This window comes from Pristiophorus japonicus, chromosome 9 (assembly GCF_044704955.1).
Source record: "Pristiophorus japonicus isolate sPriJap1 chromosome 9, sPriJap1.hap1, whole genome shotgun sequence".
NCBI lineage: Eukaryota > Metazoa > Chordata > Chondrichthyes > Pristiophoridae > Pristiophorus > Pristiophorus japonicus.
In genome coordinates this window covers 129,320,713-129,392,801 of record NC_091985.1, presented here as the reverse complement: position 1 = coordinate 129,392,801, position 72,089 = coordinate 129,320,713, and the positions used below count along the sequence as shown (strand labels likewise).

Below are 72,089 nucleotides of genomic sequence, written 5' to 3'. Positions count from 1 at the left end.
GATGTGAAGGCCTTAGCGAAGGTGCAGAAAAGGTTTACGAGAATGATTCCAGGAATGTTGATAGACTGGAGAAGCTGAGATTGTTCCCTTAAATGTTGACTCCTTACACACTACTATGAATTCACACGAGGCACATTCTGCAGACAAGGTCACTCTGTGACCCTAACCTTTATTCACAGGACCCAGAAGTGATGACCCTGCGTGGGACCTCCCTTTTTATATACCTGGATGACCAGGTGAGGAGTGTCTCCCACAAGTTCACCCCCTGTGGTCAAGGTGTGCATTTCTTAGGTGTATGCAGTGTTGTTACATGAAGATTACAGTTACATGAAGGTTACAAACATGACATCACCTCCCCTCCAACATCTTATGGGGTCAAAGATTGAGTCTTTCGGGTGGTCGACACTCTCTCGTGGAGTGCCGCAGTTGGGGCTCTGGTTGTTGAGCCTTGGCATGCGTCTCTGTCACCTGTGGTGATTCCGGCTCGTCCGGGCTGGCCGCAGGGACTGTGCATGCTGCTGAAAGTTCTTGTTGCTCGTTCACTGGCGGTGGTGTGGGCAGCCTCGGGTTCCCCAGTGTCCATGCTGAACCTTTTTTTTACTTGGTCCAGATGCTTGCGGCATATCTGTCCATTGTTAAGTCTGACCACTATGACCCTGTTCCCCTCTTTGCCAATTACAGTACCCTCAAGCCACTTGGGGTCCAAAGCATGATTAAGTACAAATACAGGGTCATCGATTTCTGTACATCTCCCCTTTGAGTTACAGTCATGGCACTCATTTTGGGACTGGCGCTTGCCCTCAACAAAGGATGAATGAGGGACCGCCGAGTTTTAAGTATACATTTCATGAGTAGTTCCGCGGGCGGGACTCCCGTGAGCGAATGCGGTCAGGACCTATAGGCCAGCAGGAGGCACGATAGGCGGCTTTGAAGGGAGGGTCCTTGAATCTGGAGCATGCCTTGTTTTATGATTTGGACCGCACGTTCCGCCTGGCCATTGGAAGCCGGCTTGAACGGTGCTGTCCTGACATGTTTGATGCCATTACCCGACATGAACTCCCGGAATTCATAGCTAGTGAAGCACGGGCCGTTGTCGCTAGCCAGGATGTCCGGCAAGCCGTGGGTCGCAAAGATCGCACGCAGACTCTCCACAGTGGTCGATGCCGTGCACGAATTCAATATGATGCACTCGATCCATTTCGAGTACACAGCACCAACAATGAGGAACATTTTTCCCATGAACGGGCCCGCGTAGTCTACGTGACCATGGCTTGGTGGGCCAGGGCCACGGGCTGAGCGAGGCCTCCCTGGGGGCATTGCCCAGCTGGGCACACGTCATGCACCTGCGAACACAGTGTTCTAGGTCTGAGTCAATTCCCGGCCACCATACATGTGACCGGGCAATGGCCTTCGCTAGCACAATGCCTGGGTACTCGCTGTGGAGTTCCCTGATGAATGCTTCCCTTCCCTTCTGGGGCATGACTACCCGGCTGCCCCATAGTAGGCAGTCAGCTTGGATGGAGAGCTCATCTATCCGTCCATGAAAAGGTCTGAACTCCTCAGGCATGCTCCTTGTGCGGGCGCCCAATCCCCAGTCAGGACACATTTCTGAATCAAGGATAGGAGGGGATCTCTGTTGGTCCAGATTTTGATCTGGCGGGCTGTGATTTTCGGAGCCTGGCCGGCGCCTTATGGTGTAATCATACGCAGCCAGCGTGAGAGCCCATCGCTGTATGCAATTTGACGCATTGGCATTGACAGCTTTGCTGTCTGACAACAGGGATGTTAACGGCTTGTGGTCCGTTTCTAACTCGAACCTTCTGCCAAAAAGGTACTGGTGCATCTTTTCCACCCCGTAGACTCATACGAGTGCTTCCTTTTCAACCATCCCATATCCCCTTTCTACTTGGGAGAGTGACCTGGAGGCATAAGCCACAGGTTGGAGTTGGCCTTCATCATTACTCTGCTGCAACACGCACCCAACCCCATAGGATGATGCATCACATGTCAAAACCAATTTCTTACAGGGGTTGTACAGGATCAACAGCTTATTAGAACAAAGCAGGTTCCGCGCCCGATTGAAAGCCCGTTCCTGACAGTCCCCCCAAAACCAATCGCAACCCTTATGCAGGAGCACGTGTAGCGGCTCCAACAATGTGTTTAAGTTCGGCAGAAAGTTCCTGAAATAGTTCAAGAGTCCCAGAAATGAACGCAACTCCAATGTGTTGCCGGGCCTGGGCGCACGACGAATCGCCTCTGTTTTGGATTCGGTAGGCCGAATCCTGTCTGCGGTAACACTCCCGCCCAGAAGCTCAACCTCTGGGGCCAAAAACACACACAGACTTCTTTAGTCGCAGGACTACCCGGTCCAGACGACGTAGCACCTCCTCCAGGTTGTGGAGGTGTTCCTCGGTGTCTTGCCCTGTGATAAGGATGTCATCTTGGAATACGATTGTTCCAGGGATGGATTTGAGCAGGCTTTCCATGTTCCTTTGAAAGATAGCGGCTGCTGAACGAATGCCAAACGGACACGTGTTGTTGACCAACAGCCCCTTGTGCGTGGTGATGGTGGTCCTGACCGAGCCATCCATTTTTAGGACAGGGACGATGGGGCTTGCCCAGTCGCTGAATTCAACGGGTGAAATTATGCCCTCTCTTAGCAACCTGTCCAACTCTCTCTCAATTTTCTCCCGCATCACATACGGCACAGCTCTGGCTTTGTGGTGCACTGGTGTGGCGTCCGGGGTGATGCGTATCACTACTTTGGTACCTTTGAAAGTCCCGACACCAGGTTGAAATAGTGACTCAAACTTTTGTAGGACCTGTGAGCATGAACTTCGCTCGACAGATGAAATGGCGTGCACATCCCCCCCCATTTCCAGTTAATCTCGGCTAGCCAGCTCCTACCCAAAAGCGCGGGACCATTTCCTGGGACAATCCAGAGTGGCAGCCGGTTCTTTGATCCATTATTTGTGACCACCAATATTGCACTGCCTAGCACTGGGATGATCTCTTTGGTGTATGTCCGTAATTGCGTGTCAATGCGTTCTAGTTTGGGTCTGCTAGCTCTGATTGGCCATAGTTTCTCGAATTGTTGGACACTCATAAGTGACTGGCTGGCCCCTGTGTCCAGTTCCATGTGTACCGGGATGCCGTTTAATAGTACTTTCATCATCATAGGTGGCGTTTTTGTATATGAGCTGTGGATGTTTGCCACCTGAACTCGCTGAACTTCAGTGTCCATTGCTGTATCCCAAGCATAAACCTGCCTTGCAGACCCCTCTTGTGGTTCATCTGCCTCGTTAATTAGCCTCGCTGCGGGCTTCCTGCACATTCTGGCTAAATGTCCACTGAAGTTACAATTTCTACAGATGAAGGCACCCTCGGTTTATCGTCTCATCTGAAAAATGGCACCTCTGACAGTGCGGCACTCCCTCAGTACTGCACTGGAGTGTCAGCCTGGATTTTTGTGCTCAAGTCTCTAGAGTGGGACTTGAACCCACAACCTTCTGACTCAGGCGAGAATGTTACCAACTGGTAGCACCAACACACATTGTTAGCATTGTAAATTATTTATTGTCCACAATCAGAGACAACCATAAGATAGCTAGTTATATATACTGGAAATACAAAGCAGTTTCCATACCATCTGACAATTTTTCATCAGAACTGATAAAGCAACACAAAGATGTTGTCCCATTTTCCTTGGCAGGAAAACAGCTGTGAAATTCCTAGGAGTTAGCAGCTCAAAAACAATGTGGGCAGAGGAAGAATTTGAGGCATGGCTCAGTAATGCCGATGCCAGGTCTCCGCTCCTTGTTTTGCAGAGGAGAGGGTGGGTGGGGGGGGGGTGGGTGCGTTCAGAATACAGCTAGATGTGCGGCAGATGCCTTTCGTGTCCACCTCCTTCCATGCAGATATCACAGAAAGAGGCAAGGACTGGCCGAACGGGAGCATCTACCAGGGAGCCCCCTCCTTCGTCCCAATGCAATGTTCACATGGAGCAAGTGAAGAGCATGCCAGGACTTGATTCTGACACAAGTGGGGCATGGTCCTCGTTTTTTTTTTTGTTAAAAGGCTAGTTTCTCCATGGCAATTAGTTGCCCCGCTAAGCCAAATGCCACAGTTGCGTTGAAAGTGGTACAGGTGCCTGGCCAGAATATGCCCAAGACCCTGATCGTTGGATTTCAGACAGGGATGAGTGGAAATTCTGCTCTTTCTTTCCTCCCACCACCCCACCCTCCCCACCCTCCTCCCAATTCATCCCTAGGAGGCAGTCTCAGAGTCTAGGCTTGGTTTTCAACTTGAAACGTCAACCTTTCTTTGTCTTTACGGATCCTGAAGGACGTTGCGTATGTCCAGCATTTTCGGGTTTTATTTCAGCCTTTCCGTATTCACGGATGTTTTTGTCTCTACCTAAGAGACAGATGTCTCACAATTTGAACCTAGTGATTGGAGGGAGCATGGAGAGAAATTTATCGATTGAGAGCTCTTTTTTTTTAGATATTCCTATTCTGTGTCGATGGTCACCTATCAGTGCTTTGCAAGAGCAGGAACTGCACCAAGGATGTTTTAGTCCAAGCTTAAAGTGTGTAATGTTCATCTATAACATGTGGACCTCCTACACTCTTGCTTCCAGTGAGTTAAAGGATATGGTACAAGTTTGTGCAAGGTGGCAGGAAAAGTTGATAACGCTGTTTAAAAAAAGCATATGGGATCCTTAACTTTTATAAGCAGAGGCGTACAAAAGCAGGGAAGTTATTCTAAACCTTTTATAAATTACTGGTTAAGCCCCAGCTGGAGTATTGTGTCCAATTCTGGGCACCACACTTTAGGAAGGATGTCCAGGCCTTGGAAAGGGTGCAGAGGAGATTTATTAGAATTCCTTTAACTTCAGTTATGTGGAGAAACTGGGGTTGTTCTCCATTAGTGCAACGAAGGTTAAGGAGACATTTAATAGAATGTGTTCAAAATCATGAAAGGTTTTAATAACTTAAAAAAAGTGAAATTGTTTCCAGCGGTAGAAGGGTTAGTAACCAGAGGACACAGATTTAAGGTCATTGGCAAAAGAACCTGAGGTGAGATGAGGAGAATTTTTTTAATGCAGTGAATTGTTATGATATGGAATACAGTGCCTGAAAGAGTTGTGGAAGCAGATTCAATAATAATTTTCAAAGGGGAATTGGATAAGTGCTTGATGGGGAACATTTGCAGGGCTTTGGCGAAAGGGCAGAAAAATAGGACTAATTGGATAGCTCTTTCAACCAGCCGGCACAGTCACGATGGACCGAATGGCTGCCTTCTGTGCTGTATCATTCTATGATGCTATGATATGGTGAGAATTAGCGAAGTAAATAGTCAAAATGATTTTTGGATTGGCTCAGTGTGACATTTTTTGTGCTATATGTGTCGATGCAACTCATGCTTTCTCCAGCACAATTCCTTGTTTGAAAGGCTTGATGTCGTTTTCTAGAAGCAGACTGTTACCTCCTTTGAACATTAACCTGTGCTTTTATTCTCTGGTACACTAAACTAGTGTAGTCCAGGTCCAACAATCAACACCAAATTATGCTCAATTGTTTACTGAAGAACATTTAAGATACTCTCTCTGTTTTTTGTCAGATGTGAAGACAAAATAGTTACACAGTAAAACAACATTAGACTGGCTAAGTCACTTTGTCCAGATTTATTTACAAATAAAGTGATGCATAGAAACAAACACGTTGGCAAGATACTGTACAGCACAATCAGATATATGATTTTTATAAGACAAAGGAGCTCACCAGCTCCTTCTGGGAAACTCTTGGAAAGATACATACACCCTCCGTAAACTTGAGTTCATTCAAAGCTCTATTGCCCATATCCTAACCACCAACTCTCACTCGCCCATCACTAAATACTAAGTTGCTACTTAAAATCTACCTCTTTGACCAAATTGCTGGTCACCTATCCTAATATTTCTTTTTTATGTAGCTCAGTGTCAAATTTTATTTGATTACACTCCTGTGCAGTGCCTTGGGACGTTTTACTACGTTAAAATTGGTTGTAATTTACCAAAATTCCCTGAATTCTGGTGAGGTCCCAGCAAATTGGAAAACTGCAAATGTAACGCCCCTATTTAAAAAAAGGAGGCAGACAAAAAGCGGGAAACTATCGACCAGTTAACCTAACATCTGTGGTTGGGAAAATGTTGGAGTCCATTATTAAAGAAGCAGTAGCAGGACATTTGGAAAAACATAATTCAGTCAGGCAGAGTCAGCATGGATTTATGAAAGGGAAGTCATGTTTGACAAATTTGCTGGAATTCTTTGAGGATGTGACGAACAGGGTGGATAAAGGCGAACCAGTGGATGTAGTGTATTTGGATTTCCAAAAGGCATTTGACAAGGTGCCACATAAAAGGTTACTGCACAAGATAAAAGTTCACGGGGTTGGGGATAATATATTAGCATGGATGGAGGATTGGCTAACTAACAGAAAACAGAGAGTCGGAATAAATGGTTCATTCTCTGGTTGGCAACCCGTAACTAGTGGGGTGCCGCAGGGATCAGTGCTGGGACCCCAACTATTTACAATCTATATTAACGACTTGGAAGAAGGGACTGAGTGTAATGTAGCTAAGTTTGCTGATAATACAAAGATGGGAGGAAAAGCAATGTGTGAGGAGGACACAAAAAAATCTGCAAAAGGACATAGACAGGCTAAGTGAGTGGGCAAAAAATTGGCAGTGGAGTATAATGTTGGAAAGTGTGAGGTCATGCACTTTGGCAGAAAAAAATGAAAGAGCAAGTTATTATTTAAATGGAGAAAGATTGCAAAGTGCTGCAGTACAGCGGGACCTGGGGGTACTTGTGCATGAAACACAAAAGGATAGTATGCTGGTACAGCTAGTGATCAGGAAGGCCAATGGAATCTTGGCCTTTATTGCAAAGGGGATGGAGTATAAAAGCAGAGAAGTCTTGCTACAGTTATACAGGGTATTGGTGAGGCCACATCTGGAATACTGCGTACAGTTTTGGTTTCCATATTTACGAAAGGAAATACTTGCTTTGGAGGCAGTTCAGAGAAGGTTCACGAGGTTGGTTCCAGAGATGAGGGGGTTGACCTCTGAGGAAAGATTGAGTAGTTTGGGCCTCTACTCATTGGAATTTAGAAGATTGAGAGGTGATCTTATCGAAACGTATAAGATTATGAAGGAGCTTGACAAGGTGGATGCAGAGAGAATGTCTCCACTGATGGGGGAGACTAGAACTAGAGGGCATAATCTTAGAATAAGGGGACGACCATTTAAAACTGAGATGAGGAGAAATTTATTTTCTCAGAGAATTGTAAATCTGTGGAATTCACTGCCTCAAAGAGCTGTGGAAGCTGGGACATTGAATAAACTTAAGACAGAGATGGACAGTTTCTTAACCGACAAGGGATTATGGGGAGCGGGCAGGGAAGTGGACTCGAGTCCATGATCGGATCAGCCAAGATAGTATTAAATGGCGGAGCAGGCTCGAGGGGCTGTATGGCCTACTCCTGCTCCTATTTCTTATGTTCTTAAAGGTGCTATATAAATGCAAGTTGCTCTTGTGGTTCTAGACTAGTAACCCAGCGGTTCAATTTAAATTTCACCATGGCAACTTCAATAAATCTGGTAATTTGTGGGCTGGCATTTGAACAAATGGTCATGAAAAGCTCTAGTTGGATTATTGTAAAATCCCAACTAGTTCAGCTATGTCCTTTTAGTGCAATGACCCTGCCAACACTAACCTAGTCTAGCCTAAAAGTGACACTAGTCCCAACAATGTGGTTGACTATGTGCTCCCGAAGTGGCCTAACAAGTCACTCAAGAACAACAACAGTAATTTGCATTTATATCGCGTGCTTAACCTAGTGAAATGTCCCAAAGCGCTTTACAGGAGCGTTATCAAACAAAATTTGACACTGAACCATGTAAGGAGATATTAGGGCATATAAGGTAGGTTTTAAAGAGCGTCTTAAAGGAGGAAAGTGTGAGAGAGACAGAGAGGTTCAGGGATGGAATTTCAGAGTTTAGAGCCTTGGCATTTGTAGGCATGGCCGCCAATGGTGGAGCAATTAAAATTGGGAATGCACAAGAGGCCAGAGACAGAGGATCACACAGATGTCGAAGTGTTGTCGGGCTGGAGGAGGTTATAGAGGTAGGGAAGGGGTGAGGCCACGGAAGGTTTTGAAAACCAGGATAAGAATTTTAAAATTGAGGCATTGCCGGACCAGGAGCCAATGTAGGTCAGCGAGCACAGGGGTGATGGGTGAACAGGACTTGGTGCGACTTAGGATATGGGCAGCCATGTTTTGGATGAGCTCAAGGGTATGGAGGGTGGAAGATGGGAGGCCGGCAAGGAGTGCGTTTGCACAATCAAAATTAAATACCACCACCATCACCATTTCTGGGCAACTAGCGATGGGTAATAAATGTGAAGTTACCACATTCTGAGAACAAATTAAAAAAAAAATCTGAGGTACTAAAATTGGCCTCACAGACTAGAGAGGCGAAATATCAGTCAGGGCGGGTCCTTTGGCTATCCAGTTACTTCCTCTGAAAAGTTGATGTTGGCAGAGGACAGGGTCGAACTTGGATGCCAAGTCCCCAGTCATCCCATTATAGTCTACCAATCTTCTCTGTCTAAGCCTGTTTATGAAGAATGGCCATTTGGGTAGGTGTTGGAGTGCAGCGAATGCACCTGGAACTGTAACTCAGCACTTTCGGAGGAGGGGAGGAACAATTGGTTGGGGAGGGGAGTGGGGGGAGAAACCTAAAAGGCGTGTACTCCAGGGTAGTTAAAACCATGACAAAGATTCTCTCCCTGTAATGACCCTTGTTGTCTAGTTGAGGTTTGTAAAGTAGTCTCAATTCTTGAAACTGCCAGAAGCCACCTGTACCACAAAAGTCACCATAACCTCGAACAAGAACACTTCAAGTTACAGCTGACCTATTTCATGTAATGCAGACCTTCCCCAGCTTGGCTGATGGCTGCACAGATTTTGTATTGTTAATACAAAATACGTAAAGTTCTTCTGATGAATTGATTGTGTGAACTTTTTATGAACAGATTCCAAACCTGGAAAAGTGTTTTTTCCCGGACGCTTTACGGGGCCCCTTTAAGGTGGGTGGAAATGTGCTTTCCTGCTATTTTAGGGACTTCCTGTTTTTAGTTCAGTTGCAAGTAAGCATCATGCAGTAACCCGTGTGGGAGACAAAGGATCAACAGCCAGTTGGCAAGTACAGTATTCATGCTGTAATCAGTGCTGTCATACTCCAATCTTTTGTTGGCCAAATGTTGGGAATACAATGTAGTTTACTGTTGTTGGGTTTAATTTTAAATACAGGCCTGAATTACAAGCTACAGAGCAGTTCAGGTCTGTGAAACAAACTAAAGATCCTGGTGGTGCACGGTTTGCTGCCATCTTGCTGTTGGTAACTTTGAGACCTATTGATTTGAGGGGTGGGAGAGCGAGAGGGTATGATACTTTGAGTTAGTATTATGAATTGTATCTAATTGTGGTTTTAAGGCATTTTCCTGTGGCACTGGAGTTGCATGTACCACTAGAAATTAGAATGGGAATTTGCTGATAGCACTCCATTATTTAAGATGAGTGGGAGAGAGAAACTCTGGGAACTTACAGGCTGGTCACTTTCATCATCATAGGCGGTCCCTCAGTCACTAATAGGGATCGAGTGACTGAGCACTTGAACAAATATGAGCTGATCAGAGAGAGCCAACATGTCACGGGTACATTGTGTCCACTGATATAGTCCAATTTTTTGAGAAGGTCACAAATATAATTAGAAGGGAGTAACTGTGGATGTTATCTATTTGTAGCAACCAAGTTATACATAGTTATTTTTAATTCCTTATTTGGGAATATGTATATAAATTTCTCTCTACAGACTGTCTTTTGTTCTAGTATTAGATAGACTAGAATCTGCATTCAAATAAAGTGCCAGGGAGAACTGCCCTGTTCTTTTTTCGAAATAGTGCCATGGGATCTTTATAGGGTCATCTTGGGGGGGGGGGGGGCCTTGTCTCATTCAAAAGACACTCCCTCAGTACTGCACTGGAATGTTGTGTATGAATTAACTGTTAGACTGAGTACTGTTTAACTACAAGAGGTATGAGCTTTATTAAGGCCTAAAGTAACTAATATACAAAATGGCTGGCCTTTTGTACTTGGGCTGCACACACGTGCGTGCAGCCCAATGGCCTCCAACAGTGACGCCATCTAGTGGCTAGTGATCCCAAAGGTGGATCTCAGCTGATACATGACCAGTATCAGCTGAGATTTTTGTGCTCAACTCCTAGCATCAACAACTTAAAGCAATTTGGTTAGATTGTACCAACATTTTAGAAAGTGACTTTCTCTTCTCAAACAGTGGAATTTTGAGTGAACATGGTACAAAATCTACATTATGCAAGACTAAATTAGCAAAATAATTTAAAAATGCCAAGCGCAGCACTAACACAAGATGGAAGTGTAATAATAAGATGCAGCTACTAAAGAGAGAACACCTCTGTGAAGTGCTGTTTTTGAAAATTGATCGCTTTTACAAACCTGGGTTTTCTTGCAACATTTTTGACTACTTTGTTCCACATTGCACTCTTCCCCCTTTCTTGATTTTGTGCAGAAGTACCTGTGATTTGCCATCGCGACGTGTTGACAGTAATAAATAGCCCCATGTCATTATAGCATGAGTTGGCTCCAAATCCAAGGTCCCTCTAAACTGCCCCAACGCTGTGGCTCCGATATCTGCAAGGAAGGTATGGGGTAGCGCGGGGAAAATCCGGCAAGATTGGTACCAGCCTCTACATCTCCAGTCTTAACAGCAGGGCCTCATCTAGGCTGACGTTCCAGTGCAGTACTGAGGGAGTGCTGCACTGTCGGAGGTGCCGCCATTTGGATGAGACGTTAAAACCGAGGCCCGCCTGCCGCCCGGCAACTGACCAAGTTGACGGCCTAGGCCAGTGAGTGGGAGGAAACGCTAACGGCAGGAGGCTGCAGTCGGGGACCCTTGGGGACGGTCCCCGGCGCTGGGAAAGGAGCATCAGCGATCAGGAGCGCGGGGGAGGCCTATAGCATCCTTGAGGGGCCTGGGGTGGGGGAGGAGCACTGCTCCTCCTGGCCCACAAGGTGTACTGGAACAGCCATTTACCTCATAGATTCAGCAGCTCCTGCCTTGGATCTGCTGTCCAGAATCCCACAGCTCGGCCCTCCCCCCTCACTCTGAAGTTTAAGTCATAGCACCGATGATGTCATCAGGCTGTGATTTTAGTAAATTAATAGGCCCCTGCCGGCCTTTTGCAAGAGCCTTGTTCGTGGCCTGATTTCCTACGCTTTAAAGTTTAAAGAGGTGGGAATAGGGTTATGTTGTCCGATTTCTGATATTTTAACTTCCCCAGCCCGTCCGGGGTGAGGGGCTTAAAATAGGGGCCTGTAGCTTTAGCACAGATTTCTAAAGAGTACCCCATGTTATAAGTGTGACCAGATGATTGAGTTTTGCCAATTAGTTGCAAATTGAGCGTAATTCAATTCTTGTGTACTTTTGAGAATTACACTGAAATTGCCCAAACTATTTTTTTCCTCGGATTTTTCGAGCTTTTGGAGAAGAATTTATTGTGGGTACCTGAAGTGAAGAAATAATGTAAGCACTGTGCTATTAGTCAGGAAACACTTCTACACACCGAGGTTGGTTGAAGTTTGGAATTCTCTTCTGCAAACAGCAATTGATGCTAAACCAATTGTTAATTTTAAATTGGAGATTGATAGATTTTTGTTACCCAAAGATATTGAGGGATATGGGGCAAAGGCGGATCTATGGAGTTAGGTCGTGGATCAGCCATGAACTCATTGAATGGCAGAACAGGCTCAAGAGGCTGAATGGCCTACTCCTTGTTCCTATGCCCCTATCCAATGGGAAATTTCTAACGAACAAGCTTATAATTACTACTATTACTAGGCAGTCCCTCGTAACGAGGATGATGCTCTTCATACCAAAAAAAGAGATGGGCTCACAGGTGTTACAATGAGTTACATCTTAAAAGGTGGAAGATGCCTGTGTGTGGATTTTTTTTCAACGTGTGGTGACCGTTCCACACCAGCCACCACGCGGGCTTGACAGAGCTAGGTCTTGGTCCAGTGGCCAGGATTAACCAAGATGACTGGAGACCAAGCTCTGTCGCGCTTGCCCTGGGCCCCGACCCCGCTGTTGTTAAATGACCCCCCCCGCCGTTGGGCTCCGACGCCGCTCCAATGGGCTGCCTGGGCTCCAGTGACCTCAGTCCAGTCGCCCTTCTAGGTCGCACTCCTGGGTCAGCTCGTGCCGCTCGCTGCAGTGGCTAGCTCTGATACTTATATCCCCGCCTGCCGATGCTGTTCTCTCGCAGGTCGGAGCGGTGGGGGGGCGCACTGGATCCTGGGGCTGCTCTCTTACTTAGACTCCGCCTGCCGATGCTGTTCTCTCGCAGGTCGGGGCGGTGGGGGGGGCGCACTGGATCCTGGGGCTGCTCTCTTACTTAGACCCTGCCTGTCAATGCTGTTTTCTCGCAGGTATAATTACGAGAGCACAGCAGAGCATCAAAGAGTGCTTTTGCACTTATAGAATGAATAAACGAAATAATGCTGTGTAAACCTATTGTCTGATGCATTCTGTAGGTGATAATCAATACCCGAGTGAGTTTTCAGGTAATCCATTCACAGGGTTTTGATGATTAGTCTATTGCATTCCTCCTGTTTATGATGTGATCCTGAGCCTTTGATTGCAATACTGCCTTATAATTAATTCTCTTGCAGGTTTTCATTATTTTATTTAGAGGGCAAAAATATCGGGGTCCACACACAATGCTGCTAAAAGTACGTACGGCAGCCATGTAATTATGTATGCAGGACATTGAATTTCCCTGTAATTAGCTGGAGATTATTTCTTGCCAAACTTGTAACCTTGGCAAGATGTCCTACTTCAGTCGCATTGGTACATAACGGATCCCTTTTCACACAATGTGTACAGGCATTCTTTTTAACAACACTAACAACTAAGGACATGAGTTTCATGAATGCAATCCCATCTATAAGGTTAGACGACCTTAAAATTCCCCAACCTTTTTAGATGGTGACTGCAGTTCATTGAGAGCAGATGGGGAGTTGAATGAAATAGTGTACGGTGATGTCAGGTTACCTGTATATATTCGTTGGGGGGTATATATTTTCACAGGAGCAAAGCAGTAATGTGGTTATTTTGATGTATAATTATGTCCCATGACTATGGGGTAGAAATTCAACGCCGCCCGAAACAGGTCGCACCTCCAGCTTCTGATGTGTTTTCACTGCCGCTGTGGATGAGGTGGCCTCCTGTGCGAAATTCAGCTGTTTGGCATTTTTTTGGGTGGCGGATCAGAAATCAGTCATAATGGGGGCAGAAGTGCGGCGGTGAGCACAGTAGAGGGGCGGAAGTGGAGGCGGGACGGAGTCGCCGCCACTGTCGGTCATCAGCGTAGCGTTGATGAAGTCATGACGACGTTTGTGCGTCACCACGTCTCTCCCCTTCACTGAAAGGGGAGAGCCACTGCGACCTCTGTGATTATTATAGTTCGGTCCACTGGGCCACCAGGGAGGGTTTCGGCCGGGCCAGCGGTCTGGCACCCAAGAGGGTTTGCTAGGCTGCCTGTTGGCTGCCCGTCCAAACCCGGGGGCATAATTGTCGGGCCGACCTGGCAGTCGGCCGACACAAAAAATAAAATGGCGGCCGCGGCAGTGCGCCCTCCCCTTGAATGGCTGCCGCACAGCCATGTCGCGCACACTGCAAACACAGTGCACCGACAGAAAAAGCTGTAGGGGGCACCGCTCGGTGGCCTGAAGATTTTTGTCACTGAATTTCGATGGAGGTGCGGGAGATCGGTGGTGCGCGCTTTGATGATGCAATTAGGGGTTGGTTGCAGCGGGGCAGAAGTGGGGACCATCGGAAAAATCAACTAGGTGAATTTAGCTGGCGGCGGCCATTCGACCACAAATTGGCGGCCACTGGACTCTGTCACTTGGCCGCTGCTTTCCGGCGGTAAGAGGCTTTTTCATGAGGCTGAATTTCGACCCCTAGGTCTTTTACAGTCATGTATTTAACCATCTTGCAATGACATAGTTATGTAACTGTAACTCATGTACACTGTACCTTTACCCTAGAAATGCACACCCTGACCACAGGGGGTGAACTTGCGGGAGACACTCCTCACCTGGGTTTCCAGGTATAAAAGGGGAGGTCCCACCCAGGGTCCACACTCCTTGGTCCTGGCAATAAAGGTGAAAGTCACAGAGTGACTGTGTCTGATATATCCATGCCTCGTGAGAGTTTGTAGTAAAGTGCAGGGACACTACATTTGGCGACGAGAAACGGGAATCACCGAACCACGAGGATGACCACCGGTGGCACAGAGGAACGTTACTGTGTGGGTGAGGACTGGGACGACTTCGTGGAGAGACTCCAGCAGAGCTTTGTCACGAAGGACTGGCTGGAAGAGACAGCAGCTGACAGACGGAGGGTGCATCTACTGACCAGCTGCGGACCACAGACGTATGCGCTGATGAAAGACCTGCTCGCACCCCAAAAGCCAGCGGACAAGTCTTTTGAAGAGCTCAGCCAGCTGACCAGTGAGCATCTCAAGCCGGCGAGTAGCATACACATGGCCCGGCACCGGTTCTACTCTCACCGGCGTCGGGAGGAACAAAATGTCTCGGACTTCATGGCAGAACTGCGGCGCTTGGCCAGTCTCTGTAAGTTCTCCGATGCCTGCAGGGGGGAGATGTTCAGGGACTTTTTCATCGAGGGCATTAATTATGCCGGCATTTTCAGAAAGCTCATAAAGACTAAGGACTTGACTTTAGAAGGGACGGCGTTGATAGCTCAGACCTTTATGGCAGGGGAAGAGGAGACCAAGCTAATTTACGCACGCAGCCCTGGTCCAAATGTGGCGATGGACCAGGGAGTTAACATGGTGAACGCAGCTCGGGACCCCGCAGGCAGGCAAGGGCATTTCGAAACCGGCCAGGTAGCAACAGGCTCTAGGGTGGGCCCGCAACAAGGACAATGGAAAGGGGATCGGCAATTCACGCCATGTCGAGGAACAATGCGTCCCGCGATGGGACTATTAACACCCACCATCAGAGTGCCTAGAAACAGCCAAATGGGCAATCAGAGAGGAATGCCTGGTAATAGTCCTTTTGTTAACAGCAATCTCAATCTCAGCTCATGCTGGAGGTGCGGGGGTAGACACACTGCAAGAAGCTGCAGGTTCCGGCAATATTGCTGTAGGATTTGTAATGTCAGTGGACACTTGGCCAGGATGTGCAAAAAGGCAGTAGCGAGGCTAATCTGCGAGACACAGGAACCAGACGAGGGGTCTGCAATGCAGGATGAGGCCTTTGGTAAAGCCATAGATGCTGAAGTTCAGCGGGTTCATGTGGCTGACGTCCACAGCTCATACACTAAAACGCCACCCATGATGATGAAAGTCTTACTGAATGGCGTCCTGGTTCACATGGAGCTGGATACGGGAACTAGCCAGTCACTCATGAGCGCCCAACAATTTGAGAGACTATGGCCACACAGAGCTAGCAGGCCCAAACTGGAACGCATTGAGACACAGCTACGGACGTATACCAAAGCGATCATCCCAGTGCTGGGCAGTGCAAACTTGGTGGTAACACATAATGCATTACAGAACCGGCTGCCACTCTGGATCGTTCCGGGAAATGGTCCCGTGCTTTTTGGGAGGAGTTGGCTAGCTGAGATGAATTGGAAATGGGGGGATGTGCACGCCATTTCATCCGTGGAGCGAAGTTCATGCTCACAGGTCCTGCAAAAATTCAGGTCATTGTTTAAACCTGGTGTCGGAACGTTCAAGGGCACTAAAGTAGTGATATGCATCACTCCGGACGCCAGACCAGTGCACCACAAAGCCAGAGCGGTGCCGAATGTGATGCGTGAAAAAATTGAATGTGAACTGGACAGGCTGCTCAGAGAGGGCATAATTTCGGCCGTTAAATTCAGCGACTGAGCAAGTCCCATCATTCCCGTCCTCAAAGCAGATGGCTCGGTTAGGATTTGTGGCGACTACAAAGCCACCATCAACCAAGTATCACTGCAAGACCAATACCCGCTTCCGAGAGCGGAAGACCTTTTTGCCACACTGGCAGGTGGCAAGCTGTTCACGAAGTTGGACCTCACTTCGGCCTACATGACTCAGGAACTGGCTGAAGAATCCAAGCTTCTGATCACCATCACGACACACAAGGGATTATTTGTCTACAACAGGTGTCCGTTCGGCATTCGTTCGGCAGCAGCCACCTTTCAGAGAAACATGGAAAGCTTGCTCAAATCCATTCCTGGAACAATCGTATTCCAAGACGACATTCTCATAGCGGGTCGAGACACTGAAGAACACCTCCACAACCTGGAGGAGGTGCTACGCCGATTGGATCGGGTAGGCTTACGGCTGAAAAAGGCCAAGTGTGTGTTTTTGGCCCCAGAGGTCGAGTTTTTGGGCAGGAGGGTTGCCGCAGACGGGATCCGGCCCACTGAATCAAAAACGGAGGCGATCTGCCGGGCACCCAAGCCCGGCAACACGTCGGAGTTGCGATCATTCCTGGGACTTTTGAACTATTTTGGAACTTTCTGCCGAACTTAAGCACATTGTTGGAACTGTTACACGTGCTCCTGCGTAAAGGTTGTGAATGGTTTTGGGGGGACTGTCAAGAACGGGCTTTCAATGAGGCGAGGAACCTGCTGTGTTCCAACAAACTGTTGACTTTGTATGATCCCTGTTTTTAAAAAAAAAAAATGGTTTTAACATGCGATGCGTCATCCTACGGGGTTGGGTGTGTGTTGCAGCAGGGTAACGATGACGGCCAACTCCAACCAGTGGCTTACGCCTCCATGTCGCTCTCCCAGGCAGAGCGTGGATACGGCATGTGTTTACGAGAAGGAAGCACTCGCGTGTGTTTACGGTGTGAAAAAGATGCACCAGTACCTTTTTGGTAGACAGTTCGAGCTAGAGACTGACCACAAGCCGTTAACATCCTTGTTGTTCGACAGCAAGGCTGTCAACGCCAATGCGTCAGCTCGCATACAGCGCTGGGCCCTCACGCTGGCTGCGTATGAGTACACCACATGGCACCGACCAGGCACCGAAAATTGCGCTGACGCGCTCAGCAGGCTCCCACTGGCCACCACCGAGGGGGCGTCGGAGCAGAGCGCCGAGATGGTCATGGCCGTTGAGGCTTTTGACACTGTGGGCTCTCCCATCACAGCCCGCCAGATCAAACTCTGGACCAACAGCAACCCCCTCCTATCTATGATAAAGAAATGTGTCCTGACTGGGGATTGGGCGCCCGCACACAGTTTGTGCCCCGAGGAAGTCCGACCGTTTCAGAGACGGATGGATGAGCTCTCCATCCAAGCCGACTGCCTGCTATGGGGCAGCCGGGTAGTCATGCCTCAGAAAGGAAGGGAAGCGTTCATCAGGGAACACCACAGCGAGCACCCTGGCATCATGTTAATGAAGGCCATTGCCCGGTCACATGTATGGTGGCCGGGAATTGACTCAGACCTGGAACACTGGTTCGCAGGTGCACGACGTGTGCCCAGCTGGGCAATGCCCCCAGGGAGGCCCCGCTCAGCCCGTGGCCCTGGCCCACCAAGCCATGGTCACGTATTCACGTAGACTACACTGGCCCATTCATGGGGAAAATAGTTCCTCATTGTTGGTGATGTGTACTCGAAATGGATCGAGTGCATCATATTGAACTCGTGCACGACATCCATCACCGTGGAGAGTCTGCGACCCATGTCTTGCCGGACATCCTGGTCAGCGACAATGGCCCGTGTTTCACCAGCCATGAATTCCAGGAGTTTATGTCGGGCAATGGTATCAAGCACATCCGGACAGCGGCGTTCAAGCCGGCTTCCAATGGCCAGACGGAGTGGGCGGTCCAAGTCATATAACAGGACCCTCCCTTCAGTACCGCCTATTGCAAATTGGAGATGACTGCTGATTTCTCCTCTTAAACTCCACCGAGGTGGGGTTTCAAGTTTTAAGAAAGTGTGCACTCTAAATGTAATGCTGAAAGACTGCACATGTGGATTGGGTTACTGAATTACTGCCTTACTCTGTTAAAATGGCTAACTTTGTCCTCTACTTATCGACGTACAAGATAACGTGTGATGGGAGGGCAGGGGATGTTTCCCATCTTTATGCACCCAGTGCCTATTGTTGGTTAAATACAGATGGAGTTAGATCCAGGATAAAATTTACTCTGTTCCAACATGCCGCCAATGGTCGGGGATGCTCAAGAGGCCAGAATTGGATGAGTGCAGCTATCTCAGAGGGTCGTTGGGCTGGAGGAGGTTGCAGAGGTAGAGAGGGGCAAGGCCATCGAGGAATTTGAAAACAAAGATGGGAATTTTAAAATTGAGGCACTTGCAGCAGTGTGGTCTCCAGGTGTGATTGAGTAATTCCCCCCATCAATCATCTCCATTCTGGCCAGGAATAGTGATGTCATTATATGCAGCCTGAGCAGTGCATTACTGGTTTGTCGTTGCCTGAGACGAGGTCAGGATTCCTTCAGGAAGTATTCAGTTTGACTCCTAAAACCCGCACCAACATTTCGCGAAACAACTTGTTTGTCTTTCAATGATCTATGTTTCCATACCACTGTTTTAGTTCAGTTTCTACAATTTACTCCTTCTCAGTGAATCTATACCAAAAGCACCCATATTTTTTCCTTATTCTGTGATTTACCCCAGCAATAGAGACAAACGGGATATATTTTGTAAAATTTCCACATTCAAAATGGTTATTTTTATGTTGATCACATGGGTAGAGGGTAGTTGCTGGAAATGGGCTTTAACTCCTGAATCAGCCCTAACCCCTCTTGTAAAACAACCTTTACCTTTTAACACACTCACTTTTGTACACCAGTATATTTTATAAAGTGCATTGTGCATAAAATATCTCATAAAATGTGAAAAGTCAGTTTGACATTTTGGAGAATTGGACTCCATTTTATATGCAAGAAAGCTTGTACTAATTACAAAGCCATCTACTCTCTGTGATGTGACAGCAGTACTCTTTGAGGAGATTGTTTTTCTGCAGGCTTTCTATAATATGTGAAATAACAGATGGCCGAGGGCAAAATACTGAGGTGCAAACATGTCCTGTTGGGTTTGTGCTTTTTCATGCATCTGTGCATCAAGCACATACAGCCCCAGCTCACAAGGGGCTATATACAGTTCTGCAATGTGCCAGTGAAATTTATTATTATTTTAATGTTTAGGAAAATGGATATACCTATTTTGAAAAGCTGTGTAGAGCACTTATGAATGCAAAGGATTAAAATAACAATTGTATATCGTTACTGAATTCGATAGACAGCCATTTCTAAACAACCTTTTTCCCTCCCAAATTAGACAGACCAAAACAAATTGTAGGTTTACTGATGTTTCATATTTAAGATTGTTTACAAATCAAAAGCACCAGGCGTTCTTCTCTTGGCTAATTTTAACAGAACAGTAGATACAAATGGTGCAGTATTCGTAGATGCGCTAAAGGACTATTAGTTTGTGCTATAATAACACTACCTACCTGTTATAACTTCAGGACTACTGTCCATGTTCTGTTTCATTTTTGGGGTGCATGGCCCCTTTAAGGGGCTGCGTGGTCCATTCAGCTTACCACGCGTGCACGGTTTTTCCAGTTTAAAAGCCGGTGAGCCGCCTGCACAGAAGCTCCAGAGCGCTGCGCGGCCGTGCAGCTTAAAGGGAACGTTGCTATCAATACATTTTTGCGAGTACAGGAATGTCAGTTGCTCTCTTAAGCAGTATGGGATTCTACTTTTTATGGAAGTTGACTCTGCCCTATATCTTCAGTGCTGTAGAACTGCGGTATAACTATGAAACCCACCTGAGTGCTGGACCAGATCTCCACGTCTTACACACATGTTCTCCTTTTAAGAGCAGGCTAAGTTAAAACGAGGTGAGGCAACATGTTGGTTCAAATCATAAGCTGCTTTATTCCAATATAGACAATGCAGGCACAACACTGAGTATGACCAGAGACACTTGGTACTACAACAACAATTTGCATTTGTGTAGCGCTTTTCTCATAGTAAAATGTTCTAAGGCCCTTCACAGGAACGTTATCAAGCAAAATTTGACACCGAGCCACATAAGGAGCTATTGAGACCGGTGACCAAAAGCTTGTTCAAAGAGCTAGATTTCATAGAATATCTTAAAGAAGGAGAGGGAGAGGTTAGGGAGGGAATTCTAGAGCATAAGGCCTAGGGAGCTGAAGGCAAGGCCGCCAGTGGTGGAGTGATTTAAAATCGGGAACACACAAGTGGCTAGAATTGGGGAGCGCAGAGATCTTTGAAGGGTTGTGGGACTGGAGGAGGTGGGGAGGGGCGAGGCCATGGAGGTATTTGAAAACAGGGATTAGAGTCCTTCAGTTATATTCCATTACAAGCATAAATAAAGAACACTCATCTACTAACCAACTTCGGCGGGTCCTTTGCTTCACAAAGACACAAACTGATCAGAGCAAAAGTTGTCTCCTTCCCATCTGCTACGGCCCACCTTTCTGGATCGATGAAGGAACGGCAATATATCTCCAAGTCTCACACCATCCTGACGGAGATATATTGCCGTTCCTTCATCGTCGCTAGATCATGGTTGTAGCACGGCAGACTTGTGCCTGTATTTTGTCTCCTGCACGAACTGTTGTGTGTAACCTTGCTTACCCAAGAATAGTGACTGAGAGTATAGCAACATTTCTCTAGCTTGCTGTTTCTGCACAGGGAGCATCAGAGCTGCTGGAATAATTTCACCCACTGCCGAACTCCGTTTTCCCCACCAGCCAAGCAGTCCATAATACCGCCCTCCTCCAGGGTGTATAGTAATGTACAGTGCCACCCACTCTCATGGATGAAGCAAGGTTTCAGCATGATCGCAAGGTAGAGCCAGTATTTACATGGTTGATTAGGTGTTCTGCCAATATAATTCCCTTCATTTCATCTTCCCACATTATAACCGTGACTACACTTCAAAAAGTACTTCCTTGGTTGTAAAGTGCTGTGGAAGCATCTTGAGATCGTGAAAGCTGCTATAGGAATGCAAGTTCTTTCTATCTTTCTGCTCTGCACCACTGTACTCCTCCCTTTGAGCCTGTTAATTTGTTTCACTTCACTTAAAATATAATCTGGCCTACCTGATGCCTGGTATTGGAATCATACCAGTTTTTATGGCACTTGTGTGCATGCTTGAGATTCTCCTGTACGTGCTCGACTAAGCAAATAATCCGTCAATTTAGCACTTGCTCCACTACATTTCTGTCCTTGTTAGGTGTCATCTCATTTTGATTGGCATGAATGGACTGTAGAGTTATCATCTATTATTCAAAATTCAACAAGCTTGATTCGTAAGACGCCTCTCTATAAGCAACTAATTGGCAGGGCAACATTTTATCCCAGTCCTTGCTACTCTGTTCAGGAGATAAGCACAGCCTACATGTCAATGAGCAATTAATCCTCTCTACCAGCCGTTCATCTGAGGATAGTAATGAATGGATCAAAAGCTTTTTCTCTGGAACTGTTGCCTAACTATCTGAAACTTCAGAATTGAAAAGCAGGGAAGTTAGACTAAACTTGTTTGGAATCTTGGTTAGACCACACTTCTAAAAAGGATTGGCAAAGGTGCAAAAAATGATTCACAAGGATGATACCAAAACTGAGAGGTTATAACTGAGAGGTCAGAAAAGATTGAACAGGCTGGGGCTCTTTTCTCCAGCAAAGAGAAGGCTGAGGGCTGACCTGATTGAGGTCTTTAAGATAACAAAAGGGTTTGATGGGGTGGATGTAGAGAAAATGATTCCACTTGTGGGGGAGACCAGAACTAAGGGCCATAAACATAAGATAGTCACTAATAAATCTAATGGGGAATTCAAGAAAAACTTCTTTACTCAGAGAGTGGTGAAAATGTGGAACCCGCTACCACGGAAGAGGTGAGGTGACTGGCATAGATGCATTCAAGGGGAAGCTAGATAAGCACACGAGGGAGGAAAGGAATAGAAGAATATGTTGCTGGAATTAGATGAAGGGGTGAGAGGAGGCTCGTGTGGAGCATAAATGCCAGCATGAATAGTTGGGCCGAATGGCCTGTTTTTGTGCTGTAGACTCCATGTAACTCGCTGTAACGGAAAGCCAGGCCCGGATCTGAACCTGAGTGAATATCTCAGATAGTGTGTCAGCCACGGTGTCTGCGGCCATCGATATCATGGGGTCAGTCCGCTGAACCAGAGCTAGCGCAGTCCCACCTGGCCAGGCTTCCCTTCTCCTGGTCACTTTGTATTCTAGGAGGAATCACGTGGGTTAGCCCCTGCTCCCTTGAATGATTCCCTATGATTCAGCATCACAACAGCAGCAGGAATCCCTTCACTATGCAACCTTGCCCCCCCACCTATTGGCTTAGGTGGTTAAATGGTGAACTGCACACAAACCCCAGCTCTGATGCTGGTGTTGGGACTTCCATGGTCAGTCTGTGCCTGACTCCAACTAACTTCCCAAGCTGTGTCTTCCTCGTACTTCAATTCCTTCCCAACTAATACATCCTGGTTAGTGCTTTCTTGGCACATGGCCTTTAGTTTAAGCCCTTCTCACTGGTGCACATGTTCTTTATCCTTTATCCTCTGCTGACATTTTAGGATGATGATCCAAGTGACCTGAGTAATATCACACTTTTTTAAACTGCTGTTTGCCTTTTGCTTAATTTATTTTCAGCCCATGTTTGGTCTGAGGAATTTTAATCCAGTTTGGCTGTCACCAATTGTTTGGATTCGGGCTTGCTCCCAATGATTTTATTCTTGAATTCCCTCCATAAACCTTCCGGTCTCTCTCTCCTTTTTTTAAGACGCTCCTTAAACTTACCTTTTTGACCAAGCTTTTGGTCACCTGTCTTAATATCTCCTTATGCAGCCTGATCTTGAATTTTATTTGATAACGCTCCTGTGAAGTGCCTTGAGAAGTTTTACTACGTTAAAGGGGCTACATAAATGCAAGTTGTTGTTTACTCATTCTCACCATAAAGGCAACTTCTATAGGCAAGCCCACATTACTTACAATCTGAAACTAAACCTTGTGCATTTAGTGGGCCTGAAATTCGGGTCGGAGGCTTCCTTCGGACGAATGCCTCCGACCCGAGAATTTTTTACGAAAGTACCTGGTGGTCCCAGAGGTGCCTGCGAGTGCGGTGGGGGGCCTTCTCTTCCTGCGTTTCGGAGCACACCCCCCATCCTCGAGGTTCACACGAAGGTGAAGTCACGTGTGATTGGACAACCAATCACGGTGTAGTATTCTCATTGATAGCAATGAGAACTCTATAACTTTGAGTTCTTATTGCTATCAATGAGAAAAAAAAACACATTAAACACAACATAAAAAATAAAAAGCACCTCACATAATTAAAATTTATTGAAATTAAATTTAATTAAATATTTTAGAAAAAAAAATGTTGGATTTTTAAAAAAGTATTTTAATAGAGTTTAAAATAAACTTACCTTTAGTGGACAGGGTTTTTAAACATAAAAATGTGTATTTAAATTTTATTTTTATATGTTTTAAAACTCTTACGCTGGTAAAAGTAAACTATGCGCCTGCTTTTACCAGGCGCAAGAGTTTGAAGGACATTCGCTGGGCAAGAGATGGGCAAATAGCCCAATCTCACCCGTGCAGATGTCCTTCCTGCGGGGATGCATTTGATCTGTCAAGCCAAAACTTGACAGATCGGAAAAGCTGTTTTTTGGCGCATGCGCATTGCACGCCAAACCCTGGCTTTCGTGAGGCCTCACTAGGTCTGTACGTATTCCATAAGGACCCGGTGAGGCCGGAATTTTAGGCCCAGTGTGTAGGAGGTTGCACACCACAGCAAGCAATCCTCCCTTTTATTGTAAACCTGCTACTGATTTCATCCTCGCCTTACATTCTGTCACTGGCAGCAGAGCCTTGCACCATCTTGTCCCACTGTTCTCTCTGAGCTCCTGCACCTTGTTGCATCTCTCCCTATCTTCCAAAACCTCTGAGACTGCACTTCCAGTCTCATTCCCTTACCTGACACCAGCTCCTGCTCGAGTATGACACCCAACTGTGAAATGTTAAAGGTGCTAAAGAAATGCTGCTTGTTGTAATCATTACGACAGCACAATCCTTTCACACCCGAATCAAAGCACTTTTAACATACGATAGGATACGGGCAGCAGAGTTTTGGATGAGCTGAAATTTACGGAGGGTGGAAGATGGGAGGCAGGTCAGGAGAGCATTGGAATAGTCGAGTTTGTAGGTGACAAAGGCATGGATGAGGGTTTCAGCGGTGTATGAGATGAGGCAGGGGCAGAGACTGGCGATGTTATGGAGATGGAAGTGGACAGTTTTGGTGATGGAGAGGATATGGGATTCAGCTCAGGGTTAAATAGGACGGCAAGGTTACGACCAATGACCAGCAATAAATCACAGAGAGTAGGCCATTCTGTCCCTCGAGCCTGTTACATAGGACTACATGGAGGACATTCAGCCCATCAAGCCTACATAGGAACACGTGGAAGCTGTTCTGCCCCTCGAGCCTACGTAAGAACATGTGGAGGCCATTCAGCCCATCGAGCCTGCTCCGCCATTCAGTGAGATCATGGATGATCTGTCCCTCAACTCCATTTATCCGCCTTCGCTACATAACCCTTGATGCTCTTGCATGACCAAAATAAAATGACCACTACACTACCCTGGGGCTCCGATGAGCAGTATAGTGAAACGCAGAAAGGACTTGTCATAAAAATAGAAAATGCTGAAAATACTCAGCAGGTCAGGCAGCATCTGTGGAGAGAGAAATAGAGTTAACTTTTCAGGCCGATGCAGCGCTCAATCAAAATAAGTGGGAGCAAAGAACACACGCCTACGGCCCAAGCAGAGAGCTGGGCGGGGTATATTGTCAGAAGGTAATGGGCAAAAGCACCAAATACACCCAATTTCCTTCTCTCCACATGTCTGAATTCCACCCGGGGAACACATCCCTCAACCCCACCGCCCCTCATCTCTAAACCAACATGCTGACTTCTAATAAAGGTGTGGTGAATGTATTGTTTAAAACTACTTCAAATCTTAACTGTTAAATCTCCAATTTCTTCCAGTTCCGACGAAAGGTCATCGACCTGAAATGTTAACTCTGTTTTTCTCTCCACAGATACTGCCTGACCCACTGAATATTGCCAGCATTTTATGTTTTTATTTCAGATTATAACTTTTGTGGACAGCAGGTGCTGGTAATGGTTCTGCTGTTGCCATTTGCAGCACCTCGGGACCCATCTTTTGTTTCCTCACTTGTCCCATTACCACCCCGCTTTTGCCTCGCACCATCATCCCTTTTGTCATTTAATCTCTCCTGCCTTCCACCCTATCACAGACCTTCCTTTTTGTTCTTGCCTCCCCTCCTCCCCGCTTTCCCCTGTCCCATCACTGACGACAAGTCATCGACCTGAAACGTTAACTGTGTTTCTCTCTCCACAGATGCTGCCTGACCTGCTGAGTATTTCCAGCATTCTCTGTTTTTATTTCAGATTTCCAGCACCTGCAGTATTTAGCTTTGGACTGTTTTAGATTGCTAGTTTTCACTTTGTTTTTGAATAACAATCATGGATTTTTAAAAAGTTTTTATTTTGTAATATACATATGTAAGATATTTGTTCTAAGTTCTCAGATTGTACAAGGCTGCAAAAAGGAATTTTGCCTTTTAATTAGACAATAAGTATTTTGGCTGTTTGCCCAGTTGGTAGCTTGCAGTTAAATGGGAGACAGCCAATTCACCTCATTATTTTTAATTCACTTCTGAATCCAAGTCCTTTCAGCATGGATTGTAATGGGATATTACAGCTGAAATATATAGAACCACTATCAATTGCATTGCGTGCTTACATACTGCGACTGTCTAGGTGTAGGGCTGTGCGATACATTGTCTGCAGTATAAACCTGTTGGAAGTTATAAATTTTATGTAGTCCGGGCCCTAACATGAGCTAACTAAACTGCATGGATGTGAGTTTATCTGTGGAGGCCAAAACTCCCTGCGTGTGGTGACATTTAAAAAGATTGCATTCTTACCCAGACTATATGTTACATAGAATTACATAGAAACATAGAAAAATAGGTGCAGGAGTAGGCCATTCGGCCCTTCAAGTCTGCACCACCATTCAATAAGATCATGGCTGATCATTCACCTCAGTACCCCTCTCCTGCTTTCTCTCCATACCCCTTGATCCCTTTAGCCGTAAGGGCCATATCCAACTCCCTGTTCAATATATCTAACGAACTGGCATCAACAACTCTCTGCGGAAGAGAATTTCATAGGTTAACAACTCTCCTCATCTCGGTCCTAAATGGCTTACCGCTTATCCTTAGACTGTGACCCCTGGTTCTGGACTCCCCCAACATCGGGAACATTCTTCCTGCATCTAACCTGTCCAGTCCCGTCAGAATTTTATATATTTCTATGAGAACCCCTCTCATTCTTCTAAACTCCAGTGAATTCAGGCCCAGTTGATCCAGTCTTTCCTCATATGTCAGTCCTGCCATCCCGGGAATCAGTCTGGTGAACCTTCGCTGCACTCCCTCAATAGCAAGAACGTCCTTCCTCAGATTAGGAGACCAAAACTGAACACAATATTCCAGGTGAGGCCTCACCAACGCCCTGTACATCTGCAGCAGGACGTCCCTGCGCCTATACTCATCTCCTAGCTATGAAGGCCAACATGCCATCTTAACCGCCTGCTGCACCTGCATGCCAACCTTCAATGACTGATGTACCATGACACCCAGGTCTCGTTGCACCTCCCCCTTTCCTAATCTACCACCATTCAGATAATATTCTGCCTTGTGTTTTTGCCACCAAAGTGGAAAACCTCACATTTATCCACATTATATTGCATCTGCCATGTATTTGCCCATTCACCTAACCTGTCCAAGTTCCCTGCAGCCTCTTAGCATCCTCCTCACAGCTCACACCGCCACCCAGCTTAGTGTCATCTGCAAACTTGGAGATATTACTCTCAATTCCTTCATCTAAATCATTGATGTATATTGTAAATAGCTGTGGTCACAGCACTGAGCCCTGCGGCACCCCACTAGTCACTGCCTGCCATTCTGAAAAGGACCCGATTATCCCGACTCTCTGCTTCTTGTCAGCCAACCAGTTCTCTATTCACGTCAGTACATTGCCCCCAATACCTTGTGCTTTAATTTTGCACATCAATCTCTTGTGTGGGACCTTGTCAAAAGCATTTTGAAAGTCCAAATACACCACATCCACTGATTCTCCCCTGTCCACTCTATTAGTTACATCCTCAAAAAATTCTAGAAGATTTGTCACGCATGATTTCCCTTTCATAAATTCATGCTGACTTGGACCGATCCTGTCACTGCTTTCTAAATGCGCTGCTATTTCATCTCTAATAATTGATTCCAACATTTTCCCCACTACTGATGTCAGGCTAACCAGTCTTTATTTACCCATTTTCTCTCTCCCTCCTTTTTAAAAAAAGTGATGTTACATTAGCTACCCTCCAGTCCATAGGAACTGATGCAGAGTCGATAGACTGTTGGAAAATGATCACCAATGCATCCATTTCTAGGGCCACTTCCTTAAGTACTCTGGGATGCAGACTATCAGGCCTCAGGGATTTATCGGCCTTCAATCCCATCAGTTTCCCTAACACAATTTCCTGACTAATAAGGATTTCCTTCAGTTCCTCCTTCTCGCTAGACCCTTGGTCTCCTAGTATTTCCGGAAGGTTATTTGTGTCTTCCTTCGTGAAGACAGAACCTAAGTATTTGTTCAATTGGTCTGCCATTTCTTTGTTCCCCATTATAAATTCACCTGATTCTGACTGCAAGGGACCTATGTTTGTCTTCACTAATCTTTTTCTCTTCACTTATTTATAGAAGCTTTTGCAGTCAGTTTTTATGTTCCCAGCAAGCTTCCCCTCATACTCTATTTTCTCCCTCCTAATTAAACCCTTTGTCCTCCTCTGCTGAATTATAAATTTCTCCCAGTCCTTAAGTTTGCTGCTTTTTCTGGCCAATGTATATGCCTCTTCCTTGGATTTAACACTATCCCTAATTTCCCTTGTTAGCCACGGTTGAACCACCTTCCCCGTTTTATTTTTACTCCAGACAGGGATGTATAATTGTTGAAGTTCATCCATGTGCTTCAGTAAATATTTGCCATTGCCTATCCACCTTTATCAACCCTTTATCATTCGCCAGTCTATTCTAGCCAATTCACGTCTCATACCATCGAAGTTACCTTTCCTTAAGTTCAGGACCCTAGCCTCTGAATTAACTATGTCACTCTCCACCTTAATAAAGAATTCTACCATATTATGGTCACTCTTCCCCAAGGGGCCTCGCACAACAAGATTGCTAATTAGTCCTTTCCCGTTACACATCACCCAGTCTAGGATGGCCAGCCCTCTAGTTGGTTCCTCGACATTGGTCTAGAAAACCACCCCTAATACACTCCAGGAAATCCTCCTCCACCATACTGCTACCAGTTTGGTTAGCCCAATCTATATGTAGATTAAAGTCGCCCATGATAACTGCTGTACCTTTATTGCACGCATCCTTAATTTCTTGTTTGATTCTGTTCACAACCTCACTACTACTGTTTGGTGGTCTGTACACAACTCTCACTAGCATTTCTGCCCTTAGGTATTCCACAGCTCTACCCATACAGATTCCACATCATCCAAACTAATGTCCTTCCTTACTATTGCGTTAATTTCCTCTCTAACCAGCAACACTACCCCACCTCCTTTTCCTTTCTGTCTATCCTTCCTGAATGTTGAATACCCCTGGATGTTGAGTTCCCAGCCTTGGTTACCCTGGAGCCATGTCTCCGTAATCCCAATTATATTATATTTGTTAATAGATGCCTGTGCAGTTAATTCTTCCACCTTATTACGAATACTCCTCGCATTGAGGCACAGAGCCTTCAGGCTTGTCTTTTTAACACACTTTGTCCCTTTAGACTTTTGCTGTAATGTCACCCTTTTTGATTTTTGCCTTGGGTTTCTCTGCCCTCCACTTACTTTTCCTCTTTCTATCTTTGGCTTCTGTCCCCATTTTATTTCCCTCTATCTCCCCATATAGGTTCCCATCCCCCTGCCATATTAGCTTAACCCCTCCCCAATAGCACGAGCAAACACTCCCCCTAGGACATTGGTTCCGGTCCTGCCCAGATGCAGACTGTCCGGTTTGTACTGGTCCCACCTCCCCCAGAACCAGTTCCAATGTCCCAGGAATTTGAATCCCTCCCTTCTGCACCACTCCTCAAGCCATGTATTCACCTTGGCTATCCTGCAATTCCTGCTCTGACTAGCACGTGGCACTGGTAGTAATCCTGAGATTACTACCTTTGAGGTCCTGCTTTTTAATTTAACTCCTAGCTCCCTAAATTCAGCTTGGAGGACCTCATCCCGTTTTTTTACCTATATCGTTGGTACCTATATGCACCACGACAAATGGCTGTTCGCCCTCCCCCTCCAAAATGTCCTGCATCCTTGATCCTTGCACCAGGGAGGCAACATACGATCCTGGAGTCTCGATTGCGGCTGCAGAAACGCCTATCTATTCCCCTTACAATAGAATCCCCTACCACGAAAGCGCTCCCATTCTTTTTCCATGGTGCCATGAACTTGTCTGCTGCTGCCTTCCCCTGATGAGTCAGTACCCAAAACGGTGTATCTGTTTTGCAGGGGGATGACCGCAGGGAACCCCTGCACTACCTTCCTTTCACTGCTTTTCCTGCTGATCACCTATTCCCTATCTGCCGGAGTAACATCCTCAGCATCGCAGATGCTCCAGAGTGAATCCATGTGCAGCTCCAGTGTCGCAATGTGGTCTGTCAGGAGCTGCAGCAGGATATACTTCCTGCATATGTAGTCATCAGGGATGCAGCACAGAAACAGGCCATTCAGCCCAACTAGTCTGTACTGGTGTTTATTCTCCACACAAGCCTCCTCCCTTTCCGTTTATCTCATCTCAGCCTTTCAGCATATCTTTTTATTCCCTTTTCTTTCATGTATTCGTCTAATTTTCTTTTGAAAGCATCTAAACGATTTGCCTCAACCACTTCCTGTGGTAGCGAGTTCCACATTCTAACCACTCTGAGTAAATAAATTTCTCCTTAGTTACCAGTAAACCCAACAGGGAAATATCATGCTGAGGTGTATTGTATTATTTGAACTATCAAAGTATTATTTTTTGAAACATGTGTATATTTCTACCATGGCTTTGTCCTTGAATACATTTGAATTTAAGTATAGCCGTGTCTTCTTCAGCTGTTCAGTGAGATGACTTATCATCTTGATCTGAATTGCTGTCCATTCGGTTCTTTCCAAAGTGAAGTTAGTTGATGGAATAATCTAGAAATTTGATCACGGGTGAAAATGGGCACATAGGGGTCGCAGGACACACGCCTGTTCATGTGGGCGCAAGGACAACATGAAGCAGGGAGCTCGTTCTAATGAATCGAGCATGCAGTTAGCACTCTCCATGATGCTTATTGGCTGCATGCCTGTTTGGGGCGGGAAATCAGACTGCACTGACTCTGCTTAAAGGCAGCCAGCCCCTCTTAAAGGGGAGGTTCTGGTTGCAGACTACGGCAAGTGGAGAAGTGGCTGCAAGAGGTACAGAGAAGGCGTTCTCTGATGCAGTGTTGGAGGCCCTGGTCAAAGGTGGTATTTTGTTCCTTTTCCCCCCCCCCCCCCCACCCCCCTCCGCCCCAGGTGGGGCAGAAGGCCCTCCAGGCAACACATCTGCCGCTAGTGGGAAAAGATCATTGAAGAGGTTACTCCCAGGAGTTCAGCAGTAATGTAGAAAAAAGTTCAATGACCTCGCCAGAGTTGTCTCCTCACACCTGCAGCCCTCACTATTCACAATACTCTCTGCTACAATTGCTACGCCACACTTCACTTCACGTCCTACTCACACACTCTGCACTTGCTACTCTCACCACTGTCATTGCCCATGCAAAATACAAACTATTCGAGCAATATGGGCACTTTCTCAGAACACCTCAAGACTGACACTAACACACTCCCTCCTTTCTTGCAGGAGAAGGTCGCACACAACCTGCGGCAGGAGGTAATGAACGGAGGAGGACGAGTCCTCCTGCACACCCTTTCCCATCAGGAGAAGACATGTTGGTCATGGGCAGGGGGAAAGTCATGGCAGGGACGTCACACAGGGTTTCCACCACTTGTCCTCTTTTTCCCTTCTGTCTCACCCTAGAGACACTGCAGCTGCTTGCAGCAGTCACTTATGTCTCTCTGCTCTCCCTTCACACTGACAGCTAACCCTTGCCCCTCTCTTTCATTTCAGGTGCTGGACACGTCCAAGCCCCTGTGCAGCCTTCCTGAACATGCAGCGCCACTCGATCTGACCACAGCAAACGCCAGCTCAGAGACTGGCGCCATATGTAATGTAGAGGCTAGGCTGCAGGAGGGCTTGTCATGTGGTGAATCACTGGGCACAAATTTGCAGGAGCTAGGGCAGAGGAATAGGGCATCATAGCTGGCAGCGTGCCAGAGGGCTGCAGCAGACTCGGATGAAGGCCCAGTCTACAGAAGGAGGTTGATGGGCATACACCAGAAAATGCAAGATGCACTGTGCAGCCTGACCTGGAGTTAGTGTACAATGGCTCAGAACGTGGAGGAGTCCAGTTCTAACTTGTGTCGGGGTCTTTGTGCAGAGTATGGAGACTATTATACCCAACATGGAGCGAGCGGTCAACTCCATCAGCTCTTGAATGAGTTGCTCTTTGAAAGCTCTGGCAGTTAGGAGGACTCACTGTTCATTGATGTTGCTCCTGCTCTTCCTCCTCCTTGCTCCTTGCTCCTCCTCCTGTACTTCTTCCTGCCCAGGTGGTGGTGGTAAGGGCTGGTCCCTCAGTATGACAAAGTTATGCAGCACCCGACCACAAATCTGGATGCACGGTCAGGGTTGTACTGCAAAGCTGCTCCCGAATGGTCCAGGCAGCAGAAGCGTTGCTCGGTGACGTTTCTGGAGGCGGCTGTGTTTGGGTTCCTTCTGGGTGTCATCAGCCATGTCTGAAGCAGGATACCCTTTATCACCTATGACTGATGACCTAGTTGGAATAAAAGGGGCACAGAGGACTAGTGCAGAATGAATGAATCCCAACTGCTGCCAGGAACCCAGGCAGAGACCTGTGTGATGTGGTCGCAAACCAGCTGCACATGCAGTGAGTGGAATCCCTTCCTACTGAAAAAGGTGCCAGGAGGTGATGGAGGAGCATGCAGAGAATTGTGGGTGCAGTCTAAGGCACCTTGGACCCTGGGCTAGTCTGCAATATGGGCGAAGCCTAGCGCTCTATCATCCTGCTTCACTCTGTCCATTGGGAAGGAGCTGTAGGTGTTCCTCCTGGTGTAGAGAGCCTCGGTGACTACCCTGTCAAACTAGGAGATGTGACTGATGTCACCTGCTTGAGCCTGAAAGGTGCCTGTTGCATAAAACCGGAAGGCCACAGTGACCTTGCCAGGCACAGGCAGTGCAGTCCATGTCCTGGTTTGGGGCTCCAATTGTGGATAAAGAAGGTGGCATAGCTTGGTGACGGCCTCTTTGGAGAAGCACAGGCATCTCGCATACAAATCCTCTGACATTGAGGTATTAGAAGTATCCCCTAAAGATGTGCTGTGGGTATAGTATCCTCCGCAGTGCCCTGCTCCTTCCTCTTCTCCCAGCTGTTCCTGCTATCTCCTGTTTCCTTCACTGCTCCCCCTCGTCGTCTGTCCCCAAAGTCAGACCTACCAGAACACCTGCGCGCCCCCCCCCCCCCCCACCCACCCATGACTGGAAAAAAAACTGTTTTGAAGGCAGTCAAAAGCAGTCCAGCACAAGCAAAAAGTCAGAAATCGGTTGTAAAATGCTTAAAAAAATTTTTTAATCCCCAAAATTAATGGCCTAGAGGTTCGCCAGCAGCCTAAGACAAACCAACAACTAATCTGCATGGAGCAAATGAGCCATTCAAATAGCATTGCTGCAGGGCCCTTGCTGCCTGTTTGGGTTAAGATAAGGCGCTGGGGAAAACCGATTGCACCAAAAGGGTCCTACAATAAGTGTAGGTACGCCAGTATTTAAATATAACAAGCATTGTAAATGCTTGCGGCACGCACCCTAGCTGCCTGATCCAGTATGGAGGGTGGCATACATCCGGCATGGAATGAGTGCCACCTGCCACTTTGGGCCCTTGGGCATCCATTCTACGCCTGTTAAACGGTGCAGCGTGATCGAATTTCTAGACCCATGTTTCTGCACCTGATCTCCGATAATGCAGAGAAGGTGACAACTCCAGTCGGGATGCCAGCCATCTCAGTGGTAAGATTCAAAAATGTTTCAAATTTTATTTTTTAAATAGGCCTGTATTTTATAAAATATGAAATGTCCCTTTTAGACCCTATTCTGGATTATTTCTTCATCAATTGTGGAGGCTTTCAATTTGACACAAATATGAAAACATATCTTTTAAGATATGTATCTGAAGCACACCAGGTTGTTTCTTAAATATATAGGCAATCAAATGTATACATTTCATTGTTCCTGGGGGATAAAACAAACGGGATTCCAAGGATACCACTTGAAAAGCCTGCATATTTTTAGATCATCATCTTTGAAGATCTTGCATAGAGGGAGCCCAACCATCTTTATATGAAAAAAAAATTGAGGTGCATAAGGTTTTCTTTTCTAAAGCATCTGGCCAAGTGTGTGAATCCGGGTCTGATCCTGGCTTTTATCCTGGCTTTTCCAGATTTCCAGCTTCAGCCTTTCTACCAATCAAACATCTTGGGACACTTTCTGTTTTAATTGCAGAGCTTGTCAACACTCTCGACAAGACCCTGCCAGATGATCTGCCCTCGGGTCTTCAGAGATAGTCACATCTGTGAAACTGAAATTAATAATCTTGGACCAGGAGCATCGGCACATTCCCATCAAAGGTGCATTAGGGTGCCTGCAGCGCGCCGTCCTCTCCAAGTATGCATTTCTTTTTCTTCCCATCTTGGAATGCCGAGCAATGAATATGGCTTTTCCATATTAAAAGCATAAGGCAGGCAATTGGAGTGAGTTTTTAAACCTACTCCAGCAGTCATTTCCATTTTTGAGGAGAAATATATCACTAAACCATGCAAGAAGATTAAAATTGTTCCCACTATTTCCCCAGTGAGGGAGGGGAAGTCCTTTTGACATTTGGTATCTTCCAGCAGCACAACTTTGTTTATTGTGGGAGGTTTCCACATCGTAATTTACTGCAGGAAAGAAAGATTGAGTTGACTGCATTAGTTGATTTTTAAATTTAAATTATTTACATGTTCAGTTGCGGAGAAGAAATCATCATTTACTCTAAATGTCTCTTTTTTTAAAAAAAATGTTAAAGCCCCCTAGTTTCCTTCTTAATGCCCCTTGGCATACATCAAATGCTGTTTTATACCTGCTTTCTCCGACTCTCCAAATATATGGATATTATTGTTTCAGGAATTATTGTAGTCACGGTACGGAGGAATTGCTGTACCTAATCACTTTCCAGTCCAGTGGTACTGCAATATATCACTCAATAACTGACTGGCCAAAGAGCCTTTAGATGTCACAATCAAGTGGCCAAGTGCTTTTGAAATGTCAAGTGGTATCATTTTCAAATGCATTTACTCAGCCGTCCCATCTATCTATTTCTTCAGATTTGAACTGCACGACCCGTTGTACAAGTTTGAAAAGATACAGGCTAAACCTCTAAGTTGGGAGTGTTAATGACACAATTTGTTTTGGCACAACATGCATTATTAATTCAGCCAGTGCCAAAATAGACTAAGGATCTTCCATCATTAACCTTGACTTAATAAATGGTCTCAAATAGTTTGTAAGATTTTTAAGCTTGGTCCTCATCTGAAAACTGAAAGCAGACTGTAAACATAAGAATTACCTGGATCTTGTCCAAAAGATTCTATACCCTGACAGAAACACATGCACATTTTAGGCCAAATAGCAGCAAAACCATAAAAAAAATTATCTCCAATTTTCTTCTCTTCTCCTCATTCGTTATAATCTACCAAAATTCTCTGGACTCTGGGGAGGTACCATCGGATTGGAAAGCAGCTAATGTAACGCCTCTGTTTAAAAAAAGGGGGCAGACAAAAGGCAGGTAACTATAGGCCGGTTAGTTTAACATCTGTAGTGGGGAAAATGCTTGAAGCTATCATTAAGGAAGAAATAGCGGGACATCTAGATAGGAATAGTGCAATCAAGCAGATGCAACATGGATTCATGAAGGGGAAATCATGTTTAACTAATTTACTGGAATTCTTTGAGGATATAACGAGCATGGTGGTTAGAGGTGTACCGATGGATGTGGTGTATTTAAATATCCAAAAGGCATTCGATAAGGTGCCACACAAAAGGTTACTGCAGAAGATAAAGGTACGCGGAGTCAGAGGAAATGTATTAGCATGGATCGAGAATTGGCTGGCTAACAGAAAGCAGAGAGTCGGGATAAATGGGTCCTTTTTGGGTTGGAAATCGGTGGTTAGTGGTGTGCCACAGGGATCGGTGCTGGGACCACAACTGTTTACAATATACATAGATGACCTAGAAGAGGGGACAGAGTGTAGTGTAACAAAATTTGCAGATGACACAAAGATTAGTGGGAAAGCGGGTTGTGTAGAGAACACAGAGAGGCTGCAAAGAGATTTAGATAGGTTAAGCGAATGGGCTAAGGTTTGGCAGATGGAATGAATACAATGTCGGAAAATGTGAGGTCATCCACCTTGGGAAAAAAAAACAGTAAAAGGGAATATTATTTGAATGGGGAGAAATTACAACATGCTGCGGTGTAGAGGGACCTGGGGGTCCTTGTGCATGAAACCCAAAAAGTTAGTTTGCAGGTGCAGCAGGTAATCAGGAAGGCGAATGGAATGTCGGCCTTCATTGCGAGAGGGATGGAGTACAAAAGCAGGGAGGTCCTGCTGCAACTGTACAGGGTATTGGTGAGGCTGCACCTGGAGTACTGTGTGCAGTTTTGGTCACCTTACTTCAGGAAGGATATACTAGCTTTGGAGGGGGTACAGAGACGATTCACTTGGCTGATTCCAGAGATGAGGGGGTTACCTTATGATGATAGATTGAGTAGACTGGGTCTTTACTCGTTGGAGTTCAGAAGGATGAGGGGTGATCTTATAGAAACATTTAAAATAATGAAAGGGATAGACAAGATAGAGGCAGAGAGGTTGTTTCCACTGGTAGGGGAGACTAGAACTAGGGGGCACAGCCTCAAAATACGGGGGAGCCAATTTAAAACCGAGTTGAGAAGGAATTTCTTCCAGAGAGTTGTGAATCTGTGGAATTCTCTGCCCAGGGAAGCAGTTGAGGCTAGCTCATTGAATGTATTCAAATCACAGATAGATAGATTTTTAACCAATAAGGGAATTAAGGGTTATGGGGAGCGGGCGGGTAAGTGGAGCTGAGTCCACGGCCAGATCAGCCATGATCTTGTTGAGTGGCGGAGCAGGCTCGAGGGGCTAGATGGCCTACTCCTGTTCCTAATTCTTATGTTCTTATGTTCAAAGTGCAGAGTGATGTTGGAGGACAGTTGTACAGGTGTTGGCTACCTCCAATACCTCTTCCCAAATGGCTGTTCTCCATATGTGTGCCTACCTGTGAGTGTCAGCATTTCAAGCAATGGCGTGTGCTCATGATCGGCAGCAATGCTCACTGATTATTAGTGACTTTCCCCCACCCCTTTAGGGCAGTTGGATGTTGCAGCCTTAGAGGGGCACGGCTTCACCTTAAAAGCAGAATAGCACATCCTGCATTATGTGGTGTAATGTGATCCTGAAAAAACAATTGATCATCTGATTTAGTATGAGCAATGCCAGAGGTGATCTGCTAATGTACATTTATGAATGGCGTCCATGTAGCAAAAAATGTACGTCGACTTTTTTTTGCATCAGCGGGATGCAAAATAATGTGATTGGCTCAAATTTCCAGGAACCACACGAAACATTCACACTTTTTTTGAGTACATTTATAACAAAATCTTTACCATGTCTCTTCGTCTTGGTTCCTCACTTACACTTGCATATACCTCAACAAATAAAATACTTAAAATATTCATAAACAGCTTACCAATGAACTCAGCTGCCCAATTTTACAATAGTACAATGAACTTCTGAAACTACTGGGGGTACTACACATTCAGCTAAGTTTTTTTTAAATCTGCCTTTTTGGCAGCAGCCTCCAGCGGTCCCTTTTAAGGACCACTGGTTAAGCCACGTGTAGACGTACTTTTTCCTGAACGCAGGAAGTCCAGCGCTGGCTGTGTTCAGGGTTGCCCAATTTGGGGTCGAGGACCTCAAACAGGTGTTAGGCCTCCATTTGCATATGGAAAAGGCCTAATGACTGTTTCAGGAATGAGCCCAGGACACCTGTACTTCAGCTACTAATATGGCAGGTGATGCATTTCCAGCACGGAATGCGCACGCGCGCACGATGCCCGCCATATTGGACGCTTCGGCAGACAGGGCCTCGGTTTAACGTCTCGTCCGAAAGACAGCACCTCCAAAAGTGCAGCACTCTCTCGGTACTGCACTGAATGTCGGCCTCTATTTTTGTGCTCCAGTCTTTGGAGTGGAACTTGAACCCATAACTTTCTGACTTGGGTTGCTAGTCCGGTACTGTAACTACGGTAACATAGCTGCAAAGGGGTCTTGGAAATGTCTTTTTCCCCTTTATCACCACTTGCATCCATTAGCTTAGTGTTGGGCCTAGATATTTTTGGGCATCAGATATGACTGCCCTCTCGGAGTACTGTCCATGCACAACACTTCAGGCCTGAAGAACAGCAGAAACAAAAATGTGGAATACGTTGCAAGAAATAGTGGATGCAGCTGGGAAAGTGGGACTTTTAGATTTATTGGGTGTCCTTAGCTTGCATGATTCTAGCCATTGTCAAACCTTTGTGGCTCACTGTTTATCACAGATGTTATTGGTAGGTTTATCTTTATATAGCCAACTGCTCAGTTTTGGCGCAGAAGATTTCCCCGCTCAACGCCTTGAAAGTGTCTGCGTTTCCGCCATCATAAGCTGTCCTTTCTGGATGAGCACAGTATCCGTGTTCACTTGAAATGCACCAGAGTTATAGATCATCTGTTGAGCCATTAGTCCCATTATTTGTTTCCTATCGTGTTTGTGCCACAATAATTTTGTTCTTTGCCAACCTGCTCCAGCTGAGAAATAACTTGCCCACCCCCTCATTTAATCTTCTGATGAAGTAAGCCTGTTCCTTTTTATATTCCTATGCTATAGCTGCCCATTTTACTCTGCTGTTTCTCTAATTGGGAATAGATTAACTGCTAGCACAATAATGACAAACAGAAACATCCTCCCTGTCTCTCCCTTATTCAATGTAAAATGGAGCGACACCACACTGCTTTTGCTTCCCTGTTTTTCTTCCCCTCCCTTCAAAAAAAAACATTTGAATGTTAGACCTGTTGCATCAGCTCAACATTTTAAATGTAGATCTACCCCATTTCACATTATATTCCAATTGCAGTAATTATGCTGGGTAGAACGGACATGTTAAAGTCAAAACCTCCTCCTCCTGTATTAATTGCTGTCACAGGTTCCCTTTGTGTGACAGGAAAGACATTATTTCATGTCAGCATGTAGGTTGCAGTGGACACACACAATGTACATTTAAATATCAGCAGCCCTGATGTTTGTTTTGGCAAGGATGAATCTGAGAACTAAACATCTAAATGTATTTTGGTTCCTTTTTAGCTCACCACTGCTTGCACCAACCCGTGCATATATTGTACATGGCATTTATTCCCTCAGCTGCTGTAAGCTATACAACTAGAAATAAAACATATTTTAAAAAACACACTTGTATGCGGAAACCTACTGTGGAGTCCCATGTTAGTATTGGAAATGAGTCTGACTCGAAAAAAAGCTCTAGAATTTGCATAGTTGGGGAAATTAGGCAGTCAGTTTGTGTGAATATGCAGTTTGAGCTGAGATTACTGAATGCCTTGGATATGCAGTAGATATAAATTATTGAAACTCACACTGCAGTAACTATCTGGTGAAATTAGGATTCTAATAGATGGTGAAATTTTCTGCTGTGATTACCTGTTTTTTAATAACACTTGCTTTAAAAAAAAAAAAGTTTAATACTGCAACCACTTCACCATTAAAAGCAGACATTATAAGGTTGTGCCTGTGTTGTAAAATGCAATGGATCGCCTCCCGGAAGGCTTTCCACAGCGGAACATTTATCGGATGGTGAACAGCTGGGCACACCTGTGTTATTAGAGAAGGCAAGAATGAATTCTAAAAGCCATGAATCATAAATGCAATAACTTGATTATTATGCTGTCATCATTATTCTGTTTATATAATAAGTAGGATTTCTTTTTTAATATTTTAAAGATGCAAACAACTAGTTATATGCTCCACTGCAGTCTTAGACTTAAACCAACTTGGAGATCTACAGTTCTGGATCTTGTATGGTGTTTGCTACAAGCAGGAGGTAGAATTATTCAAAAGAAGTGTCACTTGGGAGCCTCACTACTGGAGTGGCTCTGATCAAATCTGAAGCATGCTGACCAAGAAATCTGTCTATTGAGACTTTCAATGAGGAAAAAGGCAGCTGCTGTCAGTGCGGAAGACACTATGAACAAACCGACATTTATTGCACTAGCACGTGGAAGTATATGCTGTTCAGTTCCCCCTTTTTTGACCACTGTTGGCTTTTAGACGTATTAACTGTTAACATGACCAAGTCTCAGATGCACCCCACACAGCAAGGAATTTTACAAGAGACTAACTGAAATGCTTTGGGTATGCCAACATCATCATCTTTTGAAATAGATAGTTTTTTCTTTGTGCGAAGATCTTGGAGTGATTCCACTGGTCACCTTTGTTGTTCAACCTTACCCCCCACCCTCTGCCAATTGTATATGTTGGATGATTGAAAACATAAGTCAAACTTATTAATACAGGTTTAAGAGTGTTTTAACCATTGTGGTTAGCGGATGTACTCATCTTCTCATCTCCTTCAATGAATGCTCCACAAAGGAACCTGTAGAAAATGATTATTATGAGTTGGCAAAGTATTTTCAGTTGGTCATAGTTCACACACAGGTTTCACTGGTTGTACTCCCTCCCCTCTCCATTTTAATTTCATTTGAACAGCATGTGCATAAAATCATGAAATATTTTAATACTTCATGTTGCGTCAAATAAGCAGCTCCCCTCACCTTTCTCCATTGTAATGAGCCAGAGGCAAGAGCAACTAACTGAGCCAAGCTGACACAAGTGCTGCAATCCTTGAGCTATTGCAGGTCTTTGAAATTCCCTGTGGAAACTTGGGGGTTGATTTAAAGTGGTCAGAGCCTCTGCTATTTCCTCTCTTGCTTAACAGCCTAGGATCCATTTAATCCGGGCCTGGGTATTTATTATCAACAACAACAACAACAATTATTATTTAACGTAGTAAAACATCCCAAGGCACTTCACAGGAGTGTTTTAAGACAAAACAAATAAATGTGACACTTTCAAAGATGCTAAATTCATTAATACTTCCTCGCTCACTTTTTTTCATTTAATATTTCACACTCCTCCACCCTGATTGCAATGTCTGCATCGTCCCTCTCTTTTGTGAAAACAGACACAAAGTATTCATTAAGAACCAAACCCACGTCTTCCGCCTCGACACACAAGTTACCTTTATGGTCTCTTTCTTTACTTATCCTCTTGCTCTTCATGTATTTATGAAACATTAAGGAACGATGCAGGACTGCTAACGTTGTACTGGGGAAGGGATAGACAGAGTAATTATAGCCAAGTCAGCCTAACCTCGATGGTGGGAAAATTATTGGAGAAAATTCTGAGGGAAAGGATAAATCTTTATTTAGAAAAGACATGGATTAATTAAGGACAGTCAGCGTGGATTTGTTATGGGAAGGTCGTGTCTGACTAACTTGATTGAATTTTTTTGAAGAGGTAACAAGGAGGGTTGATGAGATTAGTGCATTTGATGTAGTCTATATGGATTTTAACAAGGCATTTGATAAGGCCTCACATGGCAGGCTGGTCACGAAAGTAAAAGCCCATGGGATCCAAGGTAAAGTGGCAAGTTGGATCCAAAATTGGCTTAGAGGAAAGAAGCAAAGGGTAATGGTTGATGGGTGTTTTTGTGACTGGAAGGCTGTTTCCATTGGGGTTCCACAGAGTTCAGTACTAGGGTCCTTGCTTTTTGTGGTATATATCAATGATTTGGACTTGAATGTAAGGGGTATGATTAAGACATTTGCAGATGATACAAACATTGGCTGTGTGGTTGATAATGAAGAAGGTGGCTGTAGACTGTATGAAGATATCAATGTACTGGTCAGGTGGACAGAACAGTGGCAAATGGAATTCAATCCGGAGAATTGTGAGGTACTGCATTTTGGGAAGGCTAACAAGGAAAGGTAATACATAATAAATGGTAGGACACTGAGAAGTGTAGAGGAACAGAGGGACCTTGGAGTGCATGTCCACAGATTCCTGAAAGTAGCAGGCCAGATAGATAAAGTGGTTAAGAGGGCATACGGGATACTTGCCTTTATTAGCCGAGGCATAGAATACAAGAGCAAGGGCGGTTATGCTAGAACTGTATAAAACACTAGTTAGGCCACAGCTAGAGTACTGCATGCAGTTCTGGTCTCTACATTACAGGAAGGATGTAATTGCACTAGAGCGGGTACAGAGAAGCTTTGAGGGTGTTGCCTGGACTGGAGAATTTTAGGTACGAGAACAGATTGGATAGGCTGGGGTTGTTTTCTTTGAAACCGAGGAGGCTGAGGGGAGACCTCATCGAGATGTATAAAATTATGAGGGGTCTAGATAGAGTGGATACAAAGGACCTATTTCCCTTAGCAGAGGGGTCAATAAGTAGGGGGTATAGATTTAAAGTAAATGGTAGGAGGTTTAAAGGGGATTTGAGGGGAAATTTGTTTCACCCAGAGGATGGTTGGGGTCTGAAACTTGCTGCTTGAAAGGATGGTAGTGGCAGAAACCCTTCTAGCACTTAAAAAGTACTTGGCTATGCACTTGAAGTGCCATAACCTACAAGGCTACGGTCCGAGAGCTGGAATGTGGAAAGCTCTTTGTCGGCCAACACGGACATGATGGGCTGAATGGCCTCCTTCTGTGCTGTAAATTTCTGTGGTCTGGAGTTACTTTTATTGATGTTGGATTGTTGTTGCTGCATACACCTGTGACTGTGTTGCCTAAAAAGGGCCATATTCTAGGCTTTTTTTAATATCGAGGATGGCTGTCCTTAAAAGTGGGAACAAAGGTTTTGTAAACAAGTGATAAACTGAAGTGGATGCTTGTCCACTCCCCAGCTTAACTTGACAGTAAAGGACCCTTGTTTCTCAATAACAGGAATGTTGACTGTATTTGAATGAAAAGACACATCTCAACCATCTAATTGGATGTTCAGACCTGGCACTCTCTTAAATCGGCCACAGTTTGTGTTATGAACAATAAATGACGTTTGGAGTTATACCTAAACCAGAACGTCCCACTGTGTCAGCCAATGAGTTGAAGGTGGGGCGGGATTTATGTCAACCTTTATTTACTTAGCAGAGTCTATTTAAACACACTACAGCAAACAGTCCACAGAATCTATTTTAAAAAGTCTCTAGGAACTATAGCAAACAGAACTCATGACCAAACCTGCAGCAACATCTCCCGATGAAAACACGCTGAATTCTCCAGTAAAATGCAGCGAGTGGGGAATAGTTACATAATACAAATCATGTGCGTAAAATCAATCCCAGTTATTTACAGCAGTGCGGATCCCAGGTGTGATTGACTGTGTAATTCCCCCATCATCGCTATTCTGGCTAGAAATAATAGTGTCACTCTCTGCAGACCTGGCTTGATAGAAAACGCCCCTAGTTCCTTAAGGAGCGTCAAACCGAGGACCACTATGTGGATTGCGATGTGCCTCTGGAATCAGATGTGCAGCCCTGGTGCAGTGCTGAATTGTCCCAGGCTCTGTGATACGGAGGCGAGGTGAAGGCGTGGTGGTGACTGAGTCATAGTGAGTGCGAGCGAGCTGGGCGGGCGATGTCCCTTTAACTGCTGGCGCTGTGCGATGAGTATTTACAGTAGGTGTCAGTATAGTTACTTGCCCAGTCGCAGCCGGGGCTCCCAGTGCTGACTGGCAACCACTCTCCGTCTGCAGGACGACAACCTCGGTCGCTGTTTTTAAACAGTCGCCAGCAACTTCCACCATCCGACAGCCGCCTTGGGAGCTGGAGCACCAATAGAAACTCCGCCAAGTCTTTCGTGCATGCAACAAAAGCAGAGAGGGGGAGGGAGAGGGAAGGGGATCTTGTTTATTTTTAATCTGATCTGCGGCAGAACTCAATTCATAATCATTAATAATCACCATCAGTGGGGAAAGCATCCCAGCTCTGCACAGCTGGATGGACAGTACCAGCAAACATCTGGGAACTGGATGAGGATGTTGGAGTTAAAGCTAAGAGCGCGAGTCCTGACTTCGGATCACACTTGAAAAATAAAAGGTTTTACCTGCAGAAAACCTTTCTCGGGGGGAGAATTGAACCCCATAAATATTTAACCCTCTAGTGCCCACTGCTTCAGGCCGTTTTGCCCCCCCTCTCTCCCTCCCTCTCTCTCTCCCACCTTAGCCTCCGCGGCTGCCGATCAGATGCACCCATGGTCGATGCCAAGAGCAGGAACATGAAGTGCCTGACTTTCTTCTTGATGCTTCCAGAGGCGGTGAAGAAATCCAAGAAGACATCGAAGGCCAGCCGGCTGCCGGTGTGCTACGAGATCCTCACCTTGAAGAAGAGGATGGCTGCCGAGATCTACAGCACCAAGAAAGCGCCCAGCACCAGCCCCAGCACCAGTGTCCAGAGCTACCAGCAGAACCTCAACAACAACAACACTATCCAGGCTGCCAACTGGCAGGGGCTGTACCCCACCATCCGAGAGAGGTAAGATAGGGGAGCCACCCCATTTACCTGCCCGCTACCTGAGCTAGTTCCCCCCCACCCAACTGTCTCAGGTAACTAATCGCAGTTTCCAACTTTTGTCCTGATCGCATTTACAGATGGATTGCATATTTGAGATGTGTAGCTTGTTTAAATGGCGCGGGGGGCGGGGGGGGGGGGGGTGCAATTTGTAAACTTGCAGTCAAATCTTGTGAATGTGCTCCATTTATTGGTGGTAACGTTTCAACTGTAGCAGGTTCGGTACACGGATGCCTGAAACCTAAGTAATTGACACTTGGAAATCGACCACAAAGTACTATGATCGCTTTTACTTGATAAGATGTTCAATCTGAAATGTTTTTTTTCTATTACCTCGAGACCTTTTTAAGGGCGACAAAGAAATAATTAGCAGTAGTTGTCATGGAAACCCTGTTATTTAAAGCAAATTTGCTATAACTGGAGTTATTGCTGTTGTTTTTGTTAGTGTATGGTATTTATGTAACAGCTAACTCAAGCAGCATTAGATAGAAGAACTGACCCCAGAAATCATAGAAAATTTGCAAATTTTCTATCGCCTCAACTGGTTTAGTTCAATGTCAAAATAAAATTGCTGTGCTTTTAAATCAAATAAAATCACCTCAGGAAAAATTAAACCTGCAATGGGGAGAAACATTCCAAACATAAGGAGTTTTGATAGAGTACATAGAGAAAGGCTGCCTTCTCGGGCAAGTGAATCAATAGCCAGAGGCCATAGATTTAAAATCATTGGCAAAAGATCTCGAGGGGAGATGAGGAGAATTTCTTTCACTGAGTTGTTAGGATCTGGAACGCACTCTCCGAAAAGGTGGTGGAAGCCGATTCCATAAATAATTTAAATTGAAGTTGGACGGGTACTTGAGGATGGGGAACTTACAGGGTCACGGAGAAAAAGCGGGGCTGTGGGATTAAGCACAACTGCTCCTTCAAAGAGCCGGCACAGGCACGGCGGGTTGAATGGCCTCATTCTGTGCTGTAAGTTTCTATGATAAAGTAGGTAAAATAAACAAAGTCGGAGGAGGGAGTTCCTGTTAAACAAACCTTTTGGAGAGGGGATTTGCAGCGCTTGAGATTGTGAGCAATGGGGGGAAAGGGCTTCATCAGACATTTTAGATTGAATTAGATGAAATGCTGGCATGGGTAGTGCATTTACTGGGTGCAACATTGCTTTTATCCATGTAACATTTTCTGATTGAATGCACGTGTGGCTTATCTCCTCCCCTAGAAATGCCGTGATGTACAACAACGATTTGATGGCAGATGTTCATTTTGTGGTCGGACCACAAGGTGGGACTCAGCGGTTGCCCGGACACAAAGTAAGCGACAGTTGTAATGGAAGTTAAATGATTGCTTAACAAGTGATGACGTGCATCAACAACCTGCACTCTCAATAGGGGTCACTTCTTGTTTTGCCAAACTATCAGTTATCCATTGTACTACAGATGTGCTTTTAAAAATCACCCCTTTATAAGACTTTATAACATAAAGTGCTGCAAATGTTATGTCAAAAATGTTTGGTAGAGTATCTGAAACCAAGTCAGTTATATATGGGAATTGGTTGTAAAACTATTCATTTTTCAGCAGCTGAATCCGGTGTTTGACTGGAAATGGTTTTAACATTTTGCACAATGTCCTTAAGATGAAGTTGCTGTGTTCCTAACACAGATGAGTCTGCACACAGGGAGGTTAAAGTAACAGTGACCTCAGTCTTTATTAAGACACTCCAGAGTGATTAACAGGCCTTAGGGGCTGGCTTATATACAGTGCTCCCAAGGGATGCTGGGATCCCTTGGGACTTCAGGGGATGCGCTCCCTGGTGGTGGAACATGAGAGTGCATGCTTTACAGATACACAACATCACTCCCCCCAAAGTCAAAGTGAAAACTATTTGCAAGGTGAGGCGGTTGGGAGCCTTTCTTTCCCTGCTGGACCGCCTCGGTACAAATGTTTGTTCTGGTGTGTTGGCTATGCCCTCGCTGGGCTGGCGTGTTGTTGGCCCTGCAGGGCTGCTGGGTGAGCCTGGGCTGTTGGGCATGATGGGTTCGATTTCCTGATCCGGCCTGGTGTCGTTGATCCTTTGGGTGTGTATTGTGGGCTCGAAAAAGGTGGTGTCTGCTGTGGGTTGTTCAGGGCAGTCTGTGAACCACAGCCTTGTTTGGTCCAGGTGCTTTCTGCAAATTTGTCCATTGTCTAGTTTGACTACAAACACCCTACTCCCTTCTTTAGCTATCACCGTGCCTGCGATCCACTTGGGACTATGTCCATAGTTTAGCACATACACAGGGTCATTCAGATCAATTTCCCGTGACACAGTGGCGCGACCATCGTTTACATTTTGTTGCTGCTGCCTGCTCTCTACCTGATCATGCAGGTTGGGGTGAACCAGCGAGAGTCTGGTTTTAAGTGTCCTTTTCATGAGTAGCTCAGCCGGGGGCACCCCTGTGAGCGAGTGGGGTCTCGTGCGGTAGCTGAGCAGTACTCGGGACAGGCGGATTTGGAATGAGCCTTCTGTGACTCGATTAAGGCTCTGTTTGATGGTTTGTACTGCCCGCTCTGCCTGCTCATTGGAGGCTGTTTAAACGGGGCCGAGGTAACATGTTTGATCCCATTGCGGGTCATGAATTCTTTAAATTCGGCACTGGTGAAACATGGCCCATTGTCACTGACCAGTATGTCAGGCAGGCCGTGGGTGACAAACATGGCCCTCAGGCTTTCAATGGTGGTGGTGGCGGTGCTTCCTGACATTATTTCACATTCAATCCATTTTGAAAAAGCATCCACCACCACCAGGAACATTTTACCGAGAAACGGGCCCACATAGTCGACATGGATCCTAAACCATGGTCTGGAGGGCCAGGAACACAAACTTAGTGGTGCCTCTGGGCGCGTTGCTTAACTGAGCACACACGCTGCATTGCCGTACACAAGACTCTTAAGTCAGAGTCGATACCGGGCCACCACACGTGGAATCTAGCTATCGCTTTCATCATTACTATACCCAGGTGTGTGCTGTGGAGATCCGAGGTGAACGTCTCCCTGCCCTTTTTGGGTAGCACTATGCGGTTACCCCACAACAGGCAGTCTGAATGGACAGCTTGTCCTTTCGCCGCTGGAACGGCTTGATTAGCTCTTGCATTTCAACGGGGATGCTGGCCCAGCTCCCATGCAGTACACAGTTTTTTACTAGGGACAGCAGAGGATCTTGGCTGGTCCAAGTCCTAATCTAGCAGGCTGTGACAGGTGATTTATCACTTTAAAACGCTTCTATGACCATCAACAAGTTTGCAAGATGCGCCATTTCCGCCCCCGTGGTGGGCAATGGTAGCCAACTGAGAGCATCCGCACAGTTCTCGGTGCCTGGCCTATGGCGGATGGTATAGTTATACGCTGATAGCGCGAGTGCCCAGCTTTGTATGCGGGCTGAGGCATTAGTATTTATCCCTTTGTTTTCAGTGAACAGGGATATGAGGGGCATGTGATCGGTTTCCAGCTCAAATTTGAGGCCAAACTGGTCCTGATGCATTTTCTTTACCCCGAACACACATGCTAATGCCTCTTCCTCAATCATGCTGTAGGCCCTCTCTGCCTTAGACAAGCTCCTGGAAGTATAGGCAACAGGTTGCAACTTCCCCGCAATGTTAGCTTGTTGTAATACACACCTGACTCCATACTATGATGCATCACATGCTAGCACGAGTCTTTCACATGGGTTATACGATACAAGCAGCTTGTTGGAGCATAAAATGTTTCTGGCTTTCTCAAAAGCAATTACATGGCTTTTTCCCCATACCCCGTTCTCACCTTTACGCAATAACACATGTAGTTGCTCTAAGAGGGTGCTTAACTCCGGTAGCAAGTTACCAAAATAGTTGAGAAGTCCCAGGAACGACCGCAGCTCCGTGACATTCTGTGGCCTGGGCACGTTCCTGATAGCCTCTGTCTTGGCATCTGTGGGACGAATTCCGTCCGCTACGATCTTTCTCCCCCAAAACTCCACTTCTGTTGCCACGAAGACACATTTCGACCTCTTCAGCTGCAGCTTTACGCGATCCAGTGGCTGGAGAACCTCTTCCAGGTTTTGTAGGTACTCGACGGTGTCCTGACCCATGACCAATATGTTGTCCTGAAAAACCACCATGGATGGTACCAACTTAAGTAGGCTCTCCATGTTTCTCTGGAAGATCGCTGCAGCCGACCAAATTCCAAACGGGCATCTGTTGTAGATGAAAAGTCCCTTGTGCGTGTTGATGCAGGTGAGGCCCTTCGAAGACTCCTCCAACTCCTGCGTGATGTAGGCCGAAGTCAGGTCGAGCTTGGTGAATGTCTTGCCTCCTGCCAGCGTCGCATATAGGTCGTCTGCCTTAGGTAGCGGGTATTGGTCCTGTAGCGAGAAATGATTAACCGCCGCAAATCCTGACCGTGCCATCACTTTTGAGTACTGGAACAATCGGGCTGGCCCACTCGCTGAATTCCACTGGGGAGATGATGCCCTCGCGTTGCAGCCTGTCCAGCTCGATTTCCACTCTCTCCCTCATCATGTGAGGTACCGCTCGCGCCTTGTGGTGAATGGGTCGTGCCTCTGGGACCAAGTGGATCTGCACCCTTCGCCCTGGAAAAGTGTCCAATGCCTGGCTCAAAAAGGAAAGGAAATTTGTTAAGAACCTGGGTACATGAGGCCTCATTGACATGTTATAGCGCTCGGATGTCATCCCAGTTCCAGCGTATTTTGCCCAGCCAGCTCCTTCCAAGCAGTGCGGGGCCATCGCCCGGGACAATCCAGAGTGGCAGTTCATGCACCGTGCCCTCGTAAGTAACCTTGACCATGGCGCTGCCCAGGACAGTGATAAGCTCTTTGGTGTACGTTCTCAGTTTTGTGTGGATGGGGCTCAGGGCTGGTCTGAATGCCTTGTTGCACCACAGTCTCTCAAACATCTTTTTACTCATGATGGAATGGCTAGCACCAGTGTCCAGTTCCATGACTACGGGTAAGCCATTCAATTTTACGTTTAGCATTATAGGTGGACATTTCATTGAAAATGTGTGCACCCCGTGTACTTCAGCGTCTGCCTCCTCTCTCTGAGGCTCGAAATTGCTTTGGTCCACCATGGACCGATCTTCCTCTGCCACGTGGTGGTTAGCAGGTTTTGCAGAGCTTGCAGCTCGTTGGAGGTGCCCCATTGTTCCACAGCTCTTGCAAACGCCTTTGAAGCGGCATGAATAGGCTGAATGGAAGCCTCCACAATGCCAACAAGGTGTGAATTGCCTTTCTTTCATCCTTTGTTGCGCACTCTGAGTCATCTGGGTCACTTGAGGCCTGCTGGCAGTTGCAGACTCGTGGTTTCTGCCCTGTACATTTCTGCTCGCAAACACAGTTCCAGTTAATTTATGAATATTGCTAGCACTTGTGTGCTGAGAGATTTGTTTGGTGTTATCACTGGTGGACATAAACGCCTATGCTATCGCAATGGCCTTACTGAGGTTTGGTGTCTCTACAGTCAAAAGTTTTCGTAGGATGGTCTCGTGGCCAATGCCCAGAACAAAAAAGTCTCTTGAGCATTTGCTCCAGGTAGCCATCAAACTCACATTGCCCTGCAAGTCGCCTTAGCTCGGCGACGTAGCTCGCCACTTCCTGACCTTCAGATCGCTGGTACGTATATAACCGATACCTCGCCATCAGCACGCTCTCCGTTGGGTTAAGATGCTCCTGAACCAGTGTACACAGCTCCTCATATGACTTATCTGTGGGTTTTACCAGAGCCAGAAGGTTCTTCATGAGGCTATAGGGCGGTGCTCCGCAGACCATGAAGAGGACCAGTCTCCTTTTTGCAGCGCTTCCTTCTCCGTCCAGCTCGTTGGCTACAAAGTACTGGTCTAACTCTTCGACATAGGCTTCCCAGACCTCACCGTCCGAGAACTTCTCCAGGATACCTACAGTTTGCTGCATCTTTGCGTTGGATTCGTGTACTCGTCGCCAGTTATTGTGTTCCTACACAGATGAGACTGCACACAGGGAGGTTAAAGTAACAGTGACCTCAGTCTTTACTAAGACTCTTCAGAGTGAGGAACAGGCCTTAGGAGCCAGCTTATATACAGTGCTCCCAAGGGATGCTAGGATCCCTTGGGACTTCAGGGGATGCGCTCCCTGGTGGCGGAACATGGGAGTGCATGCTTTACAGATACACAACAGAAGTGATGGTGTTAAACATTACCGTACCAGTGCTTGGAAATCATGGAGTGCAAGGCCAATAGTCACTTGGTCTAAAGGTCAGCATTTATTCTAAATCTGGCCTGGAAATACTTGATGCTGACCTTTTAGTGCAATAAGTACCCCAATGTTCCATTCTCCATCCTGCCCACTAACATTTAAATAAAGACTAAAATCTCTGTCTCTGCCATGACTTCAGTCCGATACGCGAGTACAGTATCCTCCAAATGCACTTTGTTTTAATGCATTGTTATGTAAAGCATTGATGTTACCCCGCACATAATGTATTTCCTATTTAAAGGTAACAGTTGAAAAATAAACGAGTCCATTTTCTTCAAGTGAAAAATTCAGTTTGTTAGCAGAGATGCCAACATTTTCTCCATTCCATTTAAGCGGTTTATTTATGCCACAAGTGTGTTTTAATTATGGCAAAAATTTATTTTTTTTAATTTGCTGGGGGTGGTGGAGAATGGTTATCTGTTAAATCATTTTAATAGCATGTAATTGCCACATCCAGTGATCCACCCACTAACTTACCTCTCATAGCAGTGTAACCTGTTTCGCATCTCCATAGCCAATACTGAATCCTTTTATACCAAAATCTGGATCATCATCGAGGTGGTCTTTTGTGTTGGATCAATGTTCATGGTCGAATCTTCGTACAGTTTCAGGAAAATTACATCGTGCTGTAGACTGGTTTATTTTTACACCTTATGAAACCTCAGTTCCATCTGTAATGAGTTTCCCGCTCCGGTTTGGGACCCAGGAAGGAGCGTTTTTATTTGTTTTTTTTTTAAAGAGTGTATGATCAGTGACGAGTATTTGTGTAGTAACGAACGTTCTTGCTGGTATTCTTTTCAATAATCTTACCAGATTATAACTGGTCTTCTTTCCTCCATCCCGAAAGTATGTTTTGGCTGTCGGGAGCTCGGTATTTCACGCAATGTTTTATGGGGAACTTGCTGAAGATAAAGAAGAAATTCGAATCCCTGATGTTGAATCTGGTGCCTTTCTCGCTATGCTGAAGTAAGTATTGTTCCCTATTTCATGAACTATGCTCAAGCCCCTTCAACTCGGGAAAGGTTTTTTTAAATGATGCATCATAAGTTGGGAGTGATTAATGAGTAACTTCTGTTGTGTTATACCAACCTAGATATCTGTTGTACTCGTCTTAAAATGTCCAAGAAAGTTTGGCTATGAGTCATTCTGCCAATACTTGTTTCGACGTATACTTGTTTTATTTTGCTGTGTCCCTATTAAATTTTGCCCCCCTCCCAATCTCTCTAATCTACTCCAGCCCCACAACTCTCTGAGATATCTGCATTCCTCCAGTTCTGGCCTCTTGAGCATCCCCGATTTTAATAGCTCCACCATTGGTAGTCGTGCCTTCAGCTGCCTAGGCCCTAAGCTCTGGAATCCCTACCTAAAACTCTCTGCCTCTCCTCCTTTAAGACGCTCCTTAAAACCTACCTCTTTGACCAAGCTTTTGGTCATCTGCCCTAATATCTCCTTATGTAGCTCGGTGTTAAATTTTGTGTGATAATGTTCCTGTGAAAGCGCCTTGTGACAGTTTACTACGTTGAAGATGTTCTATAAATACAAGTTGTTGTTGTTGTCCAACAAAACACTAAGATAATTGGTAATTTGGCTTTGTACTCCCAGCAGTCCTTTGTTATGGCCCTGCTAAGTATAGTAGTTGAGCCCCAATCTTTCGCACCACAATCCACTGATCAAGAATTCATATTGCATATATAGTCTGGACACCTCAACAACAACCTGCATTTATGTAGCACCTTTAACCTAGTGAAACGTCCCAAGGAGCTTCATAGGACAACGTTTGACACCGGGCCACATAAGGAGATATTAGGGCAAGCGACCAAAAGCTTGGTCAAAGAGGTAGGTTTTAAGGAGCATCCTAACAGAAAACAGAGAGTCGGGATAAATGGGTCATTTTCCAGTTGCCAAACAGTGACTAGTGGGATGCCACAGGGATCAGTGCTGGGTCCTCAACTATTTCCAATCTATATTAATGACTTGGATGAAGGGATCAAGTGTACTGTAGCCAAGTTTGCTGCTGATACAAAGATGGTTGGGAAAGCAAATTGTGAGGACACAAAACATCTGCAAAGGGATATAGACAGGCTACGTGAATGGGCAAAAATTTGGCAGATGGAGTATAATGTGGGAAAATATGAGGTTTTCCACTTTGGCAGAAATAATAGAAAAGCAAATTATAATTTAAATGGAGAAAAATTGCAAAGTGCTGCAGTACAGAGGGACCTGGGGGTGCTTGTGCATGAAACACAAAAAATTAGTATGCAGGTACAGCAAGTAATCAGGAAGGCAAATGGAATGTTGGCCTTTATTGCAAGGGGGAAAAGCAGAGAAGTCCTGCTACAACTGTACAGGGTATTGGTGAGGCCACACCTAGAGTACTGCTTACAATTTTGGTCTCCGTATTTAAGGAAGGATATACTTGCATTGGAGGCTGTTCAGAGAAGGTTCACGAGGTCGATTCCGGAGATGAGGGGGTTGACTTATGAAGATAGGTTGAGTAGGTTGGGCCTATACACATTGGAGTTCAGAAGAATGAGAGGTGATCTTATTGAAACTTTTAAGATAATGAGGGGCTCGACAAGGTGGATGTAGAGAGGATGTTTCCACTCACGGGGGGGGAAACAAAAACTAGGGAACATAGTCTTAGAATAAGGGGCCACCCATTTAAAACTGAGATGAGGAGAAATTTCTTCTCTGAGGGTTGTAAATCTATGGAATTCTCTGCCCCAGAGAGCTGTGAAGGCTCGGTCATTGAATATATTTAAGGCGGAAATAGACAGATTTTTGAGCAATAAGGGAGTAAAGGGTTATGGGGAGCCGGCAGGGAAGTGGAGTTGATCAGATCATGATCAGATCAGCCATGATCTTATTGAATGGCGGAGCAGGCTCAAGGGGCCAAATGGCCTACTCCTGCTCCTATTTCTTATGTTCTTAAATGAGGAGAGAAGTAGAGAAGCTGGGAGGTTAAGGCAGGGAATTCTAGAGCTTTGGGCCTAAGCAGATGAAGGCATCTTATAATGGCAAAACATTGCGGGTGAAGTGGAGCAGAGCTACCAGTCTTAGCGAGGGCAAAAGAACTTTCTCTTACACAGTTGAGCTTCCATAGTTTGTATTGAAGGGGGGGAAAGTACTGTGCTTCCACTATTCTGACACATCCTAAATGCAATAACATACTTACAGAGGCGGTACATTATTTTCAAATAAAATGGAATGCTGTATCTAAATATAGAATGTTCTAATAATTATTTCCAATGTTTTAGAACGTGAAGTAGGTCAAGGAAGCATTCTGTTGCCACTGTCTTAAGCAATCTCCATTCGGCTCCCAAAGCCAATACAGTGCAGTTTTTTAAATTCACAAAGTGCATTTCATTCCAGTGTTGCTGAATGCCTCTTTTTTTTGTTATAATGAGATCATTCTGCAAAGGATCGAACTTTAGGCAATAATTTCCTATGCAAGCATTTACTGTGTACAAAATGAGGCCGCGTACGTGCAGCATAAATGTCACCCAGAAGCAACTATTTGTTTTAAAAGCCTCTAGAACGAACACGTTTGAGAACAGTTACTGGGAACTCTGATAAACACACAAAATGCTGGAAATACTCAGTAGGTCAGGCAGCATCTGTGGAGAGAGAAATAGAGTTAATGTTTCAGGTCAATGACCCTTCATGAGAACTGGATGTTAATGCATTGTGTGGGTGTGTTTAAATATTTGATTTTTTTTAAGACGCTAGTCACATTGACAACAACAGACTGAACTGTGCTATTCCCTTTGCATGTCAATTCAGCTTTGAATGCACTAAAAGAACAGCCTCACTGACCTTGATGATATTGTATTTCACGGCATGGCTTCCACTCTAGTAAATGCTCCACATTTGTTTTATTCTGGGGAAGGTTAATGCAGCAAAGAAGCATTGCAGGTCAAACATTTTGTAAAGTTGTGTCGCAGTGAGTATGAAAGGTAGGTGTGAGCAGCACATTCCCCATTCGTAAATGATTAAGAAATGGAAGATAGACTATGAAAGTAAACTAGCGCAAAATATAAAAACAGATAGCAAGAGTTTCTATAGGTATATAAAAAGGAAAAGGGTGGCTAAAGTAAATGTTGGTCCCTTAGAGGACAAGACCGGGGAATTAGTAATGGGGAATATGGAGATGGCAGAAACTATCAACAAATATTTGTTATCAGTCTTTAGAGGACACTAACAATATTCCGACAGTGGATAGTGTAGGAGCTATAGGGGGGGAGGAACTTAACATGATCACAATCGCTATGGAGGTAGTACTCAGTAAAATAATGGGACTAAAGGCAGATAAACCCCTGGACCTGATGGCTTGCATCCTAGGGTCTTAAGAGAAGTAATGGCAGGGATAGTGGATGCATTGGTTGTAATTTACCAAAATTCCCTGGATTCTGGGGAGGTCCCAGCAGATTGGAAAACTGCAAATGTAATGCCCCTATTTAAAAAAGGAGGCAGACAAAAAGCAGGAAACTATAGACCAGTTAGCCTAACATCTGTGGTTGGGAAAATGTTAGAATCCATTATTAAAGAAGCAGTAGCAGGACATTTGGAAAAGCAAAATTCGGTCAGGCAGAGTCAGCATGAATTTATGAGGGGGATGTCATGTTTGACAAATTTGCTGGAGTTCTTTGAGCATGTAACGAACAAGGTTGATAAAGGGGAACCAGTGGATGTGGTGTATTTGGACTTCCAGAAGGCATTTGACAAGGTGCCACACAAAAGGTTACTGCACAAGATAAAAGTTCACGGGGTTGGGGGTAATATATTAGCATGGATAAAGGATTGGCTAACTAACAGAAAACAGAGTCGGGATAAATGGTTCATTCTCTGGTTGGCAACCAGTAACTAGTGGGGTGCCGCAGGGATCAGTGCTGGAACCGCAACTATTTACAATCTATATTAACGACTTGGAAGAAGGGACTGAGTATGTAGTCAATTTTGCTGACGATACAAAGATGGGAGGAAAAGCAATGTGTGAGGAGGACACAAATCATCTGCAAAAGGGCATAGACAGGCTGAGTGAGTTGGCAAAAATTTGGCAGATGGAGTATAATGTTGGAAAGTGTGAAGTCATGCACTTTGGCAGAAAAAAAATCAAAGAGCAAGTTATTATTTAAATGGAGAAAGATGGCAGAGTGCTGCAGTACAGCGGGACCTGGGGGTACTTGTGCATGAAACACAAAAGAATCGTATGCAGGTACAGCAAGTGATCAAGAAGACCAATGGTATCTTGGCCTTTATTGCAAAGGGGATGGGGTATGAAAGCGGGGAAGTCTTGCTACAGCTATATAAGGTATTGGTGAGACCACATCTGGAATACTGCGTGCAGTTTTGGTTTCCATATTTACGAAAGGATATACTTGCTTTGGAGGCAGTTCAGAGAAGGTTCACTAGGTTGATTCCGGGGATGAGGGGGTTGACTTATGAGGAAAGGTCGAGTAGGTTGGGCCTCTACTCATTGGAATTCAGAAGAATGAGAGGTGATCTTATCAAAATCTATAAGATTATGAGGGGGCTTGACAAGGTGGATGCAGAGACAATGTTTCCACTGATGAGGGAGACTAGAACTAGAGGGCATGATCTTAGAACAAGGGGCCGCCCATTTAAAACAGAGATGAGGAGAAATTTCTTCTCTCGGTTGTAAATCTGTGGAATTCGCTGCCTCAGAGCTCTGGAAGCTGGGACATTGAATAAATTTAAGACAGAAATAGACAGTTTCTTAAACGATAAGGGGTTATGGGGAGCGGGCGGGGAAGTGGAGCTGAGTCCATGATCAGATCTGCCATGATCTTATTGAATGGTGGAGCAGGCTCGAGGGGCCTGTTCCTGTTCTTATGTTCATATGTAATCTGCAGAGCTTCATGATGTCTCATCAGGGGAGGGGAGGGGTCCACATGCCTTACTGTTCAACTAGCAGCTTTAAAGCGTAAAACTGGAACAGTCGGGTGACTGAGAAACACCAATCATTGTACAGACTATAAGAAATTAATTTTTAAGAAATTGAAAGACAGAGAGATTTATATAGCATCTTTCACAACCTTAGGACATCCCAGATGCTTTACAGCCAATTAAGTATTTTTGAAGTGGAGTCACTTTTGTAAAGTAGCAAGAAAAATGTCCTAAAATGAGGCTTTAACCCACAACCTTTTGACTCTGAGGCTAGTGGGCCAGCACTAAGCCAAAATGACATGGGGGTTATTTCCTGATGACCAAGTTTGATTTTAGACTGTGCACAAGGTGGGCACTCTCCTTGACTTCCGGTGCTATGGAATTTATTCCCCTTGTATTGCAAAGCAGAAACTGCGTCACTGCAACCAAAGATAAACAACTGCACATACACAGTTTAATGCCTTCTTTCTGAATACACCGGTACAGTTGTGCCTTGTAGAGTTTTTATCGATTGAAGTTAATGGTTTTAAAATCCCTCAGAGGGGGATAAGAAAGAACTTGACTTGTCCCCTCTCAAGTCCTTAAAACTTCAGGGGGGCGAAATTGCCCCGCGCCCCAATTGGGGGCGGTAACCTTCTGGGGCCGGGACTTTTAGCGCCCGGCGCGGAAGTCCCGCCCCGCCAATGAATTGGGCTAACTGCCCCTCAAAGGAAGTGGGACGTGATCTCATATGCTCCACCTCCTTAGGGGGTGGTAACCGGGGCGCTACTGGGCGGGGAGTCGATGCTACGTGGATGCTTCGCATGGCGCTGACGTGCTTCAACGTCCCTCACCTTCGCTTAAAGGGGATGACCGCTGTGCGGCCTCTGTTGGCCTCCAGTGGGCCACCAGTGACCAGTGCGACCGGTCCAGGAGCCCAGCGCCCAAGATGGAGCATCGGGCTACACAATGGCGGTCTGGACCACACAAAGGCCGCCATCATCGAGCCAACCCAAGAGTCGGTCGACAAAAAAAAGATGCCGGCCTGGGACACTGGCGCGCTCCCCTTTTAAGTACCGCCCCGAGAGCGGATGTCGATGGTAAGGGGTCATTGTCGGTTGCACGGTGGCCCGGGGCACGAACCGCGGGGCATGGTGCTGCCATGGCAGAGCCTCTGCAAGCTCCCGGGCAATTTCCCGAAAGGCGGAAGTGCCCCCCTCCCCGGGCAAAAACTGTCTTGTACCCCCCCGGAGGCACTAACGGGGCTATAAAAAGGGTAAATTTCACCCCCCAGATGTCTACATGGCAAGGATTATGGCCTTGTGTCAATTCATATGGGAAAGAGACTTGATTTACAGTGAATAAACAGAAATTTCTATTCCAACTTTGGCTCCTTTTGTAGGAGTATACTGACTGTATCCAGATCTGCCCCCAAGCGTTAATAATGTTGTTCAAATGCAGAAATAGATTTGTTTTTGTAATATTAACTCCAAACCACTAAATGAAGCAATTAAAGTACGATTTAAATTTAAACATTGAGGCCTAGAAATTCATCTCGGGCATTGGGGTGAAATGGGCGGTATCTGACTGGCTGCCCATTAAACGCAGTGTCCGATATTCAGTTCCACTGTAGTCAATGCAACTGAACATCAGGCACTGTGTATCACGGGCAGCCAATCCGATACCGCCGTTTGCCGCCACCGTCCGAGACTAATTTCTAGCCCTCGTGAAACTCTTGTTCTCGCCTTGTTGTTCTCTCACCTTTCTTTCCTACTCTCTCTGCCTACTTAATTTTAATTGTACTTTTATTTCTGCCTAGCCAAGCTCAATCTATTTTTCCTATTGTCTATTTTTGTGTACAAAGCTTTTTTTTAAATAACTTTCCTTTTCCTTGGCTCATATTTTGCATTTTGGAGGTGAAATTTTAAAAAAGAACTGCATTTTATTTGGCTGGAAAGCAGCATTTAAGACAATTTTTGTCTCAGCCAAAACCCAAGAAGTAAAGATTTACGACCATGAATCGTTAATATGCAAAAGCATGGTAAATAACTAATGGGCTCTGCCGAGCAAGTGGGCTGGGAATACCAGGATTGTTGCGTTCCACCATTAGTTTTCATAACTGTTGCCACAAGTCGCAAAGGGCCAAGTCTTCAAAGATTTTCTTCCCGACTTAATATTCACTAAAGGTAGCAGCAATATGGAATTCTTTCCCCCCAAAAACTGAGATATGTAGATTTTTGTTAGATAAGGTGTGCAGGGATACGGAGCAAAGGCGAGTAATTGGAGTGGAGGTGCAGATCAGCCAAGATCTAATTGAATGACTGACCAGGCTCGAGGTACTGAATGGCCTCTTCCTGTTCTAAGTTCCTAACACAGGGAGGCTTTAATCCACAACCAAATCCATTCCCACCCCTTAAAAGTAATCATTTATTTAAGTTGTGCTCACAATCCCAATGTAAATATCAATTAACAAAGTGATACCGAGCTGCTAATATAAACCCCTCTACTGGGAGAGATTTCTTCGAGAAAGAACAAATTATAGTTAGACAGGTTGGAATTGGTTTCCTTTATAGCCAAGTATATTCCCAGAACTAAGCCCATTAACCGGGGTAAATGAATGAAACAGATGTTCATTCCAGGATAACACTGGCAAAGGAGATGCGAGGAGCGCTCTATAATTTTGATGAATGCAGATCGCCAGCTAGGGCGGATGGCCGTTTAGGTCCTGATTGTTGACGCCATGTTTTTTATTTTGCAGGTACATCTACTGCGATGAAATTGACCTGTCTGCGGACACGGTTTTAGCCACCCTCTATGCTGCGAAGAAGTACATCGTTCCTCACCTAGCCCGAGCTTGTGTTAACTTCCTGGAGACCAGCCTGAGCGCAAAGAATGCCTGCGTGCTACTGTCCCAGAGCTGCCTCTTTGAGGAGCCGGACCTGACCCAACGCTGCTGGGAGGTCATCGATGCCCAAGCTGAGCTGGCTTTGAAGTCCGAGGGTTTCTGCGACATCGATTACCAGACGCTGCAGAGCATTCTGAACCGGGAGACCCTCAACGCAAAGGAGATCATCCTGTTTGAAGCGGTGCTGAACTGGGCAGAGGTGGAATGCCAGAGGCAGGACCTTTCCACCAACATTGAGAATAAGCGCAAGGTTCTGGGGAAAGCGCTGTATCTGATCCGCATTCCGGCTATGACACTGGACGATTTTGCCAACGGCGCTGCTCAGTCAGGAGTGCTGACGCTCAACGAGACCAATGACATCTTCCTGTGGTACACGGCGGCCAAAAAGCCCGAGCTAGAGTTTGTGTGCAAGGCCCGGAAAGGCCTGGCCCCCCAGCGCTGCCACCGCTTCCAGTCGTGCGCCTACCGCAGCAACCAGTGGCGCTACCGCGGCCGGTGCGACAGCATCCAGTTCGCCGTGGACAAGCGGGTCTTCATCGCCGGCTTCGGCCTGTACGGGTCCAGCTGCGGCTCGGCCGAGTACAGCGCGACCATCGAGCTCAAGCGGCAAGGCCTCCTCCTGGGCCAGAACTTCAGCAAGTTTTTCTCCGACGGCTCCAGCAACACTTTCCCCGTGTGGTTCGAGCACCCGGTACAGATCGAGCCGGACACTTTCTACACGGCCAGCGTGGTGCTGGACGGCAATGAACTGAGCTACTTTGGCCAGGAGGGAATGACCGAAGTGCAGTGTGGAAAAGTCACCTTCCAATTCCAGTGCTCGTCGGACAGCACCAATGGCACAGGAGTACAAGGAGGGCAACTCCCTGAATTAATATTCTACGCCTGAAAGACAATAATGCTTGGGCAATCCCGTCAACCCCCACTGTTCTGTCCGTCATTCTGTCCAGCGTGACCTGCACACATTTCAAAGAACAACAAAACTGAGCCCTGTATTACAAGCTTCTAGTCTCATAATGCACACTTCCATTCGCATGGATCTGCGGCCAAATTCACTTCTAAAACTGAGTCCAGCTGCTGCTTTCAAACAGGGGTTTTAATTTCCTCTGGTTAGCCCAGCTGTGAAAAAATTCAGTTGCATGCTACTTTAATGCCGTTATTACTCTGAATGCGTTAACCAATTCATGACCAAAGGAAATTAAATCCCTACTAGGACATTCAGCTAGTAATGAATCGCCCTAGATATCGGGGTAGTACAATCAGAATCACCGGGGGCGATTTTAACCCCGCTCGCTCAGCAGAAACCTGGCGGGTGGGCAGTTAAAATCGTCCTGGCTCTTACCTGTCTGAAAGCCACCATGGTTGCAACATCTGCAATTTTAACCTGCTCCCCTGAGCAGGCAGCAAGGACATGTGCCCGTAGCGAACAGGGTCCTTCTTTACATACGCATGTTGGGGTCCGATGACATCATTAAGACCCGACTGTAATTTTAACTGAGGCCTGAGCAGGGAATTCACCTGGAGTTGAAATTGGGGCCATTGTGTTTATTCCCTCTCCCTGACATTATGATCTAGTGTGCTTTTACTTCAACACCTGTAAACCAACATAGACAATGCAGTAGCAAATTCCTCCACATCTCACTATTTGCCAGGTTAAGTTTAATCCAAAATGGCTTCTAACATAGCCTTGCTGCAGAAATGGTTGTCTACAGAAATATCTTGGAAAACCCATTCAACCCATTCTCTGCCAGCACAGGTGTGACGGTGGCATAGTGAAGCACAGATAGAAATAGTTAAACATAGTTTTAAAATATATATGTATGCAAACAATGGGAAGGATGCCTACAAGATGAATGAGTGAGTGTAATTAAGCACAATTATCGCTGGGAAAGAGGAAAGGGAATAGTTCTACTCTTTACCACTGCTCAGCCGTGGCTCAGTGGGTAGCACTCTCACCTCTGAGTCAAAAGATCGTAGGGTTCATGTTCCACTCCAGAGGCTTGATACACTCAATCTAGGCTGACACGCTGCAGTACTGAGGGAGTGCTGCACTGTCCGAGGCGCTGTCTTTCGGATGAGACGTTAAACCGAGAGTCTCAAGTGAACCTAAAAGGTGCCATGGCACTATTTCGAAGAAGAGCAGGGTAGTTCTCCCCGGTGCCCTGGCCAAAATTCATCCCTCAGTCGACATCACTAAAAAATGCAGATTATCTGGTCATTATTACATTGCTGCTTGTGGGAGCTTGCTGTGCGCAAAATTGGCTGCCTCGTTTCCTACATTACAACAGTGACTACACTTTAAAAGTACTTCATTGGCTGTAAAGCGCTTTGGAACAGCCAGAGGATGTGAAAGATGTTATAGAAAGGCAAGTCATTTTGTGCCCTCCCAAAAAATTCCGATTTTTTTCTGTCTGAACAGTTATATTAGACTCGCTAGGTTTTAACACATTCCCCTGTTGCTAGGTGCACAGAACTCCCGTAAAGGGGCCTCTCAGCTTTTCCTCTAATTTTGAGCAGTGCATTTTGTGGCAGTGATAGTGGGAGAGCAGAAAATGTCATCTTTCTTTGGCGCATCCAAAATAAAACAAAACTACAGCATCTACCTCTGGGCTGGTAGTTTACTTTAGTCAGGCTGCAGTTGACCCCTGGCATATTTTCTTTTTTTAAAAAGTGCTGTTAAGAAAAACTGGAAATCAATTTTGAGAGAAAATGCTTTGAATGACAGTGAATGCATTTCCTCTCCAGAACAGTGCAGTGGTAGGCTTATTAAATTGTGTGGGAGGATAAAAAGACAGCAGAAATCAATGGCCGGTTGATGAACTGGAGAAGACTGTAATCATCTTCTAACAGAGTGCTTCATACAAAGCAAATGAACCTTGTAAATAGAAACTACGTTGGCTACCGCTTTTCCACTCTGATAATTAAGTGTTTTCAAGGTTTCTGATTTTTTTGTTATTGTTTGCTACCCACTTGTAATATGTATTGGTTCGCATAGCAACATACAGAACAAAGGAAAATCATAATAAGAGGCTGATCAATTCAACCTGGTTCTCGCAGAGAGAAGGCAAATATAGACAAGCAAGTTAACTCAGGCCATTTTCACCTAGATGCGAGTGATCACTTTTAGACCTTCGCACTGGCGGCAGAGAAGAGGGTACCTGCCCACCTTTGGCAAGGGCAGGCATCTGCTGCCCAGACCAGATAATGGAGGAATCTTATTAAGTCAAAGAGTGCTCTCGTTTAAGATTATTAGAGGAGTTGATAGGGTAAATAGAGAGAAACTATTTCTTCTGGTGGAGGGGAATCCAGAATAAGGGGGCATAACCTCAAAATTAGAGCTAGGCCGTTCAGGGGTGACGCCAGGAATCACTTCTTCACACAAAGGGTAATGGAAATCTGGAACTCTCTCACCCAAAAAGCTGATGGGGCTGGGGGGAGGGGATCAATTGAAAATGTCAAAACTGAGATTGATAAATTTTTTGTTAGGCAAAGGGTATTGAGGGTTACGGAACCAAGACGGGTAGATGGGGTTAAGATACAGATCAGCAATGATCTCATTGAATTGCGGAGCAGTTCAAGGGGCTGAATGGCTGACCCCTTGTTCCTAACAGCAAGCTGCTGATCCACGATTATCTGTAGATGAATTTATCCTCCAATTACTCAAATCTTGTTGATTTAAAAAAATAAATAAAAGGGCAATATCTGGCTTCTGGGGAGAATTTCAGCAAGGTATTGGGCAAATTTTCAGTACCACTGTCGGTTTTCGAGTCAGAAAGGTGCACTGCAGAACGATCGCAGTAATTAATGAGAACAGACAGTAACTACTGAACCAGCTCATCTAACCAGATATAAATAGCTCCGTAAAAGTCCAATGGACATTCGGTGCTCAGCTGCCAGAATTTATGAGATTGGGACGGACATTCCTGAGGTTATTTGTAAGGATCATCATGAACTCACCTCAAAAATCACTCGTGTTACTCAGAAAAGCTCTGCAGTACAATTATACTTGTAACACCTTTATATCTCGCCTTTAATGTAGTAAAACATCCCAAGGCGATTCACAGGAGCGATTATGCAACAAAATTTGACCCCGAGCCACATAAGGAGATATTAGAGCAGATGGCAAAAAACTTGGTCAAAGAGGTAGGTTTTAAGGAGAGAGAGGAAGAGAGATTTAGGGAGGGAATTCCAGAGCTTAGGGCCTTTGCAGCTGAAGGCATGGTCGCCAATGGTGGAGCAAATAAAATTTAGGATGTGCAAGAGGCCATGAAGGTGGTTGTGACCTTAGGCTAAATATTCAAAATCTGATCTTAACGGGAAAATGGTGGAATCAAAATGATAGAATGAGGCCATTTGGCCCATCATCCCTGTGCTGGCTCTTTGAAAGAACTACCCAATTAGTCCCATACCCCTGCTCTTTCCCCTTAGCCCATGCAAATTTTCCCCTTTCCAGTATTTAGCGTATTCCCTTTTGAAAGTTACTGAATCTGCTTCTCCCACCCTTTCAGGCAGTACATTGCAGATCATAAGAACTCGCTGTGTAAAAAGTTGGAACATTTGAGGACACATGGGTCAATAAGAGTATCACCTAAAAGTATCACGTAAAAGTAAAATGCAGTGAGTGGGGGATAGTTACACAATAAAAAATTCTGTGCGTGAAATCAATCCCAGTCACTTATAGCAGTGCGGTTTCCGTGTTTGACAGGGGAATTACCCAATCAACTCCATTCTGACCAAGAATAGTGTGCCATTATATGCAGTCGTTTAAATAAGAACATGGGCCATTCCCAGGAATAATAATAAAGCGCCATCGCGCCTTTTTATCTTGGCTTTGTTAATTGTTCTCAGTTTTATTTTTAAATTCAATATCTTATCAAAATTACTCCATGTTCCTACGTTTCAGTTCAGAAGAGCAAATCTGAAATGGATAAGCTGCCAACTTTACACAACAGCCCCTTGTAATAGTTGCTTTGAAGCTCTGCAGTAAATGATACAAGCTGCTTGTGGGAGTGTCTTTATCACAAATTTGCTGATTAGTGCAGCTCCACATTTTAGTTTGATTTGTAAACCATGGCGGAGTTGTATATGACTTGAATGAGCAGCTGGCTAGACCAGTGTTCTTTCAACCAGAGGGTTGAAGTGTCTGCGGACCTACTAGTTGAAATGAAATAGGATTTTTTTTTAAACGAGTTGATAAAGTGGAATGTTGTTGTAGTATTTACTTAATTTCACAGTTTTAAAAAAAAAAGTCATTTGTTACTGCATTGTAAATTGCTCCGGTGAAAATGGTGAAGTGAGAAAATTTAGTTGTGCATCAGTCTGGCACTGTATGTTTCGGTCACATCTATACAAATCTGTAACTAATAGTGTTTCCCAAAGTAGATATTTGGCACTGATGTATAGTTTCATAAATTGTGCTTGGTAACTGAAGTTTTTGTGAAGAAGATGAAGTACCTCAAGCTTGAAGTCATTGTACCTTTCAGATGCTTTACTGAAGCAGTTTGAATGACATTAGACAAATGAATGTGTATGGTATATTGAAACTTGAAAGGGAAAATAAAGAAAGCTGGTTCTTTGTTGCCTAATGAGGACTTTTAACAAGTGTTTTATTTTTTACTTTTGTCTTTCTCTCTTCATGGTATTTCCAAACCAAAAGACCTGACCTTTAAGTTCACTTTTATGACACCTTTGTTTATATAAAATATATTTTTTAAATGCAGTTGTACTGGGTAAGAATTAATTTTTTTGTTATTTATTTGCCAGAAACAAAGCAGATAAAGATTCATCCATTAATGGTGAACCACATATATTAGTGACATGCTTCCCTAACCATGCAATCTCCTGGGAGAGGTGGAATGGGGGGGCAGACAAATAAACTACCTGTGCCCAGCTTAAGAAATAGAAGCAGGAGTAGGCCATACGGCCGCTCGAGCCTGCTCCGCCATTCAATAAGATCGTGGCTGATCTTCGACCTCAACTCCACTTTCCCATCCGATCTCCATATCCTTTGATTCCCTTACAGTCCAAAAATCTGTCAATCTCAGCCTTGAATATACTCAACGACTGAACAGCCACAGCCCTCTGTGGTAGAGAATTCCAAAGATTCACAACCTTCTGAGGGAAGAAATTTCTCCTCATCTCAGTCTTAAATAGCTGACCCCTTTATCCTGAGACAGTGACCCCCTTGTTGTACACACTCCAGCCAGGGGGAAAACTCAGGAAAGACTCGGGAGAAATTTTTCTTTGACTCCTTAAGGCAATCAAACAAGTCTCCTGCAGACTGCAGTAGCCCATTAACTCCTCATAACTCCAGCTAGCTAGCAATTTACCTTCTATAACTGGGGATGTACTCTTCTCAGGAATTTGTTGAGTTTCCTTTTAAAGGACAACAGAGAATCCATACCCATTACATGCTCCAGGCAGCGATGGTAGTCTCAATTAAAATAAATACTTCCTGGCAACTAGCCTAACCCTCTGTCTAAAGATTTTATATGCATGCCCTCTAATTCTACCATCACAATCCATCTCAAGTAGCCTATTCAACTCAACTGTGTTTACACCCTAGCTCTACAGTTTAAAACCTCAATCGTGACCCTCCAAGACTATGACCCCTGAAGTAAATAATCTTAACCTGACCCTCCAAGACTAAGGTCAGAATTTTTACCTCGGAGTCGGGCTGGGCGTGTGCGTAGTGGGCCGGGAATGCAATGTTTTGCTCAGCGCGTTCAGGGCGACTTTAACTTAATGGCCCCAGTTAAAGCAGCCATGCCCGTTTCCCCGCCTCATTAAATGGAGTGACTCATTTCCAGCACCGATATTTAAAGCAGCCTTGCACACAACTCATTTGAAGTTTGCTAGAGGACTGTGCAAGGTTAATTACAAACATCGATTCCAAATGGTAAATGATGAATACATAAAGGCAGAGGCTTGCACCCAGGTTTAGTGATGCATCCCTGCATATTCTGGTGGAGGCAGTGAGAGAACGCAGGGTGGGCCTGTTCCCTGCAGATAAGCGCAGGAGACCTCCCTAGGACAACAAAAGTGCCTGGATGGAGATAGCGAAGGAGGTCAGCAGCAGGGATGTGGTCAGGAGAGCTGAATCCAGTGCAGGAAATAATTCAATGATCTCATGAGGTCAGGAAAGGTGAGTGCAATGCCACACTCACCTTCATCCTGAGGTGCCTGTCACCACATCCCCGTCACTCTGCGTTCCCAAGCCTACTCCTGCACATCATTCCTCACACCAATGTACCTTGCAATTCCACCCATCCCTCTCTGTCTATACACTTACTCACATACCCATCTGACTAACCACTCCTGACACCCACCCTCATCCTAATGCAATCATAACAAGTAACAGCACAGAAAGAGGCCATTTGGCAATGTCACGCCACTCCCTCAGTCACCCTTTACAGATGTAGCCCATCCATTCCCTACACTCATTCCATCGCTCTCAAACTTCTCATCTTTCCCTCCTTGCAGGAGAAAAGAGAGCACAACAGTAGGGAGGGGCAGAGAGGTGGTTCTCCAATATTCACATAGTTGACTCCAGCAGAGGACGAAGCACGGATATATCATGAGTTGCAGAGCAGCTGGCAGTGGGAGATGGAGAGAGGGGGACCTCCCAGCAACCTGATGACAGAATGACATCTCTTACAACCACATGGCATACTGCAGTCACTCATATGGTGACTGATGTGAGCAGCCAGTAAAATTTCATCATGAGCATAATGGTAACGTAAGCCATTCTTAATGTAACACTTCTAAATCATCTCTTTACTCTCCCACGGGCCCTCTGAGGGCCCCGTCACCAGACCCAAGCGCACCCAGCACCAGCGCAGATACACACACCTCGGTGGGTCCTTTGCACCATGGAGTAGTGTTGTCATCTGGTGTCTCATATTTCACAAGTGAGCAAGAGCAGATGGTGGTGACGGAGACAGCAGTGGGGACTCCTCACCGGAGGGCGCAGGACGTTCCATGCTCTGCTGAGCTGCATGCAGACGCTGAGCCTTGGGGGGCCATCGAGAAAGAGGGTGATCCTGGAGGGGCAGCAACAAATGTGCGAGGCTCTGGCAGCTTTTGCAGCCCCGATGTCTGCAACTGTGCAGAGAATGGAGGAGTCCATCTCTAACATGCAGGCGCTGGTTCAATGGAAAGGATGGCCCCCTGCATGGAGCAGCAAATGCACCACTCACATGAGCAGGTGCTAGCTGTGGACAGCAGATGGCAGACACTCATAAACCTGGTCTCTAGGAGGGATATCAATTTGGACTTGGGTGTACCTCGCCCCACTGCTGCGCAGCAAGGTGCTCTCCAGATCCTTGCTAGCAGGGAAGTGTGGGTGGCCCGTGAGAGGGATGATGGTGAGAGGGGACATGGAAGTGAGGAATCTGTTCAAAGCGTTCCCACTTCTCCCCCATTGGCTCCCCCTCAGTCAGAGCCCCACATGCTTCCTCAGATCCCAATGGCCGAGTCTGCCCCTGCACAGTTGCAGGAGGAGCAGACTTTCGTGGCGCCCTCACAGGCTCCAAAACCCAGAGGATGTCCACCAAAAGTGCGCAGCAGGGAAGTGAGTAGCCTGTCTCTGCCTCTGCTGAAGCCACAAGAGAAGCACTCAAAATAGAAAGAAAGACACAGATGTAGATGCACACGGGTATGTACATGGGTGTATGAACAAATGTTAGTGTTAAGTTCCAGTTATTTTTATGGCACAGATAAATGCATTTCTTTGCACCACTTTCCACTCTTGTCCATTTTTGGCTGCCACCTTGGAAGTGGCTTTGTCACTTGGAGTGTATGGTGAGACATTGCTTAACCTTAAGCACCGGGGGTTTGTGTGAGACAAATGGCTTGGTCATTGTCGGGATGTTTTATGGTATTGTTGTGGGGGAACTTAGTACAGCATGTGGGAGCCATATAGGTGCATTGGATCAAATTAATAAATCTGGTCATAATGAGGCCATCCCAGGCAGCAATGTGCGCTGCTGCCTGTGCCATCTCCACCTCAGGTTCATCCTCCTCCTCTTCATCCTCCACCTGCTCCTCCTCCTCCTCTGAAGAGACTATGCACTCTGTGACTTGCTCCTCCTGTAGCTCCAATCCTCACTGCTGTGCTATGTTGTACAGCATGCAGTAAACAATGATGATTCTGGAGACCTTGCCTAGTGCCTATTGAAGGGCTCCTCCAGATCTGTCGAGGCATCTGAAGCACATCATCAGCATGCCTATTAGTTGCTCTATGACACATCTGTGGAAATGTGGCTCTCACTATAATGCTCCTTGGCTTCAGTACTTTGTCTCCTCAAAGCTGTCATGAGCCACATCTTCAGTGGAGAGCCCTGGTCGCCCAGCAGCCAGCCGGTAAGTTTGTTTGGAGGTGCGAAGAACTGAGGGAAGGTGGACTGGTGCAGCACGGATGAGTCATGAGAGCTGCTAGGGAATTTGGAGCACAAATGCAGGATCATCTTCCTATGGTTGCTGATGAGCTGCACATTGAAGGAATGGAAGCCCTTGCGGTTCACAAACACTCCTGGGCGATGTGAGGGTGCCATGTGTGCAGTCGATGATGCCCTGCACCTGTGGGAAGCCAGCCGGAGCCACTAAGCCGAGCTTAAAATTGACATAATTGGCTGACATCAAATATTGGCATGGGTCACCTGGGTGATGCATCTGTGGGTGGTCGGCTGTGAGATCCTGCACAGGTCTGCTGCAGATCCCTGGGAGGAGCCTGAGCCGAAGAAGTTGAGGGCGGTGGTGACTTTGACAGCCACTGGTAAGGCATATCCACCAGGTCCTCTGGGCAGCAGATCTTTTTCCAGCAAACTGCAAATGTCTGTGATGACCTGGCGCGATAGCCTGAGCCTCCTGAAGCACTGCTGCTCAGTCATGTCCAGGAAGCTCATCCTCTACCTGTATACCCTGTGTTGGGTGTCATGTGTGTACTTTTAGGATCACTAGCCACTAGATGGCGTCACTGTTGAAGGCCATTGTGCTGCACGCACGTGTGTGCAGCCCAAGTATAAAAGGCCAGCCATTTTGTATATTTGCACTTTGGGCCTTAATAAAGCAGAGCCAAAGTCATATCATTTGGAGTTAAATGTTGTGTATGCAATAACTATTAGACTAGTACTCAGTCTAACAGTGATTACATACACAACATTGGGCGATGAGGCAACAAGAACCTTTGCATGCAAAAATGAGCACAATTGGATTGTTGGAGCAATTTGTGGAAGGAGAAAATTGGGCAGACTTTGTGAGCCATTTGAGCCAGTTCTTCGTGGCCAATAAAATGGAGGAGGTCGGTGACGCAGATCGGCGCCGGGCGATGTTCCTCACGGTTTGCGGTCCAAAAATTTATGGTCTGATAAAAAATCTACTCCTGCCTGTGAGTCCAATGGAGAAGTTGTGTGAAGAATTGTATACACTGGTAAGGGACCACCTTAAGCCAGACGAAGGCATCATCATCTAGAGATACAGATTTTACACACACATTCGCTCAGAGGACCAGAATGCGGCGGAACTCGTTGCTGACCTGAGATGTCTAGCGGGACCGTGTAAGTTCGGGGCTGTGTTGGCAAACATGCTGCGGGACTTCTTTGTAATCGGCATCAACCACGAGGTGATCCTGTGTAAACTACTGGAGGTGGAGATGTTGGACTTGAACAGGGCCATCACGATCACTCAGTCATGCATGGCGACGGGTAGAAGTCTAAAGCTGATATCATTGAAAAAATTGAAGCTCGGCAAGTACTGTAAATATGATTGATTCGGCGTTCGGCAGAGCGGCACATGGCAGGGCCTACCCGACTGCGTACGCGAAACCTGTGGCTGCCAAAAGTCCGCCAGTGGGAATGCATCCGATTTCTCCGTGTTGGCGTTGTGGGGGAAATCACCGGCACCAGCAGTGCCGATTTAAGCAATATAGTTGCAAAGGCTGTCTGAGAGTGGAGCATCTCCAGCGCAAGTGTCCACAGATGAGCAAGCGTGCTGCGACACACCACGTGGAGGATGATGGTCAGACTAGCGCGGATCCGGATATGCAATCTGAGATACCAGAGGAGGAAGTGTATGGACTGTACTCATTCCTAACGAAGAGCAAACCGATAAAGATCAACGTGAAATTTAATGGGGTGCCAGTATCGATGAAACTGGACACAGGATCGAGTCAATTGATAATGAGCCAGAGGGCATTCGACACGCTGTGGGATACTAAGGCTGTGAGGCCCAAGCTGAGTCCAGTCAATGCCAAGTTGCACATGTACACCAAAGAACTCATAACAGTGATTGGCAGTGCCACAATTAAAGTGTCGTATGACGGTGCGGTTCACGAGTTACCGCTATGGATTGTCCCAGGCAATGGCGCAACGATGTTTGGCAGGAACTGGCTTGAAAAAAAATCAGATGCGATTGGAACGACATCAAGGCGTTGTCGTCGGAGAAAGATACATGTCCCCAAGCACTGAGCAAGTTTCCCTCGCTGTTCGAACCAGGCATCGGCAACTTCATGGGAGCCAAGGTGCAGATCCACGTGGACTCGGATGCAAGACCTGTCCATCATAAAGCTCGGGCAGTTCCGTATATGATGAGGGAGAAGGTCGAAATCGAACTGGATAGACTCCAGCATGCAGGGATCATATCACCGGTTGAATTTATAATGAATGGATCAGCCCCATTGTTCCTGTGCTGAGAAGTGATGGCACAGTCAGAATCTTGGAGACTACAAGGCTACGATCAACAGGGTTTCGAAACAGGATCAGTACCCATTACTGAAGGCTGATGACTTGTTTGCAATGCTAGCCGGGGGGGAAGTCATTCACCAAACTGGACTTGACGTCGGCCTACATGACACAAGAGCTGGTCGAGACGTCGAACAGACTTACGTGCATTAACACGCATAAAGGACTGTTTATTTACCACAGGTGCCCTTTGGAATTCGCTCGGCTGTAGCAATATTTCAGAGGAACATGGAGAGTCTACTGAAGTCCATTCCCAGAACCGTCATGTTCCAAGATGACATCCCGATCACAGGTCATGACTTCGAGAAACATTTCAACAACATGGAAGAGGTTCTACATCGTCTGGACAAAGTGGGACTCAGACTGAACCGCTCGAAGTGCGTCTTCATGGCACCAGAGGTCGAATTCCTGGGGAGGAAAATTGCTGCTGACGGCATCAGGCCCACGGACGCGAAAACCAAGACCATTAAGAATGCACCCAAGCCGCAGAATGTGACGGAGCTGCGTTCATTCCTGGTTCTACTCAACTACTTCGGTAACTTCCTACCTAAATTGAGCACATTATTAGAACCACTACACATGCTGCTAAGAAAAGGTGACAACTGGGTGTGGGCTGTGTCTCAAGTCAGAGCTTTTGAGAAAGCCCCTAATCTGCTTTGCTCTGACAAGCTGCTGGTACATTATGACTCATGTAAACATTTAGTATTGGCCTGTGATGCTTCGTCATATGGAATTGGTTGCATACTCCAACAAGCTAATGAGTCGGGTAAACGTCAACCAGTCGCATATGCTTCAAAAAGTTTATCTAAAGCGGAAAGAGCCTACAGCATGGTAGAGAAAGAAGCACTAGCCTGTGTGTGTGGGGTTAAAAAGATGCATAAGTACCTGTTTGGTCTTTGGTTTGAACTGGAGACAAATCACAAGCCGTTCATTTCACTGTTCTCTGAAAACAAAGGTATCAATACCAATGCTTCATCCTGCATCCAGAGGTGGTGAAGAGTTGCATCCTCAAAGGTGATTGGTCTGCCATACCCAAGCAAATGTGCAAGGAGACCAAACTTTACATTCGTCGCAAAGACGAACTGTTTAT

The 72,089-nt window shown here is 45.7% G+C and overlaps 1 protein-coding gene across 2 annotated transcripts; it reads left to right on the top strand.

Annotated features, from left to right (window-relative positions):
• Nucleotides 1-43,339: 43,339 nt before the first annotated feature.
• LOC139273224 (BTB/POZ domain-containing protein 3) lies at nucleotides 43,340-64,846 on the top strand. 2 transcript variants are annotated; one of them, XM_070889845.1, is made up of 5 exons: nucleotides 43,340-43,740; nucleotides 43,953-44,175; nucleotides 45,434-45,524; nucleotides 51,321-51,439; nucleotides 59,118-64,846. In XM_070889845.1, the coding sequence occupies exons 2-5, from the start codon at nucleotides 44,033-44,035 to the stop codon at nucleotides 60,148-60,150; spliced, it is 1,386 nt and encodes a 461-aa protein (XP_070745946.1). In that variant the 5' UTR covers nucleotides 43,340-43,740; nucleotides 43,953-44,032; the 3' UTR covers nucleotides 60,151-64,846. The 2 variants fall into 2 exon arrangements, with proteins under 2 accessions (XP_070745946.1, XP_070745945.1); XM_070889844.1 differs by having other exon boundaries at nucleotides 43,340-44,175.
• The last annotated feature ends 7,243 nt before the right edge of the window (nucleotides 64,847-72,089 follow it).

What these genes read in the sequence shown, in the direction of transcription:
- LOC139273224 (XM_070889844.1), top strand. Translation starts at nt 43,895, where the DNA reads ATGGTCGATGCCAAGAGCAGGAACATGAAGTGCCTGACTTTCTTCTTG. An exon ending in TACCCCACCATCCGAGAGAG is followed by an intron (nt 44,176 to 45,433) that starts GTAAGATAGGGG and finishes CTCCTCCCCTAG; the next exon opens with AAATGCCGTGATGTACAACA. An exon ending in GCCTTTCTCGCTATGCTGAA is followed by an intron (nt 51,440 to 59,117) that starts GTAAGTATTGTT and finishes TTTATTTTGCAG; the next exon opens with GTACATCTACTGCGATGAAA.